The following is a 50,532-nucleotide window of genomic DNA, read 5'->3' as shown; positions in this document are numbered from 1 at the left end:
TTAAAATGATTTACAAGTGTTTTTAAAAAGATTTAAAAGTATATTTAAATGCATACACAGATTTAAAAATAGTTTTAAAGGATTTACAAGAAGTTTTAAAGGGTTTTAGAAGTTTACAAAGGTTTTTGAAGGGTTTACAAAAGTTTTTAAAGGTATTACAAGTTCTTTAAAATGGGTTTTAAGGATTTACAAGGGTTTTTAACGGGTTTTAGAAGTTTACAAAAGTTTTTATTAAATGATTTATCACGGTTATAAGTGGTTTAAAGGGATTTACAAGTGTTTATAAATGTTATAAAATGATTTACAATGGTTTTAAAAGGTTTACTCAAGTTTTGAAAGGTTTTGGATGACTTTTAAAATATTTACAAGGTTTTTTTAAGAAATTGCGGAAAAATTTTGGCTGAAAATTTTTGGCGGGAAAATTTTTGTCGGAAATTTTTTGGCGGGAATTTTTTTTTGGCGGGAAAATTTTTTGTCGGAATTTTTTGGCGGGAAAATTTTTGGCGGGAAAATTTGGCGGGAAATTTTTCGGAAGGAATATTATTTTTGTTGTAAGAATATTCTTTTTTTTTATCATGGGTTATAATAAAAGAGGGTAATTTAGTCATTTGTACATTGAAGAGGGTATTTTTGAAAATGAACACATAGAGAGGGTACTTGTAAAAAAGGGTATCATAATAAAGGTTAGTTGTGCAAATCTCCCTTAATATATTTGTTTGATTGATCATTTTCGTGGTTGGTTTATATAGTTTAATTTTATACATGTTTATATCTTTTTAATTTATATAATTTTATGAATTTGTATAATAAGTAAACTCATAAATATATGTGATCAATCCGCGATACACTACCCACTATACACCGCGAGACGTATTTGTTATAAATAAAAATTTATATTTTAATTTAACCTGTAAAAAAAATTAATATACACAACCCGAAAGAAAAATATAATCATATTTATATAAACTCAAAACCGTTCAATCATATTTATCTACAATATTATTATATTTTAAAATATTTTTAGTGTTAAAATATTAATATTTTTGTAGAGTTTAAATATTTTTAATATTTTTAATATTCTATAAAACTTTAAAATTAAATATTATTTGCAGCTTTTAAAAGTTTTAATATTTATAATATTTTAAAATTTTTAGAAAATTAAATTTTAGAAAATATGTTAGCTTAAAAAATAACATTTTAGAAAATATATCTAAAAAACAAAGATAACATTTTTTTAGAAAAATAAAAAGATAAAAATATATGTTAGCTTATGAAATAATCAACTAATCAAATTCTACATAGTATATATACATAACTGATCATATCATCAAATTTTTAAAAATTATATAATTTAAAAAAGTTTAATAAAATTTAAAGAAATCAATAATTAAATATTTGTTTGCTAAAATCATGCGAATAAACATTCTAAATCACATAAATTTCTTATTTTCATATAAAAAATATTCATATTCAAAAAGCAATCTAGCAATTATAGCACAAAAGATATCTACAAAATTTATCATTAATTCAATTAGTTAATAATTTTTTATTTGGTCAAGCAGTTAGTTAATGATTATTCTAAACTTCTTTTTTCTTATTAATTTCACACAAGCTTAACAAAATAAATCTTCATCCATTGGCAATTTGCATATCATTACTATTATAAAATATTAAATAATTGTTTTATCAAATCGTAAACTACATTTTGAGATTATAAACATGTAGAATTTCTATTAAGATTAAAACTAGATAACAAGTGGATATATCACATTTAAATGATTTTAGCGACTTATTCACAATTTTTAAATAATAAATGGATTATATTTTTATGATTTAATCTAATTGAAAACAAATAAAATGTCAAATTGGTATGATATAAATGATATAATAAATAAATATCTACAAAATTTATCTCACATATACTTCCAATTTTAAACAATCCTTGAAAAATATGATATATAATTTTTGGATAACCGGTTGAAATAAAAAAAATTGGTAGTTATATTTAATTCTTAAAATCTTAAAATATTAAACAAAACTCAACTTTGGATCGAGTATCATCTGGTATCAGAGCTTCAAAAGTTCCTACCCAATAGGTTGTGTCATTCCAACCTTTATCTTTCAATTTTTCTGTTTTGTTGTTTTAATTCTCATAAATTCGTAAAAACAAAATAAAAATTTATTTCTTGCTTTATTCTTGTTTGATTGCTTTCTTATCATTATAAAAAAAACAGCATAAAAGTTATTTATTTCTAGTTTTTGTGTTATTTCCATTTAAATCTGTAAAACCAAAAAAAAAAGAAAATTGTATTTTGTTATTTTAATTAATTTTTTTATTTTAGTTGTTGAAAATCAGAAAAAGAAAATAAAAATTGATTTTTATTCCTTTTCTTATTTAATTTTGAAATTATCTTGTACAAAAAAAAAAGGAAATTTGTCTTTTTTATTTTTTTTGTTATTTTCTTACCTTATTTTTGTTATTGAATCTTGATACGCTTTGTTCTTTTACTTGTTGCGAGGTCTAGAAGAAAAAAAAAACAGAGGTAAAAATGGAGTAATCTGATGATTAAAGCCCTTACCAAGCCGTTTTAGCAGGATTACAAATCAGTTTTATCTCTATCTTTATGTGTAACGGATACATTGCAATGTATTCAGGTTTACTCTTTGGTTTAGTAAGTTATTCCTACCGGTTTGTGGTAGTGAACAGTATGTAAGGCATTGTTTACCATTTACAGAAACCTTATCAATGAACTACTTTCCTTCTTCCCTATTGTCTATATCTTTCCTCTTGACGGCGCTTAAGCTTGCTTGTCACTGTGATTCAGTTCTTTGAGGTGATCTCTCTTTCCCTTACGATTATCTTTCAGCTCTATATCTCACTAATCTTAGTTCTCTTGGTGAGTTCCTAGATTGGTTTACCTAATTACTTTTTCCCTGTCTCATTGGTATAAGAGCCAACGAAACCTCGGACCTTCTCATCCATGGCCGACGCAGCTCACGCAACTCGCCTACAGACCATGAATAAACAGATCGATGAACAAAAGCAAACCACCAACGAGATTAAGAGCCAAATTGCAGACCTCATGCAGTCCCATCAAGATCTGCTTAAGTCAAACAAAATGATGGAGTCTCTTCTGTCTAAGCTGACGAACCTGTCGACGGAACAAACACGCCATACCCCGGACACTCCTATATCTGTCTCCGGCGACGTCACTTCGACATCTCAGCTACCACAACCTCCGGACCCACCGGATCTGTCGAACTATGCTAGTGCTTCGAACGGCAAGCGACCAATGGAACCAACTCGCGCCCCTCCTCACCATCCCGTTTCCGGTGGTCTTTCCACTCGTCTGACCAAGGTGGGCTTCCCTATCTTCGACGGAACACGTATCGCGACTGGATCTATCGATGTGAGCAGTTCTTTGTGCTTGATAGCACTCCACCTGAAGAAAAAGTTCAAATGGCTTCCATCTACATGGAAGGGAAAGCTTTACAGTGGCTATACAACTATATGAACAACCGTTTTAGGCTGTACCCATCATGGTCCGATTTCATTATTGCTCTCTCAATACGGTTTGGTGAAGCTTCCAGCGATCCGTTGTCAGTTTTGGTGAGTCTAAAGCAAGCTGGAGACTTCGTCGAGATGTACCTAGCCAAGTTCGAAGATGCTCTCACCCGGTTAACTCTCCCGGATCAACATGCCTTGAGTATCTTCCTGACCAACCTCAACCCACAGCTCTCCTTACACGTCCGTCAATTCGAGGTCACAAATATCTCTGATGCTGCTCGCCTCGCAACCCTCCATGAATCATACCTCACACACAGCCAACCCAAACAAACCCAAGCTCCCTTCAATACCTACTCCAAATACACCAACACCCACAAACAGCCAAACCCATTACCACTACTCCCTTCCCTTGAACCACTCAAACACAAAACCTTCAAACCAAACCCACTCCACAAAAACCCAGAAAAAAACCCCACAAAATTTTTCATACCAGGAAATGCAAGAACGACGCAGCAAAGGCCTCTGTATATTATGTGATGAGCTTTCTCTCCTAGCCACCATCTCAAACATAAAAGGTCACAGGTTTTTGTCATAGAATGTGATGAGGAAGAGTGCTCTGAGGAGGGTGAAATCTTTGCTACCAACACTGAAGTCCATATTGAAGAAAAACAGAGGGAGACCCTGTGATTTCGGTTAATGCCTTACATGGTTACTCCAACTACACGTGTATGGTATTGACTGGCCAGTATGGCAAGAGGAAGCTACTGATTCTAGTGGATCCAGGCAGCACACACACTTTCCTAAACAAGAATGTAGCTAATGAACTCGGCTGCTTACTTGAGGCTACAAGACCCATCACTGTCGCTGCTGCCTTAGATGGGAAAATCGTGACGCAGTTCAAATGCTCTGCTTTCACTTGGAAGATGCAGGGCTACTCTTTCGCAACAGACGTACGCACTCTCCCACTGGACTGCTATGATCTGGTTTTAGGTGTCCAATGGCTTGTTACACTTGGTATCCTTTGGAACTTTGAAACGCTGCAAATGGAATTCAAAATAGATGGCGCTAAGTATGTTCTGCGGGGAACCAAGGCAGGTTGCAAAGAAGTTAAAGGTGGCAGCCTCAACAAGCTCATCTCCCAATCTCCTCAAATTGCTCTCTTGCAGGCTCAGCTGATCTCAGACACTATTGATCAGACCCCTTTACAACCTGAAGCATTGTTTTCCCACATCTCTGCCCGCCAAGCTACTATGTCTGAAGACCCATCTCTCCAACACCTGCTCGCAGTGTTTACCGACCTGTTTGCTAAGCCAAATGACCTCCCACCATTTCGAGACGGGTTTGATCACAAGATACCACTGGTTGCAGGTGTAAACCCGGTTAGTCTCCGCCCCTACAGGTACTTGTCCATGCAAAAGAATGTCATCGACAAGATGGTAAAGGATATGATCAACCAGGGAATTATCCAATGTAGCACAAGCCCTTATGCATCTCCCATTGTGCTCGTTAAAAAGAAAGACGGAACATGGCGCTTGTGCGTGGACTATAGGGGTCTCAACGAGCAAACCATCAAAGATAAGTACCCCATTCCCCTTTTGGAGGATATGTTGGTTGAGCTAGATGGTGCCAAATATTTTTCGAAGCTTGATCTGCGGGCTGGCTTTCATCAAATCCGGATGTCTCCTGATGATGTCCACAAGACTGCTTTTAAGACTCATGCTGGTCATTACGAATACTTGGTCATGCCCTTTGGTCTCACCAATGCCCTGACTACTTTTCAGGGTTTAATGAACATCGTCTTCCAAGAGGTAGCAAGAAAATTTGTGTTGGTCTTCTTCGACGATATTCTTGTCTACAGTCCAACCTGGGAGCTGTACCTTCATCATTTGCAACAAGTATTCCTAATTCTCATAAATCATATGCTCTACTTGAAACCTTCAAAATGTACTTTTGGAGCAACAATGGTGGAATATTTGGGGCACTTAATTTCAGAAGAAGGTGTAAGTACATATCCAACTAAGATTCAAGCAATTGAACAATGGCCAACCCCAGTGAACCCGAAACAGTTGAGGAGCTTTCTTGGGTTGGCTAACTACTACAGAAGGTTCATCAAAGGGTACAGCCTCATTGCCAGAGCACTCACCTCCCTGCTGAAGAAAGACGGGTTTCACTGGTCCTCAACAGCTGAGTCCGTTTTCCAGCAACATAAAGTGGCTCTTACCACCTCACCTGTCCTTGTTTTACCTTGTTTTGATAAGACCTTTGTGGTGGAAGTAGACGCCTCTAACGATGGAATCGGTGCAGTGCTGATGCAAGATAACCACCCAATATGCTATATCAGCCGCGCTTTAGGTCCTCGCCACCAGAAGCTCTCTGTTTACGAAAAAGAACTCCTTGCAGTTGCTCATGCGGTTCAGGTTTGGAACGCTTATCTAGCTCATCATCCCTTCATCATCAAAACGGATCAAAAGAGACTTAAATTCCTCATGGACCAGAAGGTAACTACCCTTTTCCAACATATGTGGTTATCTAAATTGATGGGTTACACATTTGAGATTCGGTACAAAGAGGGAAAAGACAATCATGCAGCTGATGCTCTCTCTCGGTTCACGGGTTCCCAACTGCTCCACATGACATTTTCCCAAGCGCATGACGGTTTCTATGACTCTCTGAAGCTTTTGTGGGAATCTGATGCTCAACTCTAGAAAATCATTTCTGATCTCAAGGCAAAACCTTCCTCACATCCATCCTATACTTATACAAATGACGAGTTACGACGCAAGGGAAAGCTTGTGGTGGGTAATGATTATGCTGTTAAAATGAGGATCCTCCAGCGGTTACATGATTCTGCTGTTGGTGGGCATTCTGGACGAGATGCAACACAACACTGAGTTAAGACTTTGTTTTACTGGCCTAAAATGAGTCTCGAGATCCAGAACTATGTGCGCAACTGCAACATTTGCCAGAAAAACAAGTATGACTATGCTGCTAAATCGGGGCTGTTGAATCCACTTCCGATACCTAAGGGTGTTTGGGAATCTGTCAGCTTAGACTTCGTGGAAGGTCTACCACCCTCATCTGGAAAACACTGCATTTTGGTTGTCATTGACAGACTCAGTAAGAATGCTCATTTCCTCTCTCTCTCTCTCTCTCACCCTTATACAGCCTTGGATATTGCACAAGTTTACTTGGATCAGGTTTTCAAGCTTCATGGTATGCCTAAGGATATCATCAGTGAAAGAGACCCAACATTCCTCAGTGAAATATGGAGAGAAATATTCCGAGTTCATGGTACCGACTTGAAATTCTCCACTTCTTACCACCCCCAAACTGATGGACACACAGAAATCACAAACAAAACATTGGAGACATATCTCAGGTGTATGGCTTCGGATGCGCCTCATACATGGAGCAAATGGCTGCCTTTGGCTGAGTGGTGGTACAACACTAATTATCACTCTGCGATCAAAGCAACACCATTTGAGGTAATCTATGGCCAGCCACCTCCTCTTCATCTTCCTTACTTGCCTGGTGAGAGCCCCTCTGCAGTTGTTGATAGGAGTTTACAGAAACGGGAAGAGGTTATCAACATGCTTAAGTTTCATTTTCTTCGAACTCAGAACAAAATGAAACAGACCGCTGATGCGCACAGGTCAGACAGGGTTTTCAAAATGGGAGATTTTGTGTACTTAAAGCTACAGCCCTACCGCCAGAACTCTTTGAATGCCAAGAATGTTCCCCATAAGCTATCACCGCGCTTTTATGGTCCATTCCAGGTCATTGATCGCGTTGGTTTTGTTGCTTACAAGCTGCAACTTCCACCTCAAGCATGTATTCACGATGTCTTTCATGTAAGTCAGTTAAAACTCTGCCCCAACCCTCCAACTACTGCGCCTGCCTTACCTCAGTATTTACTCGACATTGGCACATCTAAGGAACAAGCCTGTCACAAAGGTTCCCGTTCACTGGAAAGGCTCTACCCCAGCTGCTGCAACTTGGGAATTCTATCAAGATTTCATCACCAAGTATCCTACATTTGATCCTTGAGGACAAGGATTCTCTCAACCAGGGGGCATTGTAGCAGGATTACAAATCCGTTTTATCTCTAACTTTATGTGTAACGGATACATTGCAATGAACTCCGGTTTACTCTTTGGTTTAGTAAGTTATTCCTACCGGTTTGTGTAGTGAACAGTATGTAAGGCATTGTTTGCCATTTGCAGAAACCTAATCAATGAACTAGTTTCCTTCTTCCTTATTGTTTATCTCTTTTTTCTTGACGGCGCTTAAGCTTGCTTGTCACTGTGACTCAGTTCTTTGAGGTGATCTCTGTTTCCCTTATGATCATCTTTCAGCTCTGTATCTCACTAATCTTAGTTCTCTTGGTGAGTTCCTAGATTGGTTTACCTAATTACTTTTTCCCTTTCTCAGCTGGTGAAGACTATTGGAGTCTTGGAGTAGAAAGCCTAGCCTTGTCCGATGAAGAGGCTGACTCTACAGCACCACCATGGCCTGGAGATGAGTACACAAGCCCTAATTCTGAGGGAATATATGGCTACTACTCATGGAGAGAATAAACTGATTCCTAAACCAGTTTAGAAGATGCATATGAGAGTGATGAAGAACATTGGATTGAGGAGGCCAAATCAGAAGTTTCTTTCGAAGAGGATCCAGATTATGAACCTAATTCTGAAGGATATTTTGAAGAAGAGAACAAGCCAGAAGCTGAGTACAAAGAAGAGTTAGCTAGTGAAGGAGAAGAGGGAGTGCACGAAGTTGAATCATGGTGTGAAGAACCGGAGGGTGATTATAACGAAGGAGAAGAGCATAATCGTGTCTCTTATAATGGAGAAACTGATTCTGAAGACGATTATGAAGACTCTTATGTTGAAAACCGAACATGGTGTGAGATACCATACTCAGATCAAGAAGAAGAATACCAAGAAGAAACTGATTCCCAAATCAGTTTAGAAGATTACAGTTTATCCGGTGAAGCAAGTTTAGAAGAGAATTTTGGTAAAGAACCAGAATACGATGAGGTGAAAGAGCCACAATACCTAACCTATTCAGGTTATAGTCAAGGTACAGAAGATTACCTAAGATGGGAAGAGAACATGGAGGCAAACTTTCAGTCTTGTAAAGTGCCAATGGAGGAGCAGCTCTAATACGCTCTTGTCACACTCACCGGGCCAGCTTATGAATGGTGGGAGAAAGAGGAGAACGTCCGACTCAACTACAATGAACCAGCTCATACATGGGAAAGTTTTAAGTTAGAAATCTATGAGGAGTTTGTACAGGGAGTTTCAGCTCAACATCAATACCATAAGCCAAGTTACTCCTATAATAAGCCAAGGAGATGGATTCTAGCTATAGCCACAACATCGAGTAGAATGCTCAAACAGAAGAAAGATAGCTGTCCCAAGCCAACGAGAATGCCACCACATAACACAAAGAGGCAAACCAAGGCGTCACTAAAAGCACCAGCCCCAAAAGTGCAACAAATTCTCCAAGAGGTGACTCCAAAACCGAGTGCAAAGTCCTTATGTGCACCACAAAGCAAGGAGGTTGAAGGTAAGTCCTCTAACCTTCTAAAATTAAAAGCAATAACATGTTATAGATGTCATAGGAGAGGTCACTTTGCTGCAACTTTCCCTGAAAAACAAGTAGAAAATTCATCATCACTTAAGTTGATAGTCTAATTTCGACATGTCTTGAAATTCCCAATTCTTGTATAATGCACTTGTCTTTTCCAGAGGTTGTTGATACAGGTTTAGGACGTACCATGGAGTCCACAGCTTATGATGTAGTCCCTAAGTCCACAAAAACGTGTGTCCCAAACCGCATCCATCATTGTACACTTGTAAGTGAAACTTTCAATGTTGTTCAATTTTATAATTATCTTATATTGAAAATAAGTTTCAAGCCCTGTATCTCTAGCTTTTATATTTCAAGTATAATACAATTTGATCTTGCCTTTGAGTGTAGAAAGGGATGTAGGTATCATGGAGAGTTATGGAAAACAAAGAACGGTCACCACCAAGCTAAGCTTAATCACGGATAAAAGCCATCAAGAAGTTGACTCCGACCCTAAAACTATAAAGGTTCATAGTAACTCGTTTCATTTTGTTTATGAAGTTCCCATGACTGCTTTAATACACTTGTCTTTTGCCAAAAGTGTTGAAACAAATATAGGTGATAAGGAGATACATGCGGAACCAAAAGAGGCATCAACAACAAATGATGCCAAGCAGAAAAATCCAGAGCCCTTAATGTTCAAATCTATTCCCGAGGAGGATAAAATCATCATGCATAGCTTCTTGTTACAAGAAGAACCACCGGATCTAACCTCGAGTCGACAAGCTTTGTTGAACACGGAAAGCCTATTCTCCGAGATACCGGACCAGGTAAGTATACCTTTCACAACATATGTGCATGATGAACATAAGGCTGTTTTAAACTATTTATTATGTCCAGGAACTAGTGAAAATATTTTAAGTTTAAATCATAAACATAGGACACATAATTCTTGTCATAAAACGCAAGTTTTTGTGAAACCTAGCACTGTTAATGAATTGGCTCAAGCTGAAACGTGTTTACATATATTTTGTGATTATATGACTGCCATAACACACTTGTTTCTTGTCCAAAGCGTTGCAACATTTTCAGGTACCAACAAAGAATTCATGGTAAAAAAGGGAGATTCAACAAAGTTGGGGAAACTCATGTGCCACAATCAAAACTGGAGTAAAACAACATCAATGATGATCATTCTATCAGCCATGAAGACTATTGGAGTCCCAAATGTGTGCCTAATCAAAGAAGAACCGCCGGACACAAGAGATCACGTCCAAACCCGAGAAGAAGTCACGGACTTCACAACACAAATTACTTCCCCGGATAAATCAAGAAGATTTTTTCTAGCATTTTTGCTGAAGCAAGAACCACCAGATGCCCAACGCATCCCTAAACCGCAAACATACAAAGGTAAGACCCTAAGCTCGAAAAATTGAATGAAAGCTAACTTGCTTTCTCTGGGTGCAGATTGTCCAGATTTGAGGACAAAACTTTTTCAAGGGAGAGGGTATGATGAAGACATCCAAACCACATCATACGAGGATCAACCCAGATCAGCCGATTCGAGCCTCAAACAAACCATACCGTATAAAAATGAAGGATTCTTGCCCAAATGGAGTTCCAGTGAAGCACATGGCCTAGGATTGATTATTTACCATAAAATCAACCCTAAGAAGACTCACGGTTTAAGAGGAATCAGAAACCAATGGACCAGAATGAAGACTGTCCACGACGACCCACCCGTACTGTACCATGTTCAATCCATCAACCACATGAAGACTTTCCTCGACCTACAATGAAGATTCATCAGAAAATCACACATTTTAGGAAGATATTTCGAGCCAGAATTGAAGAAGAACGACCAGAAATCAAGATGGTTCATGAGGACCCGTTTCAATCGTACCATGAGCAAGCGTATGAAACCACCGACCAAACCACACGTCTATTCAAGCTGGGATTCAAAATCCATCCAAAATATGGATATTTTAAGAGGAATGATCAAGAAACATCAGTCCATCATCGAGGTATTTTGAGAGATAGACATGAGAGCCTCCTCGGACATGTCCAACGGCGAGCTAAGCAACAGTTTGGAGAATCCACTCGTGAATTTGACCTCGGCTTCATTATTCACCGCAAAACCAACCATATGGAGCATTATGATCGAGCCAAACCACCCCTGGTTCGAGTTGGATTTGCACTTACTCATTTGGCCTTACCCAAGGCCCATATGTCCTCGAAGATGGAAATTTCCGTAATTGGTTCCTTGGAGTTTTATTTTTGGAGACCAGGAGAACTTATATACCATACAGAGACTCTCCAATATGAATCAACATGCATCAGCATCCAGAGGATTAGGCGAATCCTCTTTCACTCCTACTTTTCATTTCTAGGCGCATTCACACTAGGACTGTTTAGACATCAGCGACTCTATTTCTACCAAATCTGCTGCGTTTTAAAGACTCTAAAAACATCACAGAATGTTCCAAGAAGTCAAAAATTCCTCCCCAAGCTTTCAAGATACAAGAGCAGAGACTTTCCTTATTTTGGCCGATTTTGTCATCAAAGCTCCAACGACCATATTCTTTATGTTTTTGCGATTTGTTTTCTTGTTTTAGACTCTAGGACCGTTGTATATTGAGCCTATAAAAGCTCAGGTCGTGATTCATTTTAAAGCACCCTTGATCATTGAAATTAATAAGAAAGCGTTTTCTTCTTTATAGTCCGAGTAACTTTGTGTTTGTTTGTTCTTTAGATTTAAGTGTGTGATTCACTATAGTCTATTGAAGCTGCGGATTAAGAGTGTGTTGAGTGATTCATCCCTCTTGTTCGTCCATTGATTGAGCAATTTAATCAAGTCTATCCATCGTTCCATCGATCGATTCTTCTTTGTTCGTGGTTCCATCGAGAGAGAGCGAAGGCCAACTCGATAAACCCTTTATGTCCGTCTGTTAGCCCTTCGGAGCATGTATCAATCATCCGCAAGTAGTACAACTGCTATACCACCGCACCTACTCCCTCCGAATGTACCACCCCAACACTTGGCGGTACACACGCCCCAACACTAGGCGGTACACAAGCCCCAACACTTGGCGGTACACACGCCCTAACCAACTGCACTCCTGCAATTTTATTTTTTCGTTTCTATAAATCCGTTTTCATTCTCAATTAAATCATTAATTAATATTTAAGACACTCATTGAATTAGTCACCAGTGAGGATGGTCCTCACTCACTCTCTTAGTTTTCACCCGCTTTTTAAAGTTCCTGGGACTACAATCTTGTTTTATTAATATGTTTTGTTCTAATATTGTTACAAGTCCTATTCTCTAGTTTATCTTCGTCATATCACCAATGTATGAATCCAAAAATCTCTTCGCTCTCAATTTAACTATTAATTAATGATCTTACTGAAATACCACTAATAAGGATAGTCTTCACACACTCAAGATTAAATGTAAAAACTCTCTTTCTACTACAATTTTCACTAGCTTTACAAACTTGTGGTGCTACAATTTTACTTTTTCATTCTCTTCTCTTTTCATATCACCCCCATCCCTGGTGGGACTCCTAGTGGTCCAACTAGAGCTTGCACTCAGAAAATCCGCAAGGCTATCGTTCCGACCCTTGACCCCACCTGTTGGAACATCCCTTACTGGGTTCCCAGCCACACTAGTACCGTCCCAAGCCAAACCGGTTTTCATGGCACTCACACTAGCATTACTCAGAGATCCCTCCTAATACGCCTGAGAATCACCAACATACTCATCCGTAGTACTCAAGCTCACATTTGCATCGATACTCGAGGCAACACCACGCCCCCACCGCGACCACGCCCACGACCACAACCACGACCACGCCCACGCCCACGACCACGACCACCGACACCTCCACATCTAACCATCTGCACTACACAATATAAGGCTAAAACACTAGAGCAACAAACCACAAAACACACAATTTACCGTGGAATCGCATTGAAGTCATAAGAGAATGATCTAGGTCTCCATGCCCACACAATTGATTAGATACACACAATCAGTTTACTTTTACAATTGTATTTTTCATTGTCTTGAGGATTCTTTCGTAGAACCAAATGGTCATATTTCTGATAGTCAACAATTATAGAGTTCACTTCAACCTGCACCAATAAATAATATACAATTATCAAAATATTTTTTTTGCATTCGTACCTTAAAGATTTAACAATGTTGTTTACAAGCTGTACAAAATTTCTAATGCTCTTATAAATCCTTAAAAGACACTTGTAAATATTTCTAATGCTCTTATATTTGAGAAAACAAAAAGTCGAAGTAACAAAAATTGACTTTGTCACCTTCTGCAATCCGTGTTATATCTTTTGAGTTGGAGAATTTGTGGGTATACATTGTAAAATTAAAGGCATATTTCCATTTGAAGTCACATCCCTTTGGCCAAACTTTTTCCTGAACTGCCCAACTAAGGATAATGTGCATATATGGATGGCAAACATAAATCTATTCAAACCAAATTGGGCCCTTGAGAACTGATCAATACATAAAAGCTTCACACTATTTACCAGATTAGTGTACACAATCCACCCATAAAGATACTTGCATAAATTTTAAAAATTAGTACCCCTCCGTATATTCTGTATGGGTATCTTGTGTACTGGATTTTGAGCAAGCAATATACCGTCAACTAGTAACAATGCCCCTAATCTAAATCCTCTCCTCAAGTTCCACTTTTTTTATTGTTTTTCCAAAACATCACTTAGAGCGTCGGCATTAACGTACCCCCACTTGGTCCCATAGATTTTTTTTTCAAAATTAAATCAAAAAAAAAATGGGTCGTCAACTAAAACGGGACCGTCCCGTGATTCTTTCCTTCATTAATCGCGGGCCCCACTGACACGTGGCGGCCCGCGATTGGTTACATTCTTTTTTTTAATTCAAAAGATTAAAAAAAAACTTGTTTTTGGGAGACGACACAACCGATGTGCATGCCCTTAGGGCTTTGAAAGATAGGATATCTTTCATCCACTTATCTACTTTGTTTTTCGCTTCACTTTTAGACAGTTTTCTCATGCATCTGCAATGCAAATCCAGTTGTTATGATAAACACTCTAATAAACTCTCAAAATTAGAAATTAGTATCTATTACATTTAACAAAATTTCCTAAAATATCTCCCTAATAAACTGAAAATTTCTTAAATATCTTTAAATTATCTTATTTGTTCTTAAATTTATATTCATACAAATTCAAATGTATAATAAAAATACAATTTTTTCCCGCATATGTTGCAATATGAATTTTTGAAAACGGATATATTTTAATCGATACATAAAATGTGTGTGTATTAAAGTATTATTGGTAATTGTGTAGCACGGGTCATGTGATGTAACAAGTTATAAATTACATAATTATGATTATAGATGTTTTTACGGGTTGTCTATTATAGTATAACTTACACAATATTTTAATATGAAATTATACTATTTAAACGAAAAATGTTTTGTCAACATCATTTCATTATGTTAAATATTATACTTATTTAATTAAGTTTTTCAAATTACAATTATATAAAAGCTAAATTATCATACAATATTTTACGGGTTAAATTATGGAACTAACAATCAAAATATAGTAGTACACTCTTATATACCAAACAAAATTAATAAAAAATATATTTTAGAATATCGTCTCGCTGGCCGCGCTGTACCGCGGTTTAAAATCTAGTATGGCATGAAAATTTGATTCCTTCACGTTTCACAAAATCTATAATAGGCCCCAAGAACGATTGCTTCGATATCTTAAATTCATTAGGCTCTAAAGCTTTCTCCACTAACTTCATAACAGTTTTCTTACAAGAAAACTTTGATACTCTTATCAATCTATCTATCTATGTGCCTGGTGTGTAAAGCCTTGGAGAAAAGTATAGGGTTTTTTGTACTCATTTTACCTGTAGTAAGAAAGAATTTTCTTAGACTACTTACAATGGGATGTTGAATATTTGTATTCAACAGTTGAAGTAGTGCAATGGTATGTTAAATTTTTTGTTAAAACTGATGTGGCATTAAACATGTTGAATGAATGAAGATGGAGCCCAATAAAGCCACTTGGCACTTATTAATTGGATTTATAGAATGTTTTAAAATAAAATATGGACTGTATTTTAATGGCTATGAAAATTTAAATATTTTCACCCAAATCAATTATTTCATTGTAAATTATTATTATCTATTTATTTATTATATTAAAATTCATTAATTTTCATACTCTATAGATGGGAATTTGTTTCATTTGATATGGACACTTGAAAAAAATTGTATTTTCTTGTACTTTTTTTTGTCAACAATAACTAAAGAATTGGTTTATAAAAGCCAATTAGAGGGACAATTGTTCACATACATAACAGAATGCGTAGTGGAACGGACATTCCGTGCCAATTTATCCGCTTGAACATTTGCATTTCGAGGAATAAGAGACAATGAGAAGGTAGAAAATTCCTCCCTGTCAACAGTTATATCATCAAGATATACAGAGAACGCCGGCCACTCGAGCGGGGAGGACACCATCTTCACCAAATCTGAACAGTCTGTAAGGAATGTGTATATTGTACTAGTTAATTAGTTATGTGTGTTATTCATAATTTTACATGTTTTAATAATGATTTTCCATATTTTTGTCTTTATAAATTTTTAAAAATAAAAGAAACTAAGAATATAAACTAAAAAAGTTATATTCTAAAAAATTATTTAAACTTCAATTATTATAATTTAATTCAGTAGATAATTTTTTATTAATGTATAATTATAAAACAAAATAAATAAAAATATGAGATAAAGTGGTAGGGTATGGTGTTGAAATTTATTAAACAAAAACTTTATAGTGTGCAAAAATAAGAAGGTGTTGAATTATTAGATAGAAGAGAGAGAATGATGATATGGAGTGAAAATTAGGGTGTTGAAAGTGTAACTTAACCTAACCTTTTAACAGTCATTAGCAGTTGTGAGCACTCTCACAAAGGGAATATCGAATACGTTTTGGTCTAGGTGTAAAGGCAGTTTTAGGTGGCTCAAGTGTTTAAGGTTCAACAGTAATATTAACGAATGCAAATCATTATGCAAAATCACATACCAATTGGGAGGTACATAACTTCCCTCTAACTCGGATCATCCTAACCACGTCAAATCCAGACAAATCATAAGTATCATAGATGCTTTTCAAGTAAAACCAAAGACATATCGACTTTTCCGGTTGCATTCTTTCTCCTTTCCCGTTCTCTTTTTTCCGAGGGAATAGAACCGGTTCTCGTCTCACACACTACATCAACAAAATCAATCATGAAAGCTCAGCACATGCTCATAAATATATCGATATAATCATAAGAACTCAATGTCAATCATCCCAAACAACTACAACTACAATCCTAATTAAAGGAAAGCTATGTCGGTCTGTATACTCCATAGTTCTTGCACATGAATGCACATAATGACAATGACATAAGAATGCATGTGGTCTGAAGCATGGATAGGGATAAAGGTGTGGTACTAAACTAAAGATGAGTCTAGCCATTTAGAGTTTACAAAGAGTGGCAAAATAACGCGGATTAAACTCTAAATGTATGATCCATTACATGATTACCATCCATTACATGATTACCAACCCCTAAGTGAGATATAATAAGTCAAGGTTAAGTTCAAATAAGCAAGGTTAAACTCAAATCATCCAAATTTCCAAGTGAGGGATAATACAAGTGATCTAGCATGAATTTTCCTGAAGTTCCAAGTTATCCTTAAACAATGCTAAATGGTCCCAAGACGATGAAATCAAGCAAGGTGCAATTCCCTAAGAAACGCTCATAGTTCTCATACAGCATTTTGACTCAATAAAACAAACACGATTTGACTCGATAAAACAAACTAACAGACTCAAGAAAAAATTAAAATGAAACATAAAAAAAAGCAAACTCCATCAGTAGACCAATGACACCTCCCCTAGACTTGCTTCACACCGTCTAGGTGTGAAAACAATTCCAAGAGAAGCGTCGATCTAACTCAAAGAAAAGCAAAATAACGAAAATAAAAATGGTATATAACAAGCAAATTAGAAGGTGTTACGCTTCTCAAATGTGATGTGGTGGACTCTCACTACAGCTGTGTGCCTGGCCTGGCTCCCTCCTGCTTCTACTGAGACGGATGTCTATATAATGCTCAGCTGTACCACTCGGACCGGCAATATCCTTACTATGCTTGCCGCGGTTCTCCTGTCCAATGGTTACTTCATGTGTGCCCCAGGTAGAAAGGCCAAGTTCTCCCGAGAGAGAAGCGCAGTAATAGCCGGGTTGGGGAGTGTGCAGTATGCTAGTAGACCGTCAAGACCCCAAAACTTGTAACATATCTATCGCTCAGAATATGGCAATGCATTGAGTACTTGATATCCACGTGCACCATATTCTCATTCACTTCTGAGGTAGATAAATCAATACCACAATGAATAAACAATGGAGTCAGAAAGGTACCCATGAACAACTGCTTAGGAAGGTTGAGCTTCACTTTCACAAACATCTCGCACAAAGTAGCTGCATAGTTCACTTCAGCCGATGATTAACTCCAAAGAAGAGCATCCATAACTCATTATCACGAACTGATCCCGACTCAGCTTTGAAGAAGATAGCATTGCTGATGATCTTGACACAAATATGCAGGACGGGATTGCGAATGGTAGTAATATTTGTGCCCCGGGATGTGTACGTTCCCCTACCAATCAAACCCCATAAATCACTTGTGCCCCGGGATGTGTACGTTCTCCCTGCGAAAACCCATCGTCACAGGTGTGGAAACTAACTGGTGTGGGTATTAATAGAAGTTATTTAATTGCTACTTCTTTTCTGTAATAGGTATTAAAACGCAAAAATGACCTGTTTTTCATTCTATGCTTTTTTTTAGAGCAGTTTTCTGAGTTTTTGACTTGTAAGCAACATCTGGGATAGAGACTGATCCTCTTTGAAAATTTGGAGAAGATTTCTAAACCTTATTCTTATTCTAATCTATTGAATCATGTTTTCTTCAATATCTATTTGCTTTGTTTCAATTATTATGTGTGAGTAGTCTTTTAATTGGGTTTAGGGTTCTAAGTAGGAGAATTCAATGATTTGATAAATTAGATGTCTTAGGGAATTCTTATTCTTTGGGTTCTTCAATATGCATGTTCTCAATGCTAGAATAGGATTGATCACCCTGTTTTAGAGCTTAGGCTTTTATTTGTTTCAGAGATGTTCGATAAAGTGCTTGAATGAATGTAAATTGAGCATTGTATTTCTAACCTACGAGAGTTGATGTTAGAATGCATTGTGAACGAAATGAACCTGTTTGATAATGGTAATTTTAACTAGGAAATTACAAATGAGAGTTTAGTAATTGAATAGTTGAATTTTGTGATAATGTCTTGAGAGAGAATTAATCTAAATTTATGTTCATGTTCAAGAACGGTTCTTTATGTCTGAATCCTTGCTACGTTTATTCAGTAGTCATTTTTATTTCAAATACACTATAGCCCAATGTCTTTAATTCATAAGTTTTTTAAAAAATTTCATTTTTATTTACAAAAATGAAAACCCAACAACAATTCTTTTCCGCTTTAACTAATTACGAGTCTCGCAAGTCTCTAGTGTAACCTTCCTCCTTGTGATTGATCCCGCATATACTCTATTTCGGTTAAGTTATCGGGTTAAATACTCGAGTAATCACTCCTACAAGATCAAAATCATACTCAAGCGATCTGGCGAACATGATTTTAGTGACTTAAAGAGTAGTTTGGTAAATCGGAAGAATTGTGATATGTGGATGGTCTATTTTTTGTGTTCTTCTTTTAAGTTTGTTATGTATGTGTAAAACCATATAATATTTTGATTAATAAAAATGCAAGTGGATTAATTGTCTATTTATAGTGTTCTAGTGAGTTGATTAAGTAAGAATTTGAATAAGCAAAATTGCGTCTAATGTTGGTTGATTAAGTGACTTTTAAGTAATAATAGAAGTTACGATGTTAGTTTCAACACCAGTTAAGTAATAATAAAACTAACATCGTCTCACTTGAAAGTGTAAACCATTGTACGTAGTCTTAATGAGAATCGCATAGGCTATGAGTCAACTACAAACCAAAGACTTGAGCCTTTGGTTTTCACTCTACAGTACATTAATAAGTGGAAAATTTTCCACACGTCTTATTATCTAGTTTTAATATTAATAATATCTAAACCTTTTAAAAAATTATAATTTTGAGGATGGCTCTTGCATAATCTCGTAATTTTGAAAAGCAGAAGCTCTCTTTCTCTCTTCATCTTCACTCACTTTACAACGGTTTTGGTGCTAAAATCTTGTTTTCAAATTTTCTTTTGATATAATATTCCACACATCCTATTATCTAGTGTTAATATTTATAAAATCAAGATCTTTTAAAAACATAAATATTTATAATATTGAGGATGTTTTTGCATACTCTCATGATTTTAAAAAACAAAAACTATCTTTCTCTCTTAGTATTCACTCGCTTTTACAGCATTTTTCGTCCTACCATCTTGTTTTGAAATTCTCTTTTAACGTTCATGTACAATATAATTATATGACACTTAAAAATGAGTTTTATTTACTTGTTTTTCTGGTTCATTGTTCTACCTAAAATTCCTCCTCCTGCACATTTAAATGTTTAAAATGATGGAGTCTGAAAGCCAAAGACGATAACCTAGTCAAAGCACTACAATCCTTTATTTACGCTGAAAAAAAATGAAGACACGTTTACAAGTATTAAATATGATAACAAAGTGTCGAAAACAAAGCAACATAAATCCGATATGTTGCCTTCAGTTTTTAATATTGATGGCCCTCACACAATTTTTAAAAACAAAATTTATTTTTCTCTCCATTTTCATCCGCATTTCAAATTCTTTGGTGCTACAAACTTGTTTGATAGAATATTCCACACGTTACATTATCTAATTTTAACTGAATCTTTTATAAATTTCAATATTTATAATACTGAGGATGGCACTACAAGAAAAAGAGATTACAGAAAATATGAACCTTTGAAAATTTAAAAATAAATCCCACTACTAACAATACCCCTAATCTAAATCCCTTCCTCAGGTTCCATCTTTTTTTTATTGTTTTTCTAAAATATCACTTAGGGCATCTTTAACGCTATATTCTCCCGGCCCTTAAGGCAATTAACAAAGCCCATATAATCAAAATATGGTATGTTCTGAGAATCCATTTAGTTAATTTTAATGCAACAGATATTCTTGAATGCGAATTTGGTAGTGTAATGAATTGTTTTGTTAGTGTAATGAATTGTTTTGTTCTTAAAATCTTATAATGTGATTGTAGTGTCTGAATTGTTCATTCTATCGAATAATTGAATCTGTTCTAGTTTACATACATGACCTTTTTTCTTCTACTATCTTACAGTGTAATTGTGTGTCTTGAACATGTAAGTGTTTGGAACATTTTGTCGTCGGAATTGTTGATTTTTTTGGGGAAGAATACCTAAGGCGGCCTACACAAGAGGATCTCCAAAGGCTACTCTATATTGGAGAACAACGGGGATTTCCGGGGATGGTTGGCAGCATCGATTGTATGCATTGGGGGTGGAAAATTTGTCCAACCGCATGGAAAGGTATGTATTCTCGAGGCACCGGAAAACCAACTATTGTTTTGCAGGCAGTTGCTTCACAAGATCTCTGGATATGGCACGCGTTTTTTGGAGTGCCAGGTACTTGTAACGATTTAAATGTTTTTGATCAATCACCAGTATTTAATGACATTATAAAAGGTCAAGCTCCCCAAATGAACTACTATGTCAACATAAGAGATTATAATATGACTTACTATCTTACAGATGGTATTTACCCCGACTGAGCGACATTTATTCAATCCATACGACTACCACAAAACCCAAAACATTCTTTGCTTGCAACACGTCAAGAATCTGCACGAAAATATGTTGAGCGTGTATTTGGAGTCCTCCAAGCAAGATTCGTCATGGTTAAGAATCCATGCCTTTTATGGGAAAAAGGCAAAATAGCATATATTATGAGAGCATGTCTCATACTCCATAATATGATTGTCGAAGACGAACGACATTCACACACTTTCTCTTTGACAAAGAAGAATTCCAAGAAGGTCCCCCGGATCTTCCGTTTTCAAACAATATGCCTACAAATCTTGAGGGTATAGGTGATCGTCGTAGAATAATACGTGATAAACAAGCACATCACCAATTGAAAGAGGATTTGATTAAGAATATATGGACTAAATTTGGACATTTTTCAAATGATTGAAAAGGTTTATAAACTTTTTGTTCATTTAATAAAATGTTTTGTGCTTTAATTTATATGTTTGTACCTTTTTAAGTTTCTCATTTTAAATTATATGTTTGTATCTTTTATGTTTCTCATTTTTATCTTAATTGTTTATCATTTGTTATTAATAATATTTAATTGTATTATCTTTTTCTTTTTATTTTCTAATCTGTTTTATGTTTATTTTTATAATTTTCAATTTATTAATATTTTATTAATTTATAAAATTATTAATTTTTTATTAATTTATAAAATTATTAATATGTTTTACATTTTTTATTATTAAAAATTTAATAACCTAAGGTTCAACCAATAATAACCTATATATTTATGGTTCTTATCTTACTCTTTTACATTATTAATATACTTAAAAATCTCTAAACTACATCTTGAAGGTTATACCTTTAAAGATGCTCTTAAGGCTTTGATAGATAAGATATCTTTCATCTTTATATCTTTTTTGTTCTTTTACTTCACCTTTAAACAGCTTTGTGATGCATAATCAAATGAAAATATAGTTTTTATGATAAACTCTCTAACAGAGAAATGCATAGGGTATTGAGAAAAAAAACCATAATTCTTCATTGCACGTATGTATCCTTCTTTGGAGTAGATGATGAACTATATGGCAGGACAATTGATTCATTCACGTTTCACAAAATCTATAATAGCCCCTAAGAATGATTGCTTCAATATCTTGGTTGTGAGTCAACTACAAACCAGAAACACAAGAAATGGAAAATTTTCCCCAAAAATTTTTGTTCTCCACTTTTGAAGCTATTTTTTAATTGTCCCAATGAATAATTCCTGAAACTTTTTGAACAATTTAATCCTCAAAGCATGTTTCACCTTCTCAACAAGACCTCAATCACAAAGTTGTGGTAATTTAGGTTCTCCAAATGAATCTGGGTGTTCCATTTGTTCAAAGATAATAGAATTTTAATTCCAAATATTTGATTTAAATATGTTTCTCATAGTCAATAAATTCTATTATATGAACACAAAATCATTTAATGTACCGCAAATTCACATCAATGAGAGTAGATCTAGAGAATATAATGTACCGAAAATCTCTTCTAATTTGAAGATTTTGAACACATTTCTGTAAATTCTCCTTCTCTCTCAATTTCATTATTGATTAATAATTAGGACAATCATCGAAGAACCACCACGGATGATGGTTCTCACACTCTCTCATGATTCTGAAAAGCAAAAACTCCCTTTCTCTCTTAATCTTCACTCGCTTTAAAATCTTGGTTTAAAATTTTCTTTTGATATAATATTCCACACATTCTATTATCTAGTGTTAATATATATAATATCAGGACCTTTTAAAAACATAAATATTTATAATATTGAGAATGGTTTTCGCATACACTCATGATTTTAAAAAGCAAAAACTCTTTTTTTCTCTTACTCTTCACTCGCTTTTACAATATTATGTATTAAACGTCCAAATAAAAATCCGATGGTATATTTTTTGGGAATCTTTCCTTAAATAAGACATTTAATCCGGTATATACTTGCGAAAAAGATGAAAAAAAAACAAATACCAAATCATTAATATTACAGGAACTATATTATGATAAGTAATGTCAACTTTTCTATAGAATAATTGATAATGAATATTCTCAAATATCATCTAAATACAGAATACTTTCAAAGAGTGATAACTGTATAATATGAGTAATCCAATATAAAGAAATATGAAGAATCTTCAAAATTATATCGAATTAAGCTAAAACTTTTTAATTTTATTTAATATTCATATAATAAACTACTGCATTCGACTTATAAATTATGTGACCTTAACAGCGTAATTATAAATTAAATATGGTAGTTTAAACGGCGCAATATTCGTAACCCTACACGCTTTCACTCCATTATATATTGAGAGCAAAACCTTCTACCAAAACACGAAAAACCACAAAAAAAAATATAAGAAAAAAACCCTTTTCACATCCAGCGAATCACTGAAAAATGGTTCATTTTGAGTCAAAGATGTCCATTCGTGGAGATCCCAGTGGAAGATTTGTGTTAAGGTCATTTGAAAGTGTAGGAAGATTGATATCAATGATGATACATTGGAGTTCATCTTTAGTGACATATTTGTAATTACTTCTTCATCTTTGTATTACTTGATTGATAAAATCTCCATGCTTATGGAAACTTCATTTTTACAGGGTGATGAGATTCAAGGGACGCTTAGTTATGACCTAATTGACGTCTACAACAATGAAATATTTGAGAATGACTGGAAAATTATATCCAACTTCCAAGTATCAACTGAGACCAGAGATGCAAATTGGTCGAGAACAAGTATGGTTTCAGTTTCATTGATGAAACTGTCGTGGAGAACAGTCTTCCTTTGTGTAACAACTATTTTATCAACTATCAAACCTTTGACAATGTTTTAGATGGTTGTTTCAATATTTTGTATATATTGTATATTTATGCTTACTGTAATTGTATTAGTATTCAGATATATATATTTTTAATTTCTTCTGTACATTGCTGGATTTTGTATCAGACGAGGAAAACAATGAAGATAGCGATGAGTAGTGTGTTGAGTCTAAAACGATCCTCTTCAATTATCAGTTTTATTTCGTGTATCAATATATTACTTTGACGTATGTGTGTTTTATTTATTAAAATTATCGACCTGCTGAAAAATTTTTAAACAATGCAACAAGTTATATGGACTTTGCTAGCATACTCATTATGTTGCTTCTTTATTATGGGTTATGCAAGTTATTTGAAAACCTACGAAAATTACTCTGTAAATTAAAAAATTCAATACCTCAATAACTCATGTATGTAGGATCAATCGCGTATTGATTTTGCTTTAATCTCCCTCCACCTAAAATATAAATTTCAGATACAAATGGTTAGAGTCTATAATTCAGAGAATTTATCGTAGTTGATGTTAGGGTGGATGGTATCAGATACTAATTTGATAAATTAGTATGCATAAAAATTAACTACATGGATAAATGTGGTTTAAATAGATTCAAATATTTTGGAATATTGAGTTAGCTCTATATAGCATCTTTAAAGATTTGGCTTCCTTAGATATAGCAAATAAATATTCTCATATCTCAACAATCAATGTTATCAGTAACTAAAATCCTAATAACAATCATGTCTAAAAATATTGTTAGAGGAGCGACTGAAGAAAATGAAAGCCCAAAACGTTTGCTACAAATCATAACTTATCAGTGAAAATAACATCTTTCAACTGTGGTTTTTAAAGGTGACAAAATGGAAGCCTACCAATATCCGTTACTGCCAGCGTGATTTGATCTAAACAACCACAATCCTCGAGTAATAGAACTTAGTTACGAAGAAATTCCTGAGATTTACACTTGGAATTCGAAAGCAAAAGTGTGGGAAGCAAGATTGAGAACCAGCAAGATTGTAAGTTCATCATATGGTTCAACTAAGCTTGATTCTGCATTATCATTTAAAATTCTCTTCAGGTTTCTTATGGGGCCAACTTATGACCAAATATTGAGAGACTACAATGGTTTTATATATCTATGATTCATCAATGACTATGGGAAGAGAATTACTAGGAGAATAAAGTCATCCAATCAATTTTTTTCAAGTCGTTTAATAAAACAACTACATTTGGATGAAATCAGTTGTTAAATTCCAAGGAAGTTTTCAGTGTTGTAAGCAATAAAAAAAAAAAATATTTTCAATAATACAAATGAGATATTCGATTTTACCAATACTCAATAACATTACTAAAAGACACTTCATATAGAGACTCGGTTCACATAACAAATTAAAAATTACTCCGTATGGTTCACATAAGTATAATCGTTAATTTTTTTACATAACATATATGTATAAACCACTAGCACCGTGGTGTACCACGGGGTAAAATCTAGTTATCTAGTGTTGATATATATAATATCATGACCTTTTAAAAACGTGAATATTTATAATATTGACGATGGTTTTCGCTTACTGTCATGATTTTAAAAAGCAAAAATTCTCTTTCTCTCTTAGTATTCACTCGCATTTACAACATTTCATCCAAACAACTTGTTTTGAATTTCTCTTTTGTTATAATATTGTCACACGTCCTATTATCCAGTTTAAATATTTAGAATATCTGAATCTTGTAAAAGTTTCAAAATTTATATTTATTGAACCTTTCAACAAACATTATTCAATTCTTTACTCTAGTATTTAAGCAATTTTAGCGTTCATGTACCATACAACTATGACGCTTAGAAATGAGTTTTATCTACTTGTTTTTCTCGTTCATTGTTCTACTTACAATTCCTCCTCCTGCACATTTGAATATTTAAAAGGATGGAATCCGAAAGCCAAAGATGATAACTTAGTCAAAGCACTGGAATCCTTTACTTACGCTGAACAAATTGAAAACACGCTTACATGTGGTAAATGTGAGAACAAAGTGTTGAAAACAAAGCAACATAAATCCGATACGTTTCCTTAGTTGTTAATGTTGATGGCCCTCTCACCCTCTCACAATTTTTAAAAACAAATTTATTTTTCTCTCCATGTCACCCGTTTTTCAAATTCCTTGGTGCTACAAAATCGTTTGATAGAATATTTTAAATGTCATATTATTTAGTTTTAATATTTATAATATCTGAATCTTTTGAAAATTTCAATATTTATAATACCGAGGATGGCACTAAAAGAAATTTGTTGTTTAACGTCACTTAATTAATGACACTTCAACAACCGACGTTAATATAAAAAGAGAAGAGAATTAACTTCTGTATCAAACCGACGTAATATTGTGAGACCCCGGTTGCGGAGAAGATTAAATGAATTGATTTGGCCAAATATGTCACCAAAGTGCACTTATCTTTTCTATCAAAGGTCTTGAGAGAACTCCAAAGTTAAGCTTGCTTATGCAAGAGTAATCAAAGGATGGGTGACCTTCGGGGAAGTGGTTGTCAGAATTGTGTGAGTGAGGCCAAAACACAGGGAAAGATCATGTGATGATTTGTAGGATCGGTAAACAAGTCTTTAAGCCTCCCGGACGTAGCAAACCGATCGTCGGATATTGATGGGCTCACGGGGCTAGTGAGAGGACGTGAGACCCATTAAAGAGGTGGGCCCATGGGCTAGTGATGAACATGGGGACCACTGGAGAGATGGCAATCAGGGCGTTATAATTGGTATCAAAGCCGAACCTAGACAAGTGTGGAGTGGTGGGCTCACACTGTGAGGGGTGACGATCATTGTGCGCAACGAGGACGTTGCGGTATGTTAGTGGGGGAGAATTGTGCGACCCCAGTTTGCGGAGAGGATTAAATGAATTGATTTGGCACTTATGTCAGAAAAGTGCACTTATGTTTTCGGTCAAAGGTCCTCAGAGAACTCCACAGTTAAACGTGCTTATGCTGGAGTAGTCAAAGGATGGGTGACCTTATGGAAAGTGATTGTCGGAACTGTGTGAATGAGGCCAAAACACAGGAAAATATCATGTGGTGATTTGTAGGATCAGTTCTGCAATTTGAGTTACTCCTTCCTCTTTGGAGGTTCCCTTCTCCATAAATTTATTCTAATTTACAGTGTATATGAAGGATTTGTGAAGGAATTTATGGTAGCAATGGTGCAGCTTGATATCGTCTCTCTCGTAAGTTTAGATCTGAAACACAAAATCTTCATTGATCATTTTTGTGTCTTCGTAAATTGATACTTCTCTTCTCCAATTTCGCAAGGCATAAGGTCTGAACGATCAAAGATGCTGAAGGTTTTGTTCTCTTTGTGATTAATTTAAGCGAGTATTCTAGAGTTCAAGTTATGAATATGACGGATTTGTGAAAATTTGTTTGATTAGGTTTTGCGGTGATAAATACTTTTGAGAACTCATTAGATTTTCTCTGTTTCTCTAAGTTCATCTCTATGAGATGGTGTGGTTATTGATATGAAAAAACTACCAAACCTCTACTTGTTTGCATTGTTGTATTTTCTTATGTAAACACTTATCTTTCTAAATATTCTTTTTTTATCAGCATGTCATGGGAACAAAATACAAGAGCTAATCGAGTTTGTAAAGACATCTCTTTCTAATTGCTTTGGCCTCTAAGGATTAACTGTAATATATTTTGGTTTTATTTATAATTAATTAACATGATGTAGTAAATATCATGTATGTTAAGTTAGAGATATGAAGAATTTATGAATGAACTAATTAACCCTTTCCTTGTTGTTTGCAGATGCTTTAGTCTCATTACCTCTCTCATCGCATATTCTGCATTGTCGTGAATTTTCTCGCTGACATTTGATCCTTCCGAGACAGCCATGATGTAATCTCTTCTTATTCTCTCTCTCCCTCTCTGTTTTCAGTTATTATATTTGATCTTAGTTTGTAACTTCTCCTCCGAGCAGCTCTTCGATGGAATATCCCCAGGTATGAATTCTCCTTTGAAAGGTCAAGAAACATCTAGAATCCAAGAGAAGACCATGGATTTACAAGAGATGAGCAAAACAAGCTTCACCTTTGAGAGTGATCGAGAGAGTGAAGATCAAGAACAAGACATCAAGGATTTGGAAGAGTTTCAAGAGACTGATCAAGCTATCCAACAGTAACTCCAAGAAGCCATCTACTTCAATAAACCAACAAACAAACGAGCACCTGACAAGACTCCTGAAGTAGATCAGTGAGTAGTACATGATGTGGTTCAGAGAACAGCTATTGGGCCTAGATCGCATCCAGGTACGTTCTATTCAGTATTTTCGATATTTGCAGGTCCATTAAGCCCCAGCAACGGCTAGAAGACGTGCTCATCACGAGGTTTCAAGTTTGCTTTAGTATTTGACTTATTTTCTTTCCAAAAACAATGGATTTGTGTTTGTGATTTTATTTGTTTTCTTTGTTGCACTTTTACATTTATTTTGGCCTTAGGGCTAGCTAAAGGACTCTTATAAAGTCCCCCTGCAGCAGTTGTACGAGTTTTCACCTTTGATTATTTCAATAAAAACAATGAATTGTATCAGAGACCAATCACATCTTTGTGGTGTACTTCAATCCGCCAGCATTTCCCCTCCAATCGATCCCACACAATTGAAGCGACCGTCATCGTATCAGATCTACATCAACGACCATCTTTCCTTCACAAGAGAGAAGCGACTGTCATCTTGTGAAGCCATCATCTATATCCTAGTACAAGCTCACCACCGAGTCTTGTATCATCTGGTATCAGAGTTGTTCACGCCCTTACTTTGCCAGGTTTATCTTTTCCATTTTCTTTCGATACTTTTAATTTTCTAGTTTTTGTTTTATTTTAAAAAAAAAAATAAGAACCCTAGTTTGCTGCAGCCTTGTACCGAAGCATTAATGTGGAAAATCCGCAAGATCAGGTGTATCAACGCAGATGGGATCTCAAGGTCAGCAGTTTCAGCCTAAGACTTTTCCACCAGGGCATGGAAATTTCAGCAACAAGGTGTTTGTACCTAAACCATAGGTCGCTGGTCAAAGTGGTTTTCAGCAGAAATCCCAGTTCAATAACTTCCAGGGAAGTTCCAAGCACCTGGAAACACTTCTTCAGGAGATACTGAGATGAAACAGATGATGCAACAGATTCTTTAAGGCCAAAAAAAGAATGCTGCTTATATCAATGTCAAGGTTGATAGCATGTACAATCACCTCCATGGAAAATTTGAGTCACTAGCCTCACATGTTAAGACACTTGAGAATCAAGTAGCCCAGGCACCAGTTGCTTCCACAAGGCTAATGGGAGTTCTTCCTGGTAAACCAGTAGCGAACCCAAAGGACTACAACGGAAGTAAGGAGTATGTACAAGCCATCTCGCTGAGGAGTTGTAAACAGCTCAATCCAGATTTGGAGAAGGAGAAGGCGATATCCATCTCTGATGACTTAGAAAAGGATATTGCTGGGGAGAAATCGGTTGCTAAACCACTGGTTGAAGAAGTAGAAGCTGAGAAGGAAGTTCCAAAGAAAGGAGAGACTGAAAACGCTGCATCACCCCCTTATGTGCCTAAGATGCCTTTCCCAGGTCGCTTGAAGAAGATTCAGAGAGAAAAAGAGTATGCTCGATTTGACGAGAATATGAAGAAGCTTCAAGTTAAGCTTCCATTTCTTAAGTTGGTTATGAATGGAACCTACAGGAAACAATTAAAATACATTCTGACTAACAAGAAGACTCTAGGAAACATAATTCGGTCATCGGTCAGGTGGACGAATCCTGGAATGTGTTGCCGGTTTGGATTGATCGATATGATGATGGATCTGCTAATCTTGCACTTCCTTGCCCGAAACTGGTCCAAAATGCGCCAATTTCGCTCAAACTACTTAGCTCCTGCTCAAGACTCAAAATACGACTCGAAAGACACGAAAGACGGAATAAAAGACGACAAACGACTCAAAATGGACATAAAAGAAAAGGGTGAAAGACTCTAAAAACATTGTATATCAACTCCCCCGACTTATATTCTTGCTTTCCCTCAAGCAAAACAAAAATCTTAACCAAGAAAACAGGTTTGAAAACGTGAGAACTCGCATATTATTTTGGGATCATGCTCTTAATCAATTGCCTGCAAACCACTATCAGAGAGTTTATATCAAACCGTTCAATAATGTACTTCACCATGACATCATGAGACCTCATTGACCTCACAAAACTCAAAGAGTGACATAGAAAAATGTTTCTTGTTTAAGAAGAATGTGAGTGTTCCCTCACTTGCTACGGGGTCTTGAGGACCATTGTAACGGAGACGACATGTTGCTAAGAACTCCTTCAGTAACTTGGGGTATGTGAAGTGTTCTAGTGCCCAAGGTTTCTCAAGGCCTATGGTTTGAAACAATGTCTCTGCATCTTCAAGTAAACCGAGGTGTCTCAACGCGTTTGGATAACCACATCGAGTGGGATGAATTACGACCGAGCTCGGAGCTGCCAAACACAGTATCAACGAAACCCATTTTTTTGTGATAGGCCTTCGATTCGGATCAACACTCGTGGTACTCTGACCTTGGCTTGTTCCAGCAGATTCCCTTGTTCGCCCCATCACCTACAAAACATGATATTTGGCATCATTAACCAAAGTTTACAAAATTGGCAAATCATGGTTTTTGAAGTGAAAGTAGAGATAGCAAGTCACAAAGAGACAAGATTTCAAGCTCTAAAATCCACATTCTCTTTCACTTCTTCCAAATTTCGTTTGTTTTCTAAACCATGAAAAATCTCAATCCCAAATTTCAATTAACCCAAAAATTAAGCACAATTGGGACATATGATAATGCAAGAATGAACTATTGTTACTTAGTCATAAGCATATCACAAGAATCTAGCCACAAAACCATCACAATCGAATTCCTCTTCCAATTGCATGTCATACCCGATTTTACATAATCGTCATAAAATCATGTTCCCAAATTTCCAATAATTTAGCCATTGAACACCATAATCAAGCTTCCTAACCTATTATAAACTAGAATCTAACAAAATTTCATCATTCAACACAAAGAAAGTCAAAATTTTGGAGTTTAGAGACAAACCATGTAAAAATTGGACTGTAAATAAGGAATTTAAAACACATACCTTTGCAGATCGACCAAAACACTACCACCAACAGAAAGAGGGTGAAAAAACAAGTGAATTAGAGCCAAAAATCGTCCAAATCCGTTAAGAATTAAGAGAGTTATGAGCAAATCAATTTTGTGTTTTTAGTGTTCTTCAAGAAGAAGATGAAAAACCAAAATCGATTTTTATGAAGTTGAATCTCTTGTTTGCTCGGTTTAGATCAGTTTGATTTTAGTAAACTTGATTCAATTTCGATTTTTGCTAAATTTTTGGGTTGAAAACGTACCTTGGACCGTTCAGTCCGCCGCAACGACCGATCGGTCGTTGTCTCTCTGCTTTGGCAGAACAAATTGGACCAATCAATCCACTAGGGAAGCCGATCGGTCGTTTCCTTCCTGGTTTGGCAGAACAAGATCGATCGATCGATCCACAAGAGGGACCGATCGATCCGCAAGAGGGACCGATCGATCTGCTTCTCCGTATTCAACATCGCGTTGATCGACCGACCAGTCTGACTAAACGACTGATCGATCGCCTACTCCCTGGTCTGGCAGAACCATATCGATCAATCGGTCCAAAAAAGGGACCGATCGATATCCTTCTCCTGCACATAGAAAATTAAAAAGCAGCATTAAGCAGTATGGATTTATCGGTCTATTGATGGATCGATCAATCTGTCACTCCTAACAGAGTGGAATCAATGTAAAAAGATGAAAAATTAAATTTGAAATATACAAGATACCTGGTGGGTTACCTCCTACAAAGCGCTTGTTTAAGGTCTTTAGCTTGACCGTAATGAGATCTTAAGCTTGATCGAGGTCTGTAAGAGGAACTGTAGTGATCTCTTCAGAATTGGACTCCGCGATATACAATTTCAGTCTTTGTCCATTTGCAGCAAATGGTTCACCGGCGTTACTCAAAAGCATCAAAGAACCATTATGCCTTACTTCCTTAATAACGAAAGGACCGGACAATCTTGAGCAAAGTTTTCCAGGGAATAGCTTAAACCTAAAGTTGAATAGGAGCACCTTATCACCTTCAGTGAAATTCTTCAAGATTATCTTCTTGTCATAAAGAGCTTTGGTTCTCTCTTTGTAGATGTCATAGCTCTCATAAGCATTCAAACGAATCTCATCTAACTCATTAAGTTGAATCAAACGTCGCTCTGCTGCAGGCTTAAGATTGAAGTTCATCAATTTTGTTGCCCACAGAGCTTTGTACTCCAACTTTACAGGTAAACGACAAGAATTTCCATAGATGAGGTTGAACGGTGTAGTTCAAAGGGGAGTTTTGAAGGCGGTTCTATATGCCCAAAGAGCATCATCGAGCTTTGAAGCCCAATGTTTTCTAGATTTACCCACAGTCTTCTCTAGAATCCCCTTAATCTCCCAGTTTGAAAGTTCCACTTGGCCACATGTTTGAGGATGATAAGGCGTGGCTACCTTGTGCTTTACACCATGCTTCACCAACAAGTTTTCAAAAACTTTATTACTGAAATGCTTTCCTCCATCACTAATCACCACTCTTGGAACCCCGAATCTTGGGAAGATGATCTTCTTAACCATCTTAAGCACCACAGTAGTATCATTCTTTGGACTGGCTATGGCTTCAACCCATTTAGAAACATAATCTACAACAACTAAGATATACTCATTCCCATAAGATGATGGAAAAGGACCCAAGAAATTAATTCCCACACGTCAAACACCTCCACTTCGAGAATGAAATTCTAAGGCTTTTTATTTCTCTTGCTTATATTACCCTTGCGCTGGCAAACATCACACCGTGCAACAAACCCATGAGCGTCACTAAACAAAGTAGGCCACCAACAAAAAGAGGGTGAAACAATTTAATTTTTCATCTTTTTACATTGATTCCACTCTGTTAGGAGTGATGGATTGATCGATCCAACAATAGACCTTAAACAAGCGCTTTGTGGGAGGTAACCCACCAGGTATCTTGTATATTTCAAATTTAATTTTTCATCTTCTTACATTGATTCCACTCTGTTAGGAGTGACGGACCGATCGATCCAACAATAGACCTTATCGTCGTAGAAAGTTATTCCCTTTGTGAGAGTGCACACAACAAACTCAAGAACTGCATGTTTGTCAAACGAGATCTCTAGGTTTACTCAATAGAATGCTGAAACTTTCTACGAGACTTGGGAGCTTTTCAAACATTATCAGTCTCAAGGCCATCCTCATGGCTTCACCATCAAGTCCCTCCTAAGCACTCTCTAGAGAGGTATTCTCCCAAGAATCAGGATGCTGCTTGACATTGCAAGCAATGGCAACTTCCACAACAATGACGTGGATGATGGCTTGGAATTCGTTGAGAATCTTGCACAATCATATGGGAACTACAATGAAGATTATGATAAAACCATTTGGGGCCGCATAGATCTAGATGAGAGGTACAAGAAGGAGATAAATGATGTGAATGATAAGCTGTACAAACTCTTGATGAGGCAACAACGAAATGCCCAATTCGTTTATGCTTTCCTAATTCCAGATGGGGAGGGCGGACAATCTAAGGAGATAATTTATACAAATCCACAAGATCTTGTTGCAAATCCACAATATCAAGTATACCCACCTCCACAACCGCATCAAGGGCAAAACAAAAATTGAATGCCTTACTACCAAGGTTATGTCCCCAAACAATAATTCTAGCAAGGTTATCCAGCTCCCACAAGACCACCACCAAAATTTCAGTCCCACGAAGCTCAACCTACTTGAACACCAAGTCATGATATGAAGATCATGTATCACCAACTCTTACAAGGGCAAATTAGTGTCTATGGAGTCAGCTAAGAAGTTGCAAAGATGAATAATAAGATAGAATGTACATACAATGCCCTTCATCTCAAGACTGAAGGTTTGACCTCTAGAATGCTTCACCTAGAAAGCAAGAAAGCATTTATTTCTTCAGGACAACTCCTAGGGAAAGCAGTTCTGCCTCGAAGGGAAGTTTACATATCACGGATACCAACCAAATCATCCTACGTGATAATCGATGGTGGATATGTTCTGAATTGGCTAGCTTCAGCAATTTTCTTGGTTTGCTTTGGCGAATACATAGATAGAGAAATGATATGTCGCTTGAAAACGTAAGGCCACGGAGGAATAATGACGTGAAAAGTATTTGAAAGAGTGGCAAAGAACTTAATCCGAACAGGGAAACAAAACTAAAGAAAAATTTAAGTAACAAATTAGTTGAAGGATTTCGCCGACATGGAAATGAAGAGTAAAAATGGAGCAGAGTCAACAAAAATAAAAACAAGAGGAAATGAAAATGAATAAGAAGGAGCATTCTACCTTTGTAGGATCTCATTTTCCGTGTGCAATGATGACCCTCTATATTTTTATACGCATAACTTAAAGACGTTAAGGCGGAATAAGTTGGGCATAAAAAAGTCGAAAAGACAACCCTAAATCGAGGAGTATCAGTCACGAACATTCAAGGGTCTTAGTTTCCCAAAGGACAACCAAATCATATTTAAGTCTTGTGAACTAAATTACTTCGCAAAAACTTCTACGGCCAAAACCTCGGTATCAGATCTAACACTTCAGCCCCGGCCCATTATGACGGGTCAAAGGCCTTATGAATTAAGGCCCATATGTTTGTAAGCCCAACAAAGTGTTACGCCAACTGGTGTATGGCGATCTCGGACCCTTAATGAGAAGTTAAGAAAAATTAATGAAACAGACGAAACAATTGTCAGATGAAGTAATCAATAAACGCGAATGTTAGACCTGGAGGTCGCACTAGTCTAATGTGCATGATAGTTTTTCGATATAAATAAGGAAAAAAGCAAATTGTAGAGGGGAACTTGATTCAACCAAGATTATAACAATATATTTGTTTACAATTCAGTTTGCATTCTCCTTAAGAGTTAGTTTTATAACGGCAAATAAGTACCCCGCCTAATTCCTCCTTAAGTTAACCGGAAAGTGCGGATTCCGACTTCCGCACCAGTGTTTTGAGAGGGTAAGAAGAAGACAAATAAATTGTTAAAGAGAAGAAGAAGGAGTACTTTAGAGAGATCCATGGGAAGGAAAGAGACCGAGTGAAGCTTGATCAGGAATGAGGAGTTAACCGGCTTCATCGGATTGACCATGAAGAGATGTTCGGAGATGGTCAAATCAGATTATACGAATGTATATAGTACTTATTAATTACGTTTAACTACGTTTGTATGATGGTTTATTTGCTGGGTAAAATGGTTAATTTATGTTGTTAGCTTGATTTGAACTGCGTTTGTGAAAGTTTTAAGATCAACTCTTATGGTTTGTTATAAACATAATGTAGTCTTTTGGTGAACCATTAGTTGTATGTTTTAGTTGGTAATGTGAGTTTCTAACTTAAGTTAATTAAATTATCATATTTTATGAATGTGTAATATTATTAAATGACATAACTTTTTTTTAGATGTACATATTTCAATTTCATTAGTATGAAGAGGTTGTAATAAGATCAGAGAATTTAATTAACCAGCCTAATTAATTGGTTCTACTCGACAAAAAGTTAAAAAGAAACAAACACACACACGAGAAGAATCACCTAATTATGTCAACTTGCAAAGAAATTAATGATACGTACGAATATTTGGTTAATCCCCAAAACACTATTATATGGTTGACATCTCATAATACCATATTAATTAACTACTTCACTATTTAATCGACGACCGCTTAATTAGTATGTAGACATTTTCTTAATTGGAATTAATTATAAATTTATAATATACTTCTAAAATCTTAACATGGTTAACATAAGTTAACTAAACTGTAGTCTGTAGTTATATCGTACTATACTAAGCTTTTACTTTTTCTTAATTGTGATATTTAGGCGGTCATCGACTGATCGACATTTTGGTTCTGGCCAATTCCAAATAAAAAGTATAAAACTTATGCCGCCGAACTTTATCTAGATTTTTAACTTGGTTAACTTAAGATTTAAACTTTGTTAACATAATATATATATTTAATAACTACCGTATAACCTCTATAAATTAATACTCGCTAAATTAATATTCTCTATAAATTAATAAATTTCTCCGGTTCCAAGTTGGGACCAGTGTAATTTTATACATATTTCGATAAAATAATAAGATAATAACATTTTTGAAAATCTTTTGTAAATATATAGTCCCGTCAATATTATAAATTAATAATTAGGTAAAATTTTCAAAATATATCTATATATAGACACATTAGTTTTTATTAGAGTTTATTTTTTTAATTTTTTTTGAAAAACTTTCCAAATTAGGAAAATCTTTCTATAAATTAAGAATTATTAATTTATTGATAAATTAAAAACTCTATAAATTAATAGATTTTCATGGTCCCAACATTATTAATTTATAGAGGTTTTACTGTATAAGGTTATCGCCTAAAGTCCATACATTTTTTTATGTCCGAAACCAGAATATGTTATATATAGTTTTGTCTCAAACACTACTTTAACCGGTGATCTCTAAACTTTTACCAAAGATCTTTAGTCTAAATTATATTATGGTAACCAAGTTTAAAATATATAACTATTTAAACAGCACATAAATGTATCATTTTTGTCTTTTTTTAGAAACTTATCTGTGACAAGTTAAAAACAAAAAATTGTTCAAAATGTGTTTAATAGCGTAAGTGCGTAACTATAGAGAGACTTGGTAGCCAACTTTACTTAGTGTATGTGGAGACCCATGGAGAGATCATTAATATGATGTGTATGATTAAAGAGAAGTTTGAACATTTTAACCCGTTGATAACTTTTCAAGTATGCGAGTTGTATTTAGTGAGTTCCGAACTTAACCAATCTCGTATATAACAAAATTAAGTTATTAAATTGTTAGCATAACTTGGTTAAAAGAGACTTCAACATTACGGTCTTGAAGACATGCCAAATGTAAGAATCAAAAAATAAAATCCAAATCTTTTTCGGCGGTTTTGGATATTGTCAAAGGAAAATAGCAACAAATAATTGGTCTAAACCAGTTCAGCTGCATGAACTTTTAATCGTCATATGCAAAAACACATGAAATACAAATAATGTCATACCAAAAGAAACAAAAAGTTACCAAATAATGGAAATTTTGCAATTTGAAATCGTCTAATAAAATGACATTATATAGTCACGTAAACAGGATAAGGAGAAATGAATTATATTTTGCATGCAAATGGTGACGATTAAGACCTATTCGAGTGCCTAACCGATCGATTATATACTGTATGGGTAATAAAACTAAGGTAATTCATAACCTGAAAATACCAACCAGTGTAGGTCTTTGGACAGTGAACTTGAAGTAAAGCCACCTCTGAAGAAAGAACTAGGTTTGGCAATAGAACAAGTGGCAGATAGGCAATCTAGTGATGCTCTAAAAGCTTCTATAAATATCCACAGCCTCACTATATTTGAATTCACCATTGCCATTCAGTTTTCTCTCTTTTGTGAGCGAAAAATGTCTCCACAAGGTTCAACCAGAACCTTAGCTCTTTCTTTTGTACTGATAAGCATTCTCTTCCTTGGCCAAACCGAAGCCCATATTTGGTACTGCCCACCTCCACCACGACCAGTGTGCCCACCGCCACCTAGATGTCCACCAATACCGAAGTGTCCCCCGATAACGGTGTGTCCACCACCATTTCCGCCTCCACCAACAACATCACCACCGCCTCCACCACCCGTGACTCCATACACTCCACCACCTCCGGTGACTCCACCACCAGAGACTCCCCCACCAAAAACTACACCACCTCCTCCCCCAAAAACTCAAACTCCACCATCCGAAACTCCACCTCAGGAGACTCCACCACCATTAACTCCACCATCACCAACTCCACCTCCACGGAATCCACCAACATACTCTCCACCACCTGAAACCCCACCTCCAGATACTGTACCACCCGTAACTCCACCATCACCTGTTATTGTAGACCCCGGGGTTCAGCCACCCGTGCTTCCGCCTTCGACAAATCCACCTCCAAAGACTCCACCTCAAAAGTCTCCACCACCTGAAACTCCACCTCCTGAGACTCCACCACCGGTAACTCCACCTCCCAAGACACCACCTCCAGAGATTTCACCACCCGAGACTCCACCTCAAAAGTCTCCACCACCCGAAACTCCACCTCATAAGTCTCCACCACCCGAAACTCCACCTCCTGAGACTCCACCACCGGTGACTCCACCTCCAAAGACACCACCTCCAGAGACTCCACCACCCGAGACTCCACCTCAAAAGTCTCCACCAGTACCCAAAACTCCACCACCTGAGACTCCACCACCAGTAACTCCACCTCCCAAGACACCACCTCCAGAGAGTCCACCACCCGAGACTCCACCTCAGAAGTCTCCACCACCCAAAACTCCACCCCCTGAGGACTCCACCACCAGTAACTCCACCTCCCAAGACACCACCTCCGGAGAGTCCACCACCCGAGACTCCACCTCAAAAGTCTCCACCACCCAAAACTCCACCACCTGAGACTCCACCACCAGTGACTCCACCTCCCAAAACACCACCACCATACACTTCGCCACCCGTTAGTCCACCACCATACACTCCACCTCCGACGATTCCACCACCAGAGACTCCTCCACCCAAAACAACACCACCTCCTCCCCCAAAAATCAAATCACCAACACCACCACCCCAAACTCCACCACCTCCTCCATACACCTACCCACCACCTCCTCCACTTCCCAAATGTCCAAGAAATGCCGCCCAAGTAAGGCAATGTTCCAATGTCCTAAGAATTTCTGGCAACTTCCTAGACTTCAGAAGGGCACAACCATGTTGTTCTCTTATCCGCAATCTATCTGATGCTGATGCAGCTAGTTGTTTATGTGATTTGGTAAGAGCACGACGTTCAACTCTTTCTCCCAATATAATTATCCTATGTAAGGCTTGTGGCCGCAGGATTCCTAGAGGCTTTACCTGCCCATAATACCTTGATATACTAAAATGTACTCACAACTTAGTCGACAAATAAATCTACAAATAAAGGTTAATAAATTTTATACTTTCTACCTATGATAATGTAATAGAATTACATCAATAAAGTTCATTTCACGTTTACATTAGGTCTTTATTATTTTATTTAATCACATTAAAGTAAGAGGAGAACATAATCATCGTAAAGTTTTGTAATATATAATCATTATCCATTTTGTTTTGGAATTGTATCTACATTTTTCTAATTTGTATATGTTTTATGATCATTTGAATATCCGTTTAATATATGTACAGAATACTTAGCTATATAAAACCTATTACATATATAGAAAACAATATTTACTATTTTTTAATATTTTAATAAATTATATGAATTTGATGAAAACAACTATCTACTTGGGGTTTTATAGCAAAAAGAAATAATCTGAAAGCAAAACCAGAAATAAAACAATTGAAATATCAATGAATGAAGTGTTGGGCAACAGAGAATTCTCGAGGTATCATATTTTGCTCGACATTGGGGTTTTAACTTTTAATCATCTTCCACATGGTTTCTGGCTAGATTTGCAGCTGTAGGATCCTCGTTAGTTAGACCATGTTCGTTTCTCCACCCATATGGATCATCTTGATGAATCATCCAGATGATGTTTGTTTAACTCCAAAAATAAATATCATCCAAAATCATTCAGATGATCTATCTAGATGAATTTTAAAATTTTAGGCAAAATTTTGAAAATTATTTGGATGACTTTGATTGGATCATCAGGATGGAGATGGTTCATTCAAAAATGACAAAGATACCCTTATTATCCAAATAACCTATTTGTCCACAAAAATTATAAAAGATATTTTTGCAAATATTTCATATATAATTTGTTAAAAAAAACTAAAATAAATATTTCCGCCAAAAACAAAAAAATAACATTTTCTCGCCGAAATAGCAAAATCGTGTTTTCCGCCAAAAGCGTAAAATCACATTTTCTTGCCAAAAACGCAAAATTAACATTTTTATGCCAAAAACGCAAAAATAACATTTTCCCGCCACAACCGCAAACTCATATTTTAAATCTTATAAAACTTATATTTCATGAAATAAAAAAATTAAATGTCAAAAATATATTAATATTTTTGCTGTTTATTCTTTTAATCATTAATTAAAATTACTATGATTAATATTAATGTGAAAATTATATCAAAACATGGGTATTTTAGTAATTTTAAAAATCAAACCCACCTAAATGAAGATGCAAAATGGAGAAACAAACACATCTTCATCCAAATAATTATCTAGATGAATATTTTTATTTCTTATTCGTTTAGTCATTTAGCATCCAGATAATACATTTGAATGGATCATCTCGATGGAGATGGAAAATGGAGTAACTAACAGGGCTTTAATATAATATTATGTGACCTCCAAAGAATTCAAAGAGCGAGCAAGAACATGCATTCCTTAACTTGGACGTCGCCCCTGCAACCAAAGAGTCCAAACGAGTGGAAATAATATATAGTATGATTTTGTTAAGGTTACGGAGGATGCTTTTATGATGTCCATGTCTTGTTCCAAGCCTCCAAGGTCTATACGTGCCACGGTGCCAGATACATTGTTTGTAAAACATTTCCATATTTAGTTTATTTTATATAAGAATATGATTTTAAATGTTTAGATTAACATATAAAAAATGGGTAAATAAATTTTCAAAAGTTATCTATGTTTGTTTGTTCTACTTTCTCTATCAATTGAGACTAGATAGATCATTATTTTGAAAAGGTTTTTATTTTGGATTAAAACTTACATTAAGAAGGAATGAAAGAAAACATATATTATAAGACAAACTGTTCTTCATAAACGTTTCAAGAACATTTTATTTTCATAAAAACATTGGTTGCCACATATATTGAAACAACAACTGTTATATTATATAGAGCTGACAAAGTCAACGATTTCAACCACATCATGAAGCAGCGAGTTGGAGTTGACCACCCTACAATTCTGTCTTATCTGTCCTTGAGTTCCAGTGAGAGGTGTAATGTTTCCCATCCTATTCATGGCTTCCACAAAAGCATTAAAGAACTTTTGAGTACCATCAGCATATGCTCTCACCAATGGGACAGTGTCAGTGGCATTAGGGCTAGAAAACAATTCTTGATCGGTCTGGATAAGTCCCTTTAGCTCTTTCAGATTCACATAGTATTTGTTGTCAAAAACCGTCGGTGTACGTAAATCGAAATCGACCAAGACCGTCTGGTTACCATTACGGGGACATTGTCCACGAAGTGTCTGGAGGTAAGTTGTATTGAGAGTAGGGTCGGGTAAACCAGTGTTGCTAAAGTTGTATAGCCTATCCATAATAAATTGGCATTGGTTTTTACCAAATGTGTGACCACCTAACCAAAAGAAGAGATAAATTAACAATAAAGTTTATGAACTTGTTAGATGGAATTGAAATATATATGAGAATTACCAGAGAGTGCAACAAGATCCGAAGGACGGTCAAGTCCAACATTACTAAAGCTAGCCTTGAGTTGTGGAAGCGTGAAGAATGGTGCGGGAAGATTTGCATTAGCGAGATCAAAAAATGCTTGTAAGCTGTCTCTTCTCCCTAAAGGAACCCTCCACGAAGGACCTCCTGCCTAAAATACCGATATTTAAAACATAATAATCAGTTTACGAAAATAATTCTTACCACACAAAAGTGTTACGATTCAAAAGACAAAAGACAAGTTATACATCACAAAAATTCAACAAATTGGTTCTCAACTTTATGACTATTTTTTTCAGTTTGTTTGGAAATTTTTCTTATATTATTTCCAGTAACCAAAAACACTAGTCTTAACGAATCGAGTTTACTATTGGAATAAGACTAGAATTTTAAAACATTTCCCTAATGAATATTGAAGTCTTTCTAGTACCGCGTAGTATGCCATAATATCAAATCTAGCTAGATTGTACAACTTGCGAGTTGCAGCATTTGGTGCGTCCAAATTATACTAGTAAAAAGAATACTCTATAGCTAACCACTTGACAGTCGCGAAATTTCGTTGCTATAGGTGATTTGTTTAAAAAAACCACGAATTAGTTAAGCTACGATGCTATAGCCACGAATATTAAGGCACGGTCACGAATATTCAAGTGGCTATAGGAATTTTGTTTACTAGTTAAATTCTTGTTTCAAATTCATCAAGAATATCCATTTTTTTTATGAGTTTTTTTTTTTTTCTTTTTTTTTGAATAATCAAAGAGGTTCTGGACCGAAACCCATACATCCCCTCAGACCCGAAACCAAAGCATATTATATGGTTTCGTCCCAAGCAATACTCGAACCGGCGACCTCTAAGCTTTTGCCAGAGATCTTTACCAATTGATATATTAGCACTTGGTTATGAGTTTTATTTTGCATCGAGCTACTCCATATTTTTTTAAAAATTGAAACAAACCAACAAGAACTACTCCTTATGTTGGACACAATATTTCTTATAAATGAAAAAAAGGGAGAGAGAAAATGCATACCAAATTTACTGATTGTTGAGCTGCGATGGTAAGCATATCTGCGCATGATACAGTCCTTGGACATGCTGCCTCAATTGCTGCTTTCATCCTATCAATCACTGGAAATCCTCGAGCCGAGTTTGCGTTTGGAGCTGCCTCTTTCTCTGTTCGAAAGGATGTTGTATTGTCTAACAAAATCGATGCATCGCATCCCTTTGCAAACGAATATAAGTTTTATCACTCGTTAGTCAATACATTGAAATCATAATCAGTTTATATGTTTGTACTTAGTTTACAAATAATTTACTAGCTATAAAAGAGTGTAAGATTTCATTTTCATTCACTAAAAGTATTTGTTCTTCTAATCCACTATAATATACATAGTTTATACATACAAGTTAGCTATTATTGATTTTAGTTTACATTCTATATTAGGTTAACAAATACATCTGATTCAAAAGCTAAAAATTTCCAGGAAATAAAAAATTAAATGATAGATAAGGTTTTCACGTACATTTCTATTTATATTTCCAAATATTATGTGGGGTGTTCAGTGTTGATGATAAACTTGAGACTTTTGAATGATTTCTGTGACATTTTTTTATCCTTCAGTTAATGATTTTTTAATATATTAATAACGTATTTGGTACGACCGTACGAGAGTCCACATGCTTTTCTTAAATTAATTTATAAATAGTTCACGTTCATTGAATAATGCATGGGTGAACAAATCTTACTACAATGTTGTCGAATTACTTTTTTATAGTCATCCTTGACGACAAGAACTAAGATACTAGACCATAAAAACCAAAAATATCACATCTAACTTCGTTGAAATTTTATATTGACATTTTTGTAAACCAGATCTTAGCCCAGTGACCTAATTCTCTATATTGTTGGCGTAATTATAAGAAATATAATACGTATATATATATATATATATATATATATACTTATAAAGTGAAAAAATAATATCTTACATTAACAAAGCAGTCATGGAAGTGAAGACGAAGGATGCTTGCAGCGATACGAGGATCTGATCTTAGCTCGTTTACGATGGTGTCCCGTACGATGGTAAAGACGCTAGGGCATGTACTGTCGTAGAAGGTAGTGTTGAGTTGAGCATCGGACGTAGATGATTGAAATATAAGACAACCCAATGTTATTAGGGTTGTCCAAGCCGACAAGGAAGAATAAGAGAAATGCATTTTTGGTAAGAAGATTAACCTATTTGATTGGTTTAAGTTGAGATGATGAGGAACCTTCATATCTTAAGGATCCTTTTATAGGCGAAATGTGTACTCTTTTTATTTTATTTTTAAGAACAGCTTTTTCACATACTCATATTTAATTATTTATGTCAAATTTCTTTAACAAAAATAATATATTTAATAATTTATGTTTACACTGATACATCCTTAGGAAGTAAAGGATGACTAATCAATCTTTTGGTTGTCGTAGATAATAAAAAAAATGTCATAATGTATAGTAAAAAATTTCATCATGCTCTCATTCATGTGCATCGATTAATTAGTGTTTAATTTCTACATAGAAAAAAAATATTTATTATATTTATAAATGTAATGAGATAACATAATGTAGCAATATATTTAAATTCATAATGATTTGGAAAACATTTGACTCGGTAAATTAAAATTAGCAAACTGGAAGTATGGAAACTAAAATATAGAAATATGTTGTATATGGTTTATCATGAATGTATTTTAGAGTATACTTCCTAACGACAGAACAAGCACATCAGACACAACAAGTGTGATTACATGAGGTTGGAAAAAAAAAAAAAAAAAAAAAAGTGTGATTACATGAGATGCATAGAACAAAATCTAAATGGTTACTATATACTTTAGTATAAACGGTACGTTTTTTAAATTGTTTCATAAACCTTTCTAGTATATATTGCAATCATATTTAAAGAGAGACTAATTATTTAGTTACCTTCCTTTTTATAGGACTCATAAGAAGATTTTGTTTGACCATTACAAGATTTTCTAGGTTAGGTTTTGGGGGCTTAAACAAATACCTAATTTTTGTTTTTTAAGTATTATTTAAACCATCATTTCCTATTTATTATTTACTTTTTATTTAAATTGAGTTATTAGTTTGAATTAAAATATAAATTTTAGTAAAAAAACATGCTTACATGATGGACGGAGAGTAGGTATCAAATTATTTTGCATGAAATGAATAAAAAAAATATCTAATATTTGTGAGAAATTTTCATATTTTGCCACTTATATATAAAGTACGGAAAATTGTTTATCAAATTAAAAATCATGTATGATAGGCAATAATTTCAGAAACATTGCGTTTCTTACTGACTGTTCGGATTTGGTGAAAATGGTGTCTTCTCCTCACGAGTGGCCGACTTTCTCTGTCTACCTGGAAAATATCAATATGGATATGAAGGAATTTTTGTCTTTTTTTATCTCTTTTATTCTTATAAATCTGAATGTAAAAGCGGACTCTTTGACTCGTCGAGCTCGCACTAGTACGCAAATCATTGAGTTTGTAAGCAATTGTCCTTTAAATTGGCTCGGTTAAGCTTTCTCCTTTGATTAGTGGATGACAAAAAAAAATTAAAAATCAGATTACCAAAATAATAATAATAGTTTTTATTTTATTTTATTTTACTGAATTTATCGTCATTGATTATCAATTACAAGCATTAATCAACTCTTCATTAACCATTGGAATAGGAGTTATTCTCATATAATACAATTATTCGAGACTCTTGTAAATTTATCTTTATTAATATAACTAGCAGTTGACCCGCGCTCCGCGCGGGAGGTTTATAATTTTGTTTCGTTGATTTTTTATTCATATTGTGATATTTTTTTTTTAATTGATTTTCATAAAATATTATAATTATTTTCTCTTTAATTATTATCTTTCAATACTCAAATTTGGATTAAAAGCATTTGATTCAATTTATGAAATATCATTTTTTTTTGATCATGTTATAAACTAATATTTCACTTTCATTTTATTTTTCCTGTTTATAATTTTATATATACAATTATATAAATGTTGTTTTAGTCTACCATAAATTTAAATTTTACTTCCATTCTAAAACTCAGTAACAAATTTAAAATTATTAAATTATGATCAATTTAAAATGAAAGTTGAATTATATTCTTACCACTAATAAAAAAATTAAAGTATTGTTTTTCTTATTTTAACATTTCATTTTTTTTTACATAATTTATTTTTATTTATATAAACTTTCTATTAATTAAATAAGTAACATAAATATGCACTAAATGAATGTTTTAAATTTATTTTAATGTTTAAACAAAAATGTGTATTAGGTGGATGCATATGTGGCATCATGAGAAGAGAGAAAAAGCTAACTTTATATATATAGATAAGAGATCTTCAATGATGTACAACTAGAGTCGTTAGCTGTGATTTTAGGTATTGAAATATCATGAAGTTGAAGATAATTTAAGATGTCCTACATCAACATAAAAAAGAACTGCTGTTAAAATAAATCTATTAGAATTTGAAAAACAATATTTACCGAAAATTATTTATACATGAACAAATTTTATACTTTGTAATAATCAATAAATCTATAAACGATAAAAAAATTATCGATTACAATTTAGGTTTATATTACTTATATATTTCGATATGAAATATAACTGCATTGTATTCTATTTTTAAGTACTTTATTAGATATTTTGTTTTCATCTTTATTATTTTTTACAAAATCCCACACGGCCACACCTAACGCTAGTAACAACTATTTCTTTTTAATAAAAATAAAATATTGAACGGTCCATTATTTAAGGACTCGTGAACGAGAAATGAGACAATTAAAAATTGCAAGTGTCGTCTATTTTTATTTTCGTTTGCGTTTGTCCATATCCAAATGTTGCATCAGCCAACAAATAGTGTCTGGTAGTTAGTGTCTGATTCTGTATGAATTTTATGAGATATGGACCGACTACATTTTTCTTAGTAACACTGAAAACTTCCGAAAATTTTTCTTAGCAAATGTTTTTGATCATGATGTTTTACCTTCATTTCCAATGTGTTTTCTCCGGCTAGTCAATGTTTGTCGGAGATAATTTTGGGATAATTTAGGTTATTATGACTTTTTTTGTGTAGTTCAATTTGGTTCGGTTGCTTCTTAACAAAAATTGGTTTGCCTTTTTCATCAGTATTTTGTTAAGATTTGTAAAAAATTTATCTAATTATGATTTAATCAAAAACAAAACTGAACTTACCCAAATTCTCGGTTAACTAAAATAAAATTCAAATACCGCCTTTGGTTTATAATCTATAACTAAAGAACTGAAGAACCAAATTTCGGTTCGGTTCGGTTAGATTATATATCCCAACTCAAGTATTTTTGCCATTGTCACAGGTACAGAAACTGTGTTCTCGGACATGGTTTCTGAGTGGATAATTAGACACCTCAAAAGTCCATAATTTCCTATTAGACTTTAAAGATCCAAATGAATATTAATAGTCTCATCAAGAATTCAAAGTCAATTACTCATTATTTCAAGAAAACTAATTAAGGGGCAGCTAGAGGAACAAAGAAAAAATGCTAACGTGAAGAAGGAGAAGACTTGTTACCTTGACGTTACAGGTAGGAAGAAATTCAATCTTCCATCGCCGGAAAAAGAGGAAATGTGCAAAAAGAATTATAAAAGAAATATGAAACCGTTTACCAAATGTGCAAAATTAATTATAAAAGAATTATAAGATATGTAATTGAAATTCAGCAATAGTTTAAGCTATATTTCCGGACACCATTCTTTATTGATTGCGGGAGCTTTGATTTTAAATAGTTAATTAATGTTGAGTTAAATTCACAAGAATAGTCTAAAGTTTTGAGGTTTATTGTAGTTTTGTTTGGTTGGATGGACTATCGAAGGAAAATTAAAGACAGAAGAAGTGTTAGAAAAGAAAATGTTATTTATCTCATACTAGTGTGAAGCATCTAATTTTGTTCTTTACTACGTAACGTATAGAAGTCAATCCCACAATCTTAAATTTAAGTGGAGAAAATTAGATGTAACATAAAGTATAAAGAAAATGAAAATTGCTCAAAAAAATCGTATAAATATTCTTATTCTCTAAAAATAGAGAATGTTGTATTGTAGCACCGTTTGTGTGTTACATCTCACGTGTTATCACCATTCTATGTTTAAGTACCGTTTGCCACATACTTTTACACTGTATACGACACTTATGAACAATTTTACCCTGTAACTTAAAAACGCGCGACTTGAAATAAGAGATCGTGTGGTTACTCTTTATTAAATATGGGCCATGGATAGCTAACTAAACATATTTAGATCGTGTGGCTATCGTTGCTTAGTGTAGGGTTAGGAAATTATTTTGGGTGTATAACAGATATATGAGCAGGAAAACGTCGCCTTTGCTCCCAAACTGCCGACATGTCTGAAAAGGTATTTCGTGGATAGATGCTTCAATAACAGTAAGTTTATACTCTTGTGGATTCCATATTATTGTAATCTAATTCTTATTTATTTTGGGCGCGGCGTAGGTTGGGTTCGATGGTCACTGTATTGTGCTTTGCGGAGATTGGTGCTGTGATTTGAATGGAATATGGAGTTTTGAAGTTGACAAGTTTTTAGTTTCTCGGGCTGTGCCGGTGTGGGAGAAAATGGTTTTGCAAGAACTTGAGGATGCAGCAATGTCTGAGTTTGGGTTAGTTTTGAAAAAGGCGAGTTTCAGTTTTTCCCCAAAAAACATTAATGATTTCAGTACAGGAGCGAGGACTCCCCCTGTGTTGGTAACTACAGAGACTGGGTTCGAGTATTTCAAACAGCTATTCCGCAATAACAAACATTTGAACATGTTTGTAAAGTTTGAGGATTGTAGGAAGAGAGTATTTGAATCGGGCTCTGGGGCAAGGTTGAAAGATGGAGTTCAGAGAAGTAAACACGGTGGTGCAAGCATTTCATCTGGTTCGAGCCTGTTTTCTGATGATGAAGTTGACCTAAGTGGGTCAACTCCGGCTTTTAGCAGACTAAACACCAAACCAACGCAAGCTGGGTCTGTGGATAGAGAAGGTGATTGTTTACAGAAAATTCCAACAACTCAAACCGACGGTGATATACTACAGGAAATTGATGAAATAGAGGAGAACATGAAGAGGGGAGCCAACGACGACAGTGGAGGCTTTGAGACGGTTGATGATTGGGGAGATTCTGGCGGGGAAGAAGAAGATATAGATGTGGAAGATTTGGTTTCCTCTCCTAGAGGATATGATCGGGAATTCTGGGGAAATTTCATAGGAGATGAATTTGGTCGTTCTGACCCAGTAGAAGTTATGTGTTCGAGCAATTTAGCCGTGCCTTTGACGGATGTGCAAATAAGAAACCATGTTAGTGACTTCCCCCCCACAGAACAACGTCTGGGATGTGATGGGTTAAGTGGACAGGATATCCATGTATCTGAAACTGGTGTACATGTTATTGATGGACAGAGAACGGATGGACACGCTACTGGTGGATACAGAACGGATGGACACGGTATTGGTGGACGCGAGTCCAATCCCAGGACAGAGAGAAGAAAACTTGAGGATATAGACGATGAGGAATTTGATATTCCACCTCTTTTTGACGATACACAGTACGAGAGGGATGATATACCAGATCTTGATATTGATGATGATGATAAAGGGATTTACAGAGGGAAAGTGTTTGCGAGTAAGGAAGATTGCCAAATTGCTATAGCTATATATGCAATAAAAAAACATGTTCCACTTTAGGCAAACGAGGACGCGAAGGGGTTCTTTTGTTCTAAACTGTGTATCTGAAAGATGCGATTTGAGGATATTGGCGTGTGAACTGAAACACGGTGGTTATTATGAGATACGGAAGGCGTCGTTGGAACACAGTTGTCCTGTTGAAACAAGAAGCAAATATGTTAAGAAGGCGACATCTAAAGTTATAGCAGCTGTATATAGATCAAAATATAGTGATCGGACAAAAGGCCCTGTACCTATGGAGTTGCAGCAGATGGTGTTGGAGGACTTGAAGGTATGCGCATCTTACAGTAAATGTTGGAGAGCAAGAGAGAGAGCACAAGATGATGTTTTCGGGACAGAGGAGGAATCTTATGAAAGGCTGGCTGAATATCTCCACGCACTTAAACTTGCTAATCCTGGAACAGTTACAGATATTAAAACAGAGGTTGATGATGGTGGTAGGGAGAGGTTCTTGTATATGTTTTTGTCATTTGGTGTTTCAATTAAGGGATTTAGGCATCTGAGGAGGGTGTTAGTTGTGGATGGTACTCACCTGACGGGAAAATATAAAGGAGTTTTGTTGACAGCTAGTGGGCAAGATGCAAACTTCCAAGTGTTTCCGCTGGCTTTCTCAGTTGTGGATAGCGAGAATGATGAAGCATGGATGTGGTTTTTTGAAAAATTGGAGAGGATAATTGCAGACAGCAACACGTTGACAATAATATCAGATCGTAACCAGTCTATTTACAAGGCAAAAAGGAGTGTATTCCCACTAGCGAAGCATGCAGCTTGCATCGTTCACTTGGCTAGAAATGTGAATGCTAAATTCCAGAACAAAGGTTTGGCGAAGATGGTTTCAAACGCTGGATATGCGTATACCATAGGCTCATTCCGGACTCAGTACAATCAGATAAGGGAAAAGAATCTTGAATGCGCCAAGTACCTAGACAAAATTGGAACTGCTCATTGGTCACGTGTGTATTTTCAAGGTGAGCGGTACAATCTAATGACAAGCAACATAGCAGAGAGCTTGAACAGAGCGTTGTGGAAGGGTAGGGGCTCGCCTATTGTTGAGTTGCTGAAGTTCATTCGTGCTATGCTTACCCGCTGGTTTAGTGCACGTAGGACGAAAGCGGGGAAACACATGGGGTTAGTGACACCCGAGGTAGATAAGCAAATGAAGAAAAGGATGACAAATGTTAAGCGCAGCAAAGTTGGGATGATAACCAGTTGGAGTTTTGAAATAGTTGGTATGTTGAACGGCAAACATAATGTACTGCTCGATCACAAGAGATGCACATGCAAACAATATGACAAGGACAAGATTCCTTGTGGTCATGCAATGTTCGCTGCAAACACACATGGGATTCCGCTTG

At 35.3% G+C, this 50,532-nt stretch overlaps 4 protein-coding genes and 1 non-coding gene across 5 annotated transcripts; 1 reads left to right on the top strand and 4 right to left on the bottom strand.

The window, feature by feature from the left end:
* Positions 1–29,957: 29,957 nt before the first annotated feature.
* LOC111829560 lies at positions 29,958–30,440 on the bottom strand. The gene is made up of 2 exons (XM_023778883.1): positions 30,039–30,440; positions 29,958–29,969 (listed from the first exon to the last, which is right to left on the bottom strand). Exons 1-2 carry the CDS (start codon positions 30,438–30,440, stop codon positions 29,958–29,960), a joined length of 414 nt encoding a protein of 137 aa, XP_023634651.1.
* A 1,318-nt stretch (positions 30,441–31,758) lies between these two features.
* LOC111829559 lies at positions 31,759–32,520 on the bottom strand. The gene is made up of 2 exons (XM_023778879.1): positions 32,266–32,520; positions 31,759–32,181 (listed from the first exon to the last, which is right to left on the bottom strand). The coding sequence occupies exons 1-2, from the start codon at positions 32,518–32,520 to the stop codon at positions 31,759–31,761; spliced, it is 678 nt and encodes a 225-aa protein (XP_023634647.1).
* A 539-nt stretch (positions 32,521–33,059) lies between these two features.
* On the bottom strand, positions 33,060–33,167 carry LOC111829578. The gene has a single exon (XR_002832945.1). It is a non-coding gene; the product is annotated as a small nucleolar RNA R71 (small nucleolar RNA).
* A 4,248-nt stretch (positions 33,168–37,415) lies between these two features.
* Positions 37,416–39,035, top strand: LOC17874578 (basic proline-rich protein). Its single transcript, XM_023778952.1, is given in 2 exon segments — positions 37,416–38,305; positions 38,307–39,035. Coding segments are annotated over 2 exon segments (1,488 nt in total). The 3' UTR covers positions 38,905–39,035.
* A 1,674-nt stretch (positions 39,036–40,709) lies between these two features.
* Positions 40,710–43,660, bottom strand: LOC17874579 (peroxidase 32). Its single transcript, XM_006279394.2, has 4 exons — positions 43,383–43,660; positions 42,424–42,615; positions 41,378–41,546; positions 40,710–41,300 (listed from the first exon to the last, which is right to left on the bottom strand). The coding sequence occupies exons 1-4, from the start codon at positions 43,608–43,610 to the stop codon at positions 40,831–40,833; spliced, it is 1,059 nt and encodes a 352-aa protein (XP_006279456.2). The 5' UTR covers positions 43,611–43,660; the 3' UTR covers positions 40,710–40,830.
* Positions 43,661–50,532: the final 6,872 nt, after the last annotated feature.

The sequence above is a fragment of the Capsella rubella genome, unplaced genomic scaffold, assembly GCF_000375325.1.
Source record: "Capsella rubella cultivar Monte Gargano unplaced genomic scaffold, Caprub1_0 scaffold_9, whole genome shotgun sequence".
Classification (NCBI taxonomy): domain Eukaryota; kingdom Viridiplantae; phylum Streptophyta; class Magnoliopsida; order Brassicales; family Brassicaceae; genus Capsella; species Capsella rubella.
The sequence above is the reverse complement of the archived record's forward strand: the minus strand, read 5'-3'. Positions and strand labels throughout refer to the sequence as shown.

Excerpts from the sequence above, each read along its gene's own strand:
- LOC111829560 (XM_023778883.1), bottom strand. The coding sequence starts at position 30,440 with ATGGGGCGAACAAGGGAATCTGCTGGAACAAGCCAAGGTCAGAGTACC.
- LOC17874579 (XM_006279394.2), bottom strand. The coding sequence starts at position 43,610 with ATGCATTTCTCTTATTCTTCCTTGTCGGCTTGGACAACCCTAATAACA. Across the intron at positions 41,547-42,423 it reads CTCAACAATCAGTAAATTTG|GCAGGAGGTCCTTCGTGGAG; the intron begins GTATGCATTTTC and ends TCGGTATTTTAG. Across the intron at positions 41,301-41,377 it reads GGATCTTGTTGCACTCTCTG|GTGGTCACACATTTGGTAAA; the intron begins GTAATTCTCATA and ends TCTTTTGGTTAG.
- LOC111829559 (XM_023778879.1), bottom strand. The coding sequence starts at position 32,520 with ATGGTTAAGAAGATCATCTTCCCAAGATTCGGGGTTCCAAGAGTGGTG. Across the intron at positions 32,182-32,265 it reads AGCTCGATGATGCTCTTTGG|TTGGAGTACAAAGCTCTGTG; the intron begins GCATATAGAACC and ends TTACCTGTAAAG.